A 72089-nucleotide genomic window follows, 5' to 3' on the forward strand; every position below is an offset into this window, starting at 1 on the left:
CCATAGAGACCCAAAGGGACCCATAGGGACCCATAGAGACCATAGAGACCCATAGGGACCCATAGGGACCGTAGAGCCTGTAGAGACCCATAGGGACCCATAGAGCTCCATAGGACCCCATAGGGACCCATAGAGACCATAGAGGCCCATAGGGAGCCGCAGAGCCCCATGGAACCCCATAGGGACCCATAGAGACCCAAAGGGACCCATAGGGACCCATAGGGACCGTAGAGCCTGTAGAGACCCATAGGGACCCATAGAGCTCCATAGGACCCCAGAGGGACCCATAGAGACCATAGAGGCCCATAGGGAGCCACAGAGCCCCATGGAACCCCATAGAGACCCATAGGGACCGTAGAGCCTGTAGAGACCCATAGGGACCCATAGAGCTCCGTAGGACCCCATAGGGACCCATAGAGACCATAGAGGCCCATAGGGAGCCACAGAGCCCCATGGAACCCCATAGAGACCCATAGGGACCGTAGAGCCTGTAGAGACCCATAGGGACCCATAGAGCTCCGTAGGACCCCATAGGGACCCATAGAGACCATAGAGGCCCATAGGGAGCCACAGAGCCCCATGGAACCCCATAGAGACCCATAGGGACCCATAGAGACCCAAAGGGACCCATAGAGAGGGAGGGTTTTAGGACCCTGGGGGTTCCATAGAGACCCATAGAGCATCAAGGAGCCCCATAGGGACCCATAGAGCCTGTAGAGACCCATAGAGACCCATAGGGACCCGTAGAGACCCATAGAGACCCATAGGGACCCATAGAGACCCAAGGAGCCCCATAGAGACCCATTAAGACCCATAAGGACCCATAGGGACCCATAGGGACCCATAGAGCCCCATAGAGGCCCATAGGAAACCACAGAGCCCCATGGAACCCCATAGGGACCTAGAGAGCTCCATAGGGACCCATAGGGACCCATAGAGCTCCATAGGGACCCATAGAGCCCCATAGGGACCCATAGAGAGGGAGGGTTTTAGGACCCCGGGGGTTCCTGCTGGGCTCAACTATGGCAAGAAAACCTTAACGAATAATTAACCGAATATTAATGAATGCAAAAGGCCAGGAACCAATGAGGAGTGAGCACTGAGCCCTGGGACAGCGGGGACAGGGACAGCGGGAATGCGACCCTGGGACCCATTGACTCCCATTGACCCCATTGACCCCATTGACTGACCCCATTGACCCCCATTGATCCCCATTGACCGATTGACCCCCATTGACCCATTGACCCCATTGACCCATTGATCCCCATTGCCCCCCATTGATCCCCATTGCCCCATTGACCCCATTGACCCATTGATCCCCATTGACCCCATTGACCCCATTGACCCATTGACCCCATTGATCCCCATTGACCCATTGATCCCCATTGACCCCATTGACCCCCATTGACCCCATTGATTCCCATTGACCCATTGACCCCACTGACCCCATTGACCCATTGATCCCCATTGACCCCCATTGAGTCATTGAGTCATTGACTTCATTGACCCCCCATTGACCCCCATTGCCCCCCATTGATCCCCATTGCCCCCATTGCCCCCCATTGATCGCCATTGACCCCCATTGACCCCCATTGACCCCGTTGACCCATTGATCCCCATTGCCCCCCATTGACTCCCATTGCCCCCATTGCCCCCATTGCCCCCATTGACCCATTGACCCATTGACCGCATTGACTCCCATTGCCCCCATTGACCCCATTGCCCCCCATTGCCCCCCATTGCCCCCCATTGCCCCCCATTGCCCCCATTGCCCCCCATTGCCCCCATTGTACCCACTGCCCCCATTGTCCCCCACTGACCCCATTGCCCCCCACTGCCCCCATTGTCCCCCACTGACCCCATTGCCCCCCACTGACCCCATTGCCCCCCATTGCCCCCATTGTCCCATTTCAGGTAAAAGAGGACATAAACAAGAGAGAAAAAACAAAACACAACACATTTGGGTACTCCTGGGTCCTTTGGGGCACCCCTGGGTCCCTCCTGAACTCCTGGGTCCTTTGGGGCACTCCTGGGTCCCTCCTGAACTCCTGGGTCCTTTGGGGCACTCCTGGGTCCCTTGGGGTACTCCTGGGTCCCTCCTGAACTCCCCATAGACCCCCATAATTTCCCCCTTAGGGACCCAGGAGTGCCCCATAGTGACCCATAAGTGACTCATGGAGCCCCCTAAGTGTGTTCGGGTCCCTTCGGGTCCCTTCGGGTGAGTGCGGGCCCCACTCGGGTCCCTTCGGGTCCCTTCGGGTGTGTTCGGGTCCCACTCGGGTCCCTTCGGGTGCGTTCGGGTCCCTTCGGGTGCGTTCGGGTCCCTTCGGGTGCCTTCGGGTGCCTTCGGGTCCCCTCGGGTGCGTTCGGGCCCCACTCGGGTCCCTTCAGGTGCGTTCGGGTCCCTTCGGGTGCGTTCGGGTCCCCTCGGGTCCCTTCGGCTCCCTTCGTGTATCTTCGGCTCCTCTCGGAGCCGCCTCCGCGCACGCCACGCACAGTGGGCGTGGCCACGCACCCACCCCGCTTCCCATTGGCCGCCGCCTGAGGAAGGGGGCGTGGCCTCGCTCGCAGCCACCGCCGCGGCGGGAAACGATCGTGAGGCGGGAAAAGGGGAAGAAAGGGGGCGGGGGGAGGAAGAGGAGGGGCCGGGGGGGGAGCGGAACACGGGTTTTGGGGTAAAAAGGGGGGGATTTGGGAGTTTGGCGCCTTTTGGGGCACTTTCGGGTGGGTTCGGGTCCCTTCGGGGAGACTTCGGGTCCCTTCGGGGAGACTTCGGGCCCCTTCGGGTGGGTTCGGGCCCCTTCGGGGAGACTTCGGGTCCCTTCGGGTGCGTTCGGGTCCCTTCGGGTGCGTTCGGCTCCACTCGGAACCCTTCGGGTGCGTTCGGGTCCCTTCGGGTGGGTTCGGGTCCCTTCGGGTTTGTTCGGCTCCACTCGGGCCCCTTCGGGTGGGTTCGGGTCCCTTCGGGTGCGTTCGGCTCCACTCGGACCCCTTCGGGAAGACTTCGGGTCCCTTCGGGTGCGTTCGGCTCCACTCGGACCCCTTCGGGAAGACTTCGGGTCCCTTCGGGTGCGTTCGGCCCCGGCCGGGACTCGGGCGCCGCTCGGCTCCGCTCGGGCTCCGCTCGGGCGCCGCTCGGCTCCGCTCGGGCCCATTCGGCTCCGCTCGGGCCCATTCGGCTCCGCTCGGCTCTTTCCGTCTCCGCTCGTTTTCCCGCGCTTTCCCTCAGAGCGCGAAGCGAAGCGCGGGGACCCCCGGGGCCGCTTTTTTCGCGCTTTTCCCGAGGTGACAACAGCGGGGGCTTTGGGGACACAGCTCGGGGAGCCTCAGCGGGAGGGTTTTGGGTTGAAAAAGTGCTATTTTGGGTCAATTTTGAGGTGGTTTGTGGCCCTCCCGGCGGGGCAAGATGGCGGCTCCGGACATCGAGGGGCTGCTGGGTGAGTAATGAGGGGGAATTAGGGGTGATTAGCGCGAATTAGGGGGTAATTAGGGGGCAGCGGGGATACGGGGGGGTGGGGGGGGTGTTAATTAGCGCTGCTGAGGGTGTTAATTGTTAATGAATGCAGAGGAGGAGCCGTTGCAGGAGCTGCACCCCGGGCTGGCCCCGCTGAGGGGGATTGGGGGGGTGGGAGCGGAGCTGGAGAGGGAGGTGAGACAGGTAAGGGGGCATTGGGGACAATGGGGACAGAGAGAGAGAGTGTGTGCGGATCAGCAGTGATCACCCCAAACCTGCCCCGCAGACACGGCACCCAAAATCCTGCACCCCAAAATACTCTTCCCAAACCTGCACCCCAGATCCTGACCCCAAGCCCTGCACCAAAACCCTGCCCCTCAATCCTGCACCCCCAAATCCTCCACCCCCGATCCTGTCTTCCCAAACCCTGCACCCCAGATCCTGCACCCCCAAATTCGGCCCTACCAAACTCTGCACCCCTAAACCCTACAACTGAAACCTTGCACCCCCTAATCCTGCCCTCCCTACCTTCCTGAACCCCGAAACCTGCACCCCAAACCCTGCATTCCCAAATCTTTCCGTCCTATACCCTACACCCCTAAACCTGCCCCCAAACCCTGTACCCCAAAGAATTCCCTCCCAAACCCTGCACCTCCAAATCCTGCACCTCAAAGGCCTGGCAACCCAAGCCCTTCAACCCCATCCCTGCAACACCAAATCCTGTACCCCAAACCCAGCACCCCAGAATCCTGCACCCCAAATCCTGCCTACCAAACCTTTCACTGCAAACCCCTGCACCCCAAGATTGTGCTGCCCTAAACACTGAACCCCCAAATCCTGAAGACCCGGATCCTTGCCTCCCAAGACTCTGCACCCCCAAATCCTGCACCCAAATCTCTCACCCCCACCACCCTGCACTCCCAACCCCTGCACCCCAAAACTCCACACCTCCAAATCCTGAACCCTGAAACCCCGCACCCCCAAATCCTGTGCCCCAGTCCTGTGCACCCCACACTCTGCAACCTTAAATTTCCCCCCAAGCCCCTGCACCCCAAACGCTGCACTCTTAGACCTGACTTCTAAACCCAAGGGCCCATTGTGACATCCCAGAACCTCCTATTGTCCCCAGGGCCCATTGTGACATCCTGGGAACCCCCATTGTCCCCAGGGCGCATTGTGACATTCAGGGGACTCCTCTTTGTCCCCAGGGCCCATTGTGACATCCTGGGGACCGCCCCTTGTCACTGGGGCCCATTGTGACGTCACAGGACCCCCCGTTGTCCCCAGGGTTCATTGTGATGTCTTAGGACCCCCCATTGTCCCCAGGGCCCATTGTGACATCCTGGGGAACCCCCTTGTCCCCAGGGCCCATTGTGACGTCCCAGAACCCGCCATTGTCCCCAGGGCCCATTTTGACATCCTGGGGATCCCTCCTTGTCCCCAGGGCCCATTGGGACGTCCCAGGACCCCCATTGTCCCCAGGGCCCATTGTGACATCCCAGGACCCCACATTGTCCCCAGGGCCCTTGTGAGATCCTGGGGAGCCCACTTGTCCCCAGGACCCATTGTGACACTATAGGGACCCGCCCTTGTGCCCAGTGACCATTGTGACACCGTGGGTACCACCCTTGTCCGCAGGGCCCATTGTGACATCCTGAGGACACCCCCTTGTCTCCAGGGCCCATTGTGACATCCTGGGAATCCCTCCTTGTCCCCAGGGCCCATTTTGACATTCAGGGGACCCCCCATTGTCCCCAGGGCCCATTGTGACATCCTGCGGACCCCCCGTTGTCCCCAGGGCCCATTGTGACATTCAGGGGACCCACCATTGTCCTCAGGGCCCATTGTGACGTCCCAGGACCCCCCGTTGTCCCCAGGGTTCATTGTGACGTCTTAGGACCCCCCATTGTCCCCAGGGCCCATTGTGACATCCACTGCACCCCCCTGTCCCCAGGGCTCATTGTGACATGCAGGGGACCCCTCTTTGTCCCCAGGGCCCATTGTGACATCCTGGGGACCCCCCCTTGTCCCCAGGGCCCATTGTGACGTCCCAGGACCCCCCATTGTCCCCAGGACCCATTGTGACATTCAGGGGACCCCCTTTGTCATTGGGGCCCATTGTGAAATCCCAGGACCCCACATTGTCCCCAGGGCCCATTGTGACATCCTGGGGACCCCCCCTTTGTCCCCAGTGCCCATTGTGACATCCTGCGGACCCCCCTTTGTCCCCAGGGCCCATTTTGACATTCAGGGGACCCACCATTGTCCTCAGGGCCCATTGTGCGGTCCCAGGACCCCCCATTGTCCCCAGGGCCCATTGTGATATCCTCGGCACCCCCTTGTCCCCAGGGTCCATTGTGACACTGTGGGTACCACCCTTGTCTGCAGGGCTCATTGTGACATCCCAGGACCCCCCATTGTCCCCAGGGCCCATTGTGACATTCAGGGGACCCCCCTTGTCCCCAGGGCCCATCCTGATACCGTGTGGACCCCCTTTGTCCCCAGGGCCCATTGTGACATCCTGCGGACCCCCCTTGTCCTCAGGGTCCATTGTGACAGCCCAGGACCTTACATTGTCCCCAGGGCCCATTGTGATATCTGGGGGACCCCCTTGTTCCCAAGGCCCATTGTGACATCCTGGGGACCCACCCTTGTCCCCAGGGCCCATTGTGACATCCCAGGACCCCCCATTGTCCCCAGAGCCCATTGTGACATCCTCGGCACCCCCTTGTCCCCAGGGCCCATTGTGACATCCTGGGGACCCCCCCTTCTTCCCAGGGCCCATTGTGACGTCCCAGGACCCCCCATTGTCCCCAGGGCCCATTGTGACATCCTCTGCACCCCCTTGTCCCCAGGGCCAATTGTGACATTCAGGGGACCCCTCTTTGTCCCCAGGGCCCATTCTGACATCCTGGGGATCCCTCCTTGTCCCCAGGGCCCATTGTGACGTCCCAGGACCCCCCATTGTCCCCAGGACCTATTGTGACATTCAGGGGACCCCCTTTGTCACTGGGGCCCATTGTGACACCATGGAGACCCCCGCTTGTCCTCAGGGTCCATTGTGACATCCTGGGTACCCCCCATTTTCCCCAGGACCCATTGTGACATCCTGGCCACCCCCTTGCTCCCAGGGCCCGTTGTGGCACCATGGGGACACCACCTTTGTCCCCAGGGCCCATTGTGACATCCCAGGACCCCCCTTTGTCCCCAGGGCCCATTGTAGCACCATGGGGACCCCCTTTGACCCCAGGGCCCATTGTGGCACCATGGCAACCCCTTTTGTCCCCAGGGCCCATTGTGACATTCTTGGACCCCACTTTGTCCCCAGGGCCTATTGTGACATCATGGGGACCCCTCCTTGTCACTGGGGACCCATTGTGACACCATGGGGACCCCCCCTTGTCCTCAGGACTCATTCTCACATCCTGGACACCCCCCATTGTCCCCAGGGCCCATTGTGACATCCACTGCACCCCCTTGTCCCCAGGGCCCATTGTGACATTCAGGGGACCCCTCTTTGTCCCCAGGGCCCATTGTGACATCCTGGGGACCCCCCCTTGTCCCCAGGGCTCATTGAGACGTCCCAGGACCCCCCACTGTCCCCAGGGCCCATTGTGACATTCAGGGGACCCCCTTTGTCACTGGGGCCCATTGTGACATGCTGGGGACGCTCTTTGTCCACAGGGCCCATTGTGACATCCTGGGGACCCTCCTTGTCCCCAGAGCCCATTGTGACATCCAGGGGACCCCCTTTGTCCCCAGGGCCCATTGTGGCACCATGAGGACCCTCTTTGTCACTGGGGCCCATTGTGACACCGTCGACACCCCCCTTTGTCCCCAGGGCCCATTCTGATACCGTGGGGACCCCCCATTGTCCCCAGGGCCCATTGTGACATGCTGGGGACGCTCTTTGTCCACAGGGCCCATTGTGACATCCTGGGGACCCTCCTTGTCCCCAGAGCCCATTGTGACATCCAGGGGACCCCCTTTGTCCCCAGGGCCCATTGTGGCACCATGAGGACCCTCTTTGTCACTGGGGCCCATTGTGACATCCCAGGACCCCCCTTTGTCCCCAGGGCCCATTGTGACATCCTGGGGACCCTCCTTGTCCCCAGAGCCCATTGTGACATCCCAGGACCCCACTTTGTCCCCAGGGCTTATTGTGACGCCATGGGGATCTCCCTTGTCCCCAGGGCCCATTGTGACATCCCATGACCCCCCTTTGTCCCCAGTGCTATTGTGAAATCCTGGGGACCCCTTTTGTCCCCAGAGCCCATTGTGACACCGTGGGGAACCCCTTTGTCAGTGGGGGCCATTGTGACATTCCAGGATTTCACTTTGTCCCCAGGGCTCGTTCTGACACCTTGGGGACTCCCATTGTCCCCAGGGCCCATTGTGACATCCTGGGCAACCCCATTGTCCCCAGGGCCCATTGTGGCATCCTGGGGACCCCCATTGTCCCCAAGGCCCATTGTGACATTCCAGGACCCCCCATTGTCCCCAGGGCCCATTGTGACATCCACTGCACCCCCTTGTCCCCAGGGCCCATTGTGACATTCAGGGGACCCCTCTTTGTCCCCAGAGCCCATTGTGACATCCTGGGGACCCCCCTTCTCACTGGGGCCCATTGTGACGTCCCAGGACCCCCCATTGTCCCCAGGACCCATTGTGACATTCAGGGGGCCCCTTTGTCACTGGGGCCCATTGTGACATCCCAGGACCCCACATTGTCCCCAGGACACATTGTGACATCCTGGGGACGCTCTTTGTCCCCAGGGCCCATTGTGACATCCTGGGGACCCTCCTTGTCCCCAGAGCCCACTCTGACATCCAGGGGACCCCCTTTGTCCCCATGGCCCATTGTGGCACCATAGGGACCCCCTTTGTCACTGGGGCCCATTGTGACATCCCAGGACACCCCCTGGTCCCCAGGCCCCATTGTGACATCCTGGGGACCCCCTTTGTCCCAGGACTTCATTGTGACATCCTGGGGACCCCCCTTGTCCTCAGGGTCCATTGTGACAGCCCAGGACCTTACATTGTCCCCAGGGCCCATTGTGATATCTGGGGGACCCCCTTGTCCCCAGGGCCCATTGTGACATCCCAGGACCCCCCATTGTCCCCAGGGCCCATTGTGACATCCCAGGACCCCCCATTGTCCCCAGGGTTCATTCTTACATCCTGGGGACCCCCTTGTCCCCAGGACCCATCGTGACACCATGGAGACCCCTCCTTGCCTCAGGGCCCATTGTGACATCCTGGGCATCCCCCTTTGTCACCCGGGACCATTGTAACACCATGGGGACCCCCTTTGTCCCTAGGGCCTATTGTTACGTCCCAGGACCCCCCGTTGTTCCCAGGGCCCATTGTGACACCTTGGGGACCCCCTTGTCACTGGGGACCCATTGTGACACCATGGGGACCACCCCTTGTCCTCAGGGCCTATTGTGAACATCCTGGGGAACCTCCATTGTCCCCAGAGCCCATTGTGAGTTCCTGGGGACCCCCTTGTCCCCAGGTCCCATTGTGACATCCTGGGGAGTCTCTTTGTCCCCAGGGCCCATTGTGACATCCTGGGGACCCCCTTTGTCCCCAGGGCCCATGGTGACATCCTGGGGACCTCCTTGTCCGCAGGACCCATCCTGGCACCGTGGGGACCTCCCTTGTCACTGGGGACCCTTTGTGACACCATGGGGACCTCCCATTGTCCTCAGGGCCCATTGAGACATCCTGGGGACCCCCTTTGTCACTGGGGACCCATTGTGACATCCCAGGAACCCCATTGTCCCAAGGGCCCATTGTGACATCCTAGGGACCTCCCTTTGTCCCCAGGGTTCATTGTGGCACCATGGGGACCCCCTTTGTCACTGTGTCACATTGTGATATCCAAGAACCCCACTTTGTCCCCAAGGCCCATTTTGACATCCTGGGGACCCCCTTTCTCCCCAGGGCCCATTGTGACATTCAGGGGACACCCCCCTTGTCCCCAGGGCCCATTGTGACTTCCCAGGACCCCCCATTGTCCCTAGAGCCCATTGTGACATTCAGGGGACCCCCTTTGTCACTGGGGCCTATTGTGACATCCCAGGACCCCACATTGTCCCCAGGGCCCATTGTGACATTCAGGGGACACCCCCCTTGTCCCCAGGGCCCATTGTGACGTCCCAGGATCCCCCATTGTCCCCAGGGCCCATTGTGACATTCAGGGGACCCCCTTTGGCACTGGGGCCCATTGTGACATCCCAGGACCCCACATTGTCCCCAGGGCCCATTGTGACATTCAGGGGTCCCCCCCTTGTCCCCAGGACCCATTGTGATGTCCCAGGAGCCTCATTGTCCCCACGGCCCATTGTGACATCCTGGGGACCCCCCTTTGTCACTGGGGCTCATTGAGACACCATGGAGACCCCTGCTTGTCCTCAGGGTCCATTGTGACATCTTGGGCACCTCCCATTGTCCCCAGGACCCATTGTGACATCCTGGGGACCCCCTTGCTCCCAGGGCCCATTGTGGCACCATGTGGACATCCCCTTTGTCCCCAGGGCCCATTGTGACATTCCAGGACCCCCCATTGTCCCCAGGGCCCATTGTGACATCCACTGCACCCCCTTGTCCCCAGGGCCCATTGTGACATTCAGGGGACCCCTCTTTGTCCCCAGTGCCCATTGTGACGTCCCAGGACCCCCCATTGTCCCCAGGGCCCATTGTGACATCCTGGGGATCCCTCCTTGTCACTGGGGACCCATTGTGACACCATGGAGACCCCTGCTTGTCCTCAGGGTCCATTGTGACATCTTGGGCACCTCCCATTGTCCCCAGGACCCATTGTGACATCCTGGGGACCCCCTTGCTCCCAGGGCCCATTGTGGCACCATGGGGACATCCCCTTTGTCCCCAGGGCCCATTGTGACATTCCAGGACCCCCCATTGTCCCCAGGGCCCATTGTGACATCCACTGCACCCCCTTGTCCCCAGGGCCCATTGTGACATTCAGGGGACCCCTCTTTGTCCCCAGGGCCCATTGTGACGTCCCAGGACCCCCCATTGTCCCCAGGGCCCATTGTGACATCCTGGGGATCCCTCCTTGTCCTCAGGGCCCATTGTGACGTCTTAGGACCCCCCATTGTCCCCAGGGCCCATTGTGACATTCAGGGGACGCCTCTTTGAAACCCAGGGCACATTGTGACATCCTGGGGACCCCCCCTTGTCCCCACAGCCCATTGTGACGTCCCAGGACCCCCCATTGTTCCCAGGGCCCATTGTGACATCCTGGGGATCCCTCCTTGTCCCCAGGGCCCATTGTGACACTATGGGGACCCCCCCTTGTTCCCAGGGCCCATTGTGACATCCTGGGTACCACCCTTGTCCGCACGGCTCATTGTGACGTCCCAGGACCCCCCATTGTCCCCAGGGCCCATTGTGACATCCTGGGGATCCCTCCTTGTCCGCAGGGCCCATTGTGACGTCCCAGGACCCCCCATTGTCCCCAGGGCCCATTGTGACATCCTCTGCACCCCCTTGTCCCCAGGGCCCATTGTGACATTCCGGGGACCCCTGTTTGTTCCCAGGGCCCATTGTGACATCCTGGGGACCCCCTCTTGTCACTGGGGCCCATTGTGACGTCCCAGGACCCGCTATTGTCCCCAGGGCCGATTGTGACATTCAGGGGACCCCTCTTTGTCCCCAGGGCCCATTGTGACATCCTGGGGATCCCTCCTTTTCCCCACGACCCATTGTGACATCCTGGGGACCCTCCTTGTCCCCAGAGCCCATTGTGACATCCAAGGGACCCCCTTTGTCTCCAGGGCCCATTGTGGCACCATGGGGACCCCCTTTGACACTGGGGCCCATTGTGACACCGTCGACACCCCCCTTTGTCCCCAGAGCCCATTGTGACGTCCTGGGGACCCCCCTTGTCCCCAGAGCCCATTGTGACATCCAGGGGACCCCCTCTTGTCCCCAGGGTCCATTGTGACGTCCCAGGACCCTCCATTGTCCCCAGGACCCATTGTGACATCCTGGGGATCCCTCCTTGTCCCCAGGGCCCATTGTGACGTCCCAGGACCCCCCATTGTCCCCAGGACCCACTGTGACATTCAGGGGACCCCCTTTGTCACTGGGGCCCATTGTGACATCCCAGGAGCCCACATTGTCCCCAGGGCCCATTGTGACATCCTGGGGACCCCACTTGTCCCCAGGACCCATTGTGACACTATGGGGACCCCCCCTTGTCCCCAGGGCCCATTGTGACGTCCTGGGTACCACCCTTGTCCGCAGGGCTCATTGTGACGTCTCAGGACCCCCCATTGTCCCCAGGGCCCATTGTGACATCCTGGGGATCCCTCCTTGTCCGCAGGGCCCATTGTGACGTCCCAGGACCCCCCATTGTCCCCAGGGCCCATTGTGACATCCTCGGCACCCCCTTGTCCCCAGGGCCCATTGTGACATTCAGGGGACCCCTGTTTGTCCCCAGGGCCCATTGTGACATCCTGGGGACCCCCTCTTGTCACTGGGGCCCATTGTGACGTCCCAGGACCCCCCATTTTCCCCAGGGCCCATTGTGACATTCAGGGGACCCCTCTTTGTCCCCAGGGGCCATTGTGACGTCTAACGACCCCCCATTGTCCCCAGGGCCCATTGTGACATCCTGGGGATCCCTCCTTGTCCTCAGGGCCCATTGTGACGTCCCAGGACCCCCCATTGTTCCCAGGGCCTATTGTGATGTCCTTGGGAGCCCCCTCTCTTCCCAGGGCTCATTGTGACTCTCAGGGGACCCCACCTTGTCCCCAGGACTGCTTGTGACGTCCTAGGGCCCCTCTGTGTCCCCAGGGCCCATTGTGACGTCCCAGGACCCCCATTGTCCCCAGGGCCCATTGTGACATCCTCGGCACCCCCTTGTCCACAGGGCCCATTGTGACATTCAGGGGACCCCTCTTTGTCCCCAGGGCCCATTGTGACATCCTGGGGACCCCCTCTTGTCCCCAGGGCCCATTGTGACGTCCCAGGACCCCCCATTGTCCCCAGGGCCCATTGTGACATCCTGGGGATCCCTCCTTGTCCCCAGGGCCCATTGTGACGTCCCAGGAACCCCCATTGTCCCCAGGACCCATTGTGACATTCAGGGGACCCCCTTTGTCACTGGGGCCCATTGTGACATCCTGGGGACCCCCATGCCACTGGGGCCCATTGTGACGTCCCAGGACCTCGCATTGTCCCCAGGGCCCATTGTGACACCTTGGGGACCCCCTTGTCACTGGAGACCCGTTGTGACATCATGGGGACCACCCCTTGTCCTCAGGGCCTATTGTTACGTCCCAGGACCCCCCATTGTCCCCAGGGCCCATTGTGACATTCAGGGGACCCCCTTTGTCACTGGGGCCCATTGTGACATCCCAGGACCCCACATTGTCCCCAGGGCCCATTGTGAGTTCCTGGAGACCCCCTTGTCCCCAGGTCCCATTGTGACATCCTGGGCAGCCTCTTTGTCCCCAGGGCCCCTTGTGACATCCTGGGGACCTCCTTGTCCCCAGGACCCATCCTGGCACCGTGGAGACATCCCTTGTTACTGGGGACCTATTGTGACACCATGGGGACCTCCCATTGTCCTCAGGGCCCATTGAGACATCCTGGGGACACCCTTTGTCACTGGGGACCCAATGTGACATCCCAGGAACCCCATTGTCCCAAGGGCCCATTGTGACATCCTGGGGACCCCCCTTTGTCTCCAGGACATATTGTGACACCGTGGGGACCACATTAGTCCCCAGGGCCCATTGTGACATCCTAGGGATCCCCTCTTGTCCCCAGGGCCCATTGTGACGTCCCAGGACCCCCCATTGTCCCCAGGGCCCATTGTGACCTCCTCGGCACCCCCTTGTCCCTAGGGCCCATTGTGACATTCACGGGACCCCCCTTTGTCCCCAGGACCCATTGTGACATCCTGGGGACCCTCCTTGTCCCCAGAGCCCATTGTGACATCCAGGGGACCCCCTTTGTCCCCAGGGCCCATTGTGACATCCTGGGGTCCCCCCTTTGTCCCCAGGGCCCATTGAAATGTCCCAGGACCACCGTTTGTCCCCAGGGTTCATTATGACATCCTGGGGACCCCATTTGTCCCCACGGCCCATTGTGGCACCATGGGGACCCCCTTTGTCACTGGGGCCCATTGTGACATCCCAGGACCCCACTTTGTCCCCAGGGCTTATTGTGACACCATGGGGATCTCCCTTGTCCCCAGGGCCCATTGTGACATCCCATGACCCCCCTTTATCCCCAGTGCTATTGTGAAATCCTGGGGACCCCTTTTGTCCCCAGGGCCCATTGTGGCACCATGGGGAACCCCTTTGTCACTGGGGGCCATTGTGACATCCCAGGATTCCACTTTGTCCCCAGGGCTCGTTCTGACACCTTGGGGACTCCCATTGTCCCCAGGGCCCATTCTGACATCCTGGGCAACCCCATTGTCCCCAGGGCCCATTGTGACATCTGGGGGACGCCCTTGTCCCCAGGACCCATCGTGGCACCGTGGGGACCCTCCTTGTCACTTGGGCCCATTGTGACATCCTGGGCACCCCTTTTGTCCCCACAGCCCATTGTGGCACCATGGGGACCCCCTTTGTCACTGGGGCCCATTGTGACATCCCAGGACCCCACATTGTCCCCAGGGCCCTTGTGACATCCTGGGGACCCCACTTGTCCCCAGGACCCATTGTGACACTATAGGGACCCCCCTTGTGCCCAGTGACCATTGTGACACCGTGGGTACCACCCTTGTCCGCAGGGCCCATTGTGACATCCTGAGGACACCCCCTTGTCTCCAGGGCCCATTGTGACATCCTGGGAATCCCTCCTTGTCCCCAGGGCCCATTTTGACATTCAGGGGACCCCCCATTGTCCCCAGGGCCCATTGTGACATCCTCGGCACCTCCTTGTCCCCAGGGCCCATTGTGACATCCCAGGACCCCACTTTGTCCCCAGGGCCCATTGTGACATCCTGGGGACCCCCCTTTGTCCCCAGGGCCCATTGTGACATCCAAGGGACCCCCCCTTGTCCCCAGGGCCCATTGTGACGTCCCAGGACCCCCCACTGTCCCCAGGGCCCATTGTGACATTCAGGGGACCCCCCTTTGTCCCCAGGGCCCATTCTGATACCGTCGGGACCCCCTTTGTCCCCAGGGCCCATTGTGACATCCTGGGGGACTCTCCTTGTCCCCAGAGCCCATTGTGACATCCAGGGGACCCCCTTTGTCCCCAGGGCCCATTGTGGCACCGTGAGGACCCTCTTTATCACTGGGGCCCATTGTGACATCCCGGGACCCCCTTTGTCCCCAGGGCCCATTGTGACATCCTGGGGGACCCTCCTTGTCCCCAGAGCCCATTGTGACATCCCAGGACCCCACTTTGTCCCCAGGGCTTATTGTGACACCATGGGAATCTCCCTTGTCCCCAGGGCCCATTGTGACATCCCATGACCTCCCTTTGTCCCCAGTGCTATTGTGAAATCCTGGGGACCCCTTTTGTCCCCAGGGCCCATTGTGGCGCCATGGGGAACCCCTTTGTCACTGGGGGCCATTGTGACATTCCAGGATTCCACTTTGTCCCCAGGGCTCGTTCTGACACCTTGGGGACTCCCATTGTCCCCAGGGCCCATTGTGACATCCTGGGCAACCCCATTGTCCCCAGGGCCCATTGTGACATCCTGGGGACCCCCATTGTCCCCAAGGCCCATTGTGACATTCCAGGACCCACCATTGTCCCCAGGGCCCATTGTGACATCCACTGCACCCCCTTGTCCCTAGGGCCCACTGTGACATTCAGTGGACCCCTCTTTGTCCCCAGGGCCCATTGTCACATCCTGGGGACCCCCGTTGTCACTGGGGCCCATTGTGACATCCAAGGGACCCCCCCTTGTCCCCAGGGCCAATTGTGACGTCCCAGGACCCCCCATTGTTCCCAGGGCCCATTGTGACATCCTCGGCACCTCCTTGTCCCCAGGGCCCATTGTGACATTCAGGGGACCCCACATTGTCCCCAGGGCCCATTGTGACATCCTGGGGACCCCCCTTTGTCCCCAGGGCCCATTGTGACATCCAAGGGACCCCCCCTTGTCCCCAGGGCCCATTGTGACGTCCCAGGACCCCCCACTGTCCCCAGGGCCCATTGTGACATTCAGGGGACCCCCCTTTGTCCCCAGGGCCCATTCTGATACCGTCGGGACCCCCTTTGTCCCCAGGGCCCATTGTGACATCCTGGGGGACTCTCCTTGTCCCCAGAGCCCATTGTGACATCCAGGGGACCCCCTTTGTCCCCAGGGCCCATTGTGGCACCGTGAGGACCCTCTTTATCACTGGGGCCCATTGTGACATCCCGGGACCCCCTTTGTCCCCAGGGCCCATTGTGACATCCTGGGGGACCCTCCTTGTCCCCAGAGCCCATTGTGACATCCCAGGACCCCACTTTGTCCCCAGGGCTTATTGTGACACCATGGGAATCTCCCTTGTCCCCAGGGCCCATTGTGACATCCCATGACCCCCCTTTGTCCCCAGTGCTATTGTGAAATCCTGGGGACCCCTTTTGTCCCCAGGGCCCATTGTGGCACCATGGGGAACCCCTTTGTCACTGGGGGCCATTGTGACATTCCAGGATTCCACTTTGTCCCCAGGGCTCGTTCTGACACCTTGGGGACTCCCATTGTCCCCAGGGCCCATTGTGACATCCTGGGCAACCCCATTGTCCCCAGGGCCCATTGTGACATCCTGGGGACCCCCATTGTCCCCAAGGCCCATTGTGACATTCCAGGACCCACCATTGTCCCCAGGGCCCATTGTGACATCCACTGCACCCCCTTGTCCCTAGGGCCCACTGTGACATTCAGTGGACCCCTCTTTGTCCCCAGGGCCCATTGTCACATCCTGGGGACCCCCGTTGTCACTGGGGCCCATTGTGACATCCAAGGGACCCCCCCTTGTCCCCAGGGCCAATTGTGACGTCCCAGGACCCCCCATTGTTCCCAGGGCCCATTGTGATGTCCTGGGGAGCCCCCTCTGTTCCCAGGGCTCATTGTGACTTTCAGGGGACCCCCCCTTGTCCCCAGGGCCCATTGTGACGTCCCAGGACCCACCATTGTCCCCAGGACCCATTGTGACATTCAGGGGGCCCCTTTGTCCCCAGGGCCCATTATGACATCCCAGGACCCCCCATTGTCCCCAGGGCCCATTGTGACGTCCCAGGACCCCCCATTGTCCCCAGGGCCCATTGTGACATCCTCAGCACCCCCTTGTCCCCAGGGCCCATTGTGACATTCAGGGGACCCCTCTTTTTCCCCAGGGCCCATTGTGACATCCTGGGGACCCCCCCTTGTCCCCAGGGCCCATTGTGACGTCCCAGGACCCGCCATTGTCCCCAGGGCCCATTGTGACATCCTGGGGATCCCTGCTTGTCCCCAGGGCCCATTGGGACGTCCCAGGACCCGCCATTGTCCCCAGGGCCCATTGTGACATTCTGGGGATCCCTCCTTGTCCCCATGGCCAATTGGGACGTCCCAGGATCCCCATTGTCCCCAGGGCCCATTGTGACATTCAGGGGCCCCCGTTTGTCACTGGGGCCCATTGTGACATCCCAGGACCCCACATTGTCCCCAGGGCCCATTGTGACATCCTGGGGACACCCCCTTATCTCCAGGGCCCATTGTGACATCCTGGGAATCCCTCCTTGTCACTGGGGCCCATTTTGACATTCAGGGGACCCCTCTTAGTCCCCAGGGCCCATTGTGACATCCTGGGGACCCCACTTGTCCCCAGGACCCATTGTGACACTATGGGGACCCCCCCTTGTGCCCAGTGCCCATTGTGACACCGTGGGTACCACCCTTGTCTGCAGGGCTCATTGTTTCATCCCAGGACCCCCCATTGTCCCCAGGGCCCATTGTGACATTCAGGGGACCCCCCTTTGTCCCCAGGGCCCATTCTGATACCGTGGGGACCCCCTTTGTCCCCAGAGCCCATTGTGACATGTTGGGGACGCTCTTTGTCCCCAGGGCCCATTGTGACATCCTGGGGACCCTCCTTGTCCCCAGAGCCCATTGTGACATCCAGGGGACCCCCTTTGTCCCCAGGGCCCATTGTGGCACCATAGGGACCCCCTTTGTCACTAGGGCCCATTGTGACATCCCAGGACCCCCCCTAGTCCCCAGGGCCCATTGTGACATCCTGGGGACCCTCCTTGTCCCCAGAGCCCATTGTGACATCCAGGGGACCCCCTTTGTCCCCAGGGCCCATTGTGGCACCATAGGGACCCCCTTTTTCACTGGGGCCCATTGTGACATCCCAGGACCCCCCCTGGTCCCCAGGCCCCATTGTGACATCCTGGGGACCCCTTTGTCCCAAGACTTCATTGTGACATCCTGGGGACCCCCCTTGTCCTCAGGGTCCATTGTGACAGCCCAGGACCTTACATTGTCCCCAGGGCCCATTGTGATATCTGGGGGACCCCCTTGTTCCCAAGGCCCATTGTGACATCCTGGGGACCCACCCTTGTCCCCAGGGCCCATTGTGACATCCTGGGGACCCCCCCTTGCTCCCAGGGCCCGTTGTGGCACCGTGGGGACACCCCGTTTGTCCCCAGGGCCCATTGTGACATCCCAGGACCCCCCTTTGTACCCAGGGCCATTGTAGCACCATGGGGTCCCCTTTGACCCCATGGCCCATTGTGGCACCATGGCAACCCCTTTTGTCCCCAGGGCCCATTGTGACATTCTTGGACCCCACTTTGTCCCCAGGGCCTATTGTGACACCATGGGGACCCCTCCTTGTCACTGGGGACCCATTGTGACACCATGGGGACCCCCCCTTGTCCTCAGGACTCATTCTCACATCCTGGACACCCCCCATTGTCCCCAGGGCCCATTGTGACATCCACTGCACCCCCTTGTCCCCAGGGCCCATTGTGACATTCAGTGGACCCCTGTTTGTCCCCAGGGCCCATTGTGACATCCTGGGGACCCCCCCTTGTCCCCAGGGCCCATTGTGACGTCCCAGGACCCCCCTTTGTCCCCAGTGCTATTGTGAAATCCTGGGGACCCCTTTTGTCCCCAGGGCCCATTGTGACACCATGGGGAACCCCTTTGTCACTGGGGGCCATTGTGACATTCCAGGATACCACTTTGTCCCCAGGGCTCGTTCTGACACCTTGGGGACTCCCATTGTCCCCAGGGCCCATTGTGACATCCTGGGCAACCCCATTGTCCCCAGGGCCCATTGTGACGTCTCACGAGCCCCCATTGTCCCCAGGGCCCATTGTGACATCCTGGGGATCCCTCCTTGTCCCCAGGGCCCATTGTGATGTCCCAGGACCCCCCATTGTCCCCAGGGCCCATTGTGACATCCTCTGCACCCCCTTGTCCCCAGGGCCCATTGTGACATTCAGGGGACCCCTCTTTGTCCCCAGGGCCCATTCTGACATCCTGGGGATCCCTCCTTGTCCCCAGGGCCCATTGTGACGTCCCAGGACCCCCCATTGTCCCCAGGACCTATTGTGACATTCAGGGGAGCCCCTTTGTCACTGGGGCCCATTGTGACACCATGGAGACCCCCGCTTGTCCTCAGGGTCCATTGTGACATCCTGGCCACCCCCTTGCTCCCAGGGCCCGTTGTGGCACCATGGGGACACCCCCTTTGTCCCCAGGGCCCATTGTGACATCCCAGGACCCCCCTTTGTCCCCAGGGCCATTGTAGCACCATGGGGACCCCCTTTGACCTCAGGGCCAATTGTGGCACCATGGCAACCCCTTTTGTCCCCAGGGCCCATTGTGACATTCTTGGACCCCACTTTGTCCCCAGGGCCTATTGTGACACCATGGGGACCCCTCCTTGTCACTGGGGACCCATTGTGACACCATGGGGACCCCCCCTTGTCCTCAGGACTCATTCTCACATCCTGGACACCCCCCATTGTCCCCAGGGCCCATTGTGACATCCAGGGGACCCCCTTTGTCCCCAGGGCCCATTGTGGCACCATGAGGACCCTCTTTGTCACTGGGGCCCATTGTGACATCCCAGGACCCCCCTTTGTCCCCAGGGCCCATTGTGACATCCTGGGGACCCTCCTTGTCCCCAGAGCCCATTGTGACATCCCAGGACCCCACTTTGTCCCCAGGGCTTATTGTGACACCATGGGGATCTCCCTTGTCCCCAGGGCCCATTGTGACATCCCATGACCCCCCTTTGTCCCCAGTGCTATTGTGAAATCCTGGGGACCCCTTTTGTCCCCAGGGCCCATTGTGACACCATGGGGAACCCCTTTGTCACTGGGGGCCATTGTAACATTCCAGGATTCCACTTTGTCCCCAGGGCTCGTTCTGACACCTTGGGGACTCCCATTGTCCCCAGGGTCCATTGTGACATCCTGGGCAACCCCATTGTCCCCAGGGCCCATTGTGACATCCTGGGGACCCCCATTGTCCCCAAGGCCCATTGTGACATTCCAAGACCCCCCATTGTCCCCAGGGCCCATTGTGACATCCTCTGCACCCCCTTGTCCCCAGGGCCCATTGTGACATTCAGGGGACCCCTCTTTGTCCCCAGGGCCCATTGTGACATCCTGGGGACCCCCCCTTGTCACTGGGGCCCATTGTGACGTCCCAGGACCCCCCACTGTCCCCAGGGCCCATTGTGACGTCCCAGGACCCCCCATTGTCCCCAGGACCCATTGTGACATTCAGGGGGCCCCTTTGTCACTGGGGCCAATTGTGACATCCCAGGACCCCACATTGTCCCCCGGGCCCATTGTGACACCGTGGGTACCACCCTTGTCCGCAGGGCTCATTGTGACATCCCAGGACCCCCCTTTGTCCCCAGGGCCCATTCTGATACCGTGGGGATCCCCTTTGTCCCCAGAGCCCATTGTGACATCCAGGGGACCCCTTTGTCCCCAGGGCCCATTGTGACATCGCAGGACCCCCCTGGGCCCCAGGGCGCATTTTGACATCCTGGGGATGCCCCCTTGTCACCGGGACCCATTGTGTCGTCCCAGGACCCCCCATTGTCTCCAGGGCCCATTGTGACATCCTGGGGATCCCTGCTTGGCCCCAGGGCCCATTGTGACGTCTTAGGACCCCCCATTGTCCCCAGGGCCCATTGCGACATTCAGGGGACGCCTCTTTGTCCCCAGAGCCCATTCTGACATCCAGGGGACCCCCTTTGTCCCCAGGGCCCATTGTGACATCGCAGGACCCACCCTGGTCCCCAGGGCCCATTGTGACATCCTGGGCACCCCTTTTATCCCCACAGCCCATTGTGGCACCATGGGGACCCCCTTTGTCACTGGGGCCCATTGTGACATCCCAGGACCCCACATTGTCCCCAGGGCCCTTGTGACATCCTGGGGACCCCACTTGTCCCCAGTACCCATTGTGACACTATAGGGAACCCCCCTTGTGCCCAGTGACCATTGTGACACCGTGGGTACCACCCTTGTCCGCAGGGCCCATTGTGACATCCTGGGGACACCCCCTTGTCCCCAGGGCCCATTTTGACATTTAGGGGACCCCCCATTGTCCCCAGGGCCCATTGTGACATCCTCGGCACCTCCTTGTCCCCAGGGCCCATTGTGACATTCAGGGGACCCCACATAGTCCCCAGGGCCCATTGTGACATCCTGGGGACCCCCCTTTGTCCCCAGGGCCCATTGTGACATGCTGGGGACCCTCCTTGTCCCCAGAGCCCATTGTGACATCCAGGGGACCCCCTTTGTCCCCAGGGCCCATTGTGGCACCGTGAGGACCCTCTTTATCACTGGGGCCCATTGTGACATCCCAGGACCCCCTTTGTCACCAGGGCCCATTGTGACATCCTGGGGGACCCTCCTTGTCCCCAGAGCCCATTGTGACATCCCAGGACCCCACTTTGTTCCCAGGGCTTATTGTGACACCATGGGAATCTCCCTTGTCCCCAGGGCCCATTGTGACATCCCATGACCCCCCTTTGTCCCAAGTGCTATTGTGAAATTCTGGGGACCCCTTTTGTCCCGAGGGCCCATTGTGGCACCCTGGGGAACCCCTTTGTCACTGGGGGCCATTGTGACATTCCAGGATTCCACTTTGTCCCCAGGGCTCGTTCTGACACCTTGGGGACTCCCATTGTCCCCAGGGCCCATTGTGACATCCTGGGCAACCCCATTGTCCCCAGGGCCCATTGTGACATCCTGGGGACCCCCATTGTCCCCAAGGCCCATTGTGACATTCCAGGACCCCCCATTGTCCCCAGGGCCCATTGTGACATCCACTGCACCCCCTTGTCCCCAGGACCCATTGTGACATTCAGTGGACCCCTCTTTGTCCCCAGGGCCCATTGACACATCCTGGGGACCCTCCTTGTCCCCAGGGCCCATTGTGACGTCGCAGGACCCCCTGTTGTCCCCAGGACTCATTGTGACATTCAGGGGGCCCCTTTGTCACTGGGACCCATTGTGACACCGTGGGTACCACCCTTGTCCGCAGGGCTCATTGTGACATCCCAGGACCCACCTTTGTCCCCAGGGCCCATTCTGATACCGTGGGGATCCCCTTTGTCCCCAGAGCCCATTGTGACATCCAGGGGACCCCCTTTGTCCCCAGGGCCAATTGTGACATCGCAGGACCCCCCTGGGCCCCAGGGCGCATTTTGACATCCTGGGGATGCCCCCTTGTCACCGGGACCCATTGTGACGTCCCAGGACCCCCCATTGTCTCCAGGGCCCATTGTGACATCCTGGGGATCCCTGCTTGGCCCCAGAGCCCATTGTGACGTCTTAGGACCCCCCCTTGTCCCCAGGGCCCATTGCGACATTCAGGGGACGCCTCTTTGTACCCAGGGCACATTGTGACATCCTGGGGATCCCTCCTTGTCCCCAGGGCCCATTGTGACGTCCCAGGACCCCCATTGTCCTTAGGACCCATTGTAACATTCAGGGAACCCCTTTGTCACTGGGTCCCATTGTGACATCCCAGGACCCCACATTGTCCCCAGGGCCCATTGTGACATCCTGGGGACCCCATTTTCCCCAGGACCCATTGTGACACTATGGGGAACCCCCCTTGTTCCCAGGGCCCATTGTGACACCGTGGGTACCACCCTTGACCGCAGGGCTCATTGTGACATCGCAGGACCCCCCTTTGTCCCCAGAGCCCATTGTGAAAACCAGGGGACACCCTTTGTCCCCAGGGCCCATTGTGACATCGCAGGACCACCCTGGTCCCCAGGGCCCATTGTGACATCCTGGGCACCCCTTTTGTCCCCACGGCCCATTGTGGCACTATGGGGACCCCCTTTGTCACTGGGGCCCATTGTGACATCCCAGGACCCCACTTTGTCCCCAGGGCTGATTGTGACGTCCCAGGGCCCCTCTGTGTCCCCAGGGCCCATTGTGACACTTTAGGGACCCCTCTTTGTCCCCAGGGCCCATTGTGACATCCTGGAGACCCCCCCTTGTCCCCAGGGCCCATTGTGACGTCCCAGGACCCCCCATTGTTCCCAGGGCCCATTGTGATGTCCTGGGGAGCCCCCTCTGTTCCCAGGGCTCATTGTGACTTTCAGGGGACCCCCCCTTGTCCCCAGGGCTGATTGTGACGTCCTAGGGCCCCTCTGTGTCCCCAAGGCCCATTGTCACATCCCATGACTCCCCTTTGTCCCCAGTGCTATTGCGAAATCCTGGGGACCCCTTTTGTCCCCAGGGCCCATTGTGACACCATGGGGAACCCCTTTGTCACTGGGGGCTATTGTGACATTCCAGGATTCCACTTTGTCCCCAGGGCTCGTTCTGAACACCTTGGGGCCTCCCATTGTCCCCAGGGCCCATTGTGACATCCTGGGCAACCCCATTGTCCCCAGGGCCCATTGTGACATCTGGGGGACGCCCTTGTCCCCAGGACCCATCGTGGCACCGTGGGGACCCTCCTTGTCACTTGGGCCCATTGTGACACCATGGGGACCCCCCCTTTATCCCCAGTGCCCATTGTGACATCCTGCGGACCCCCCTTTGTCCCCAGGGCCCATTTTGACATTCAGGGGACCCACCATTGTCCTCAGGGCCCATTGTGAGGTCCCAGGACCCCCCATTGTCCCCAGGGCCCATTGTGACATCCTCGGCACCCCCTTGTCCCCAGGGTCCATTGTGACATCCCAGGACCCCCCATTGTCCCCAGGGCCCATTGTGACATTCAGGGGACCCCCCTTTGTCCCCAGGGCCCATTGTGACATCGTGGGGACCCCCTTTGTCCCAAGACTTCATTGTGACATCCTGGGGTCCCCCCTTGTCCTCAGGGTCCATTGTGACAGCCCAGGACCTTACATTGTCCCCAGGGCCCATTGTGATATCTTGGGGACCCTCTTGTTCCCAAGGCCCATTGTGACATCCTGGGGACCCCCCCTTGTCCCCAGGGCCCATTGTGACGTCCCAGGACCCCCCATTGTCCCCAGGGCCCATTGTGACATCCTGGGGATCCCTCCTTGTCCCCAGGGCCCATTGTGATGTCCCAGGACCCCCCATTGTCCCCAGGGCCCATTGTGACATCCTCTGCACCCCTTTGTCCCCAGGGCCCATTGTGACATTCAGGGGACCCCTCTTTGTCCCCAGGGCCCATTGTGACATCCTGGGGACCCCCCCTTGTCCCCAGGGCCCATTGTGACGTCCCAGGTCCCCCCATTGTCCCCAGGGCCCACTGTGACATCCTGGGGATCCCTCCTTGTCCCCAGGGCCCATTGTGACATCCCAGGACCCCCCATTGTCCCCAGGACCTATTGTGACATTCAGGGGACCCCCTTTGTCACTGGGGCCCATTGTGACACCATGGAGACCCCCGCTTGTCCTCAGGCTCCATTGTGACATCCTGGGCACCCCCCATTTTCCCCAGGACTCATTGTGACATCCTGGCCACCCCCTTGCTTCCAGGGCCCGTTGTGGCACCATGGGGACACCCCCTTTGTCCCCAGGGCCCATTGTGACATCCCAGGACCCCCCTTTGTCCCCAGGGCCCATTGTAGCACCATGGGGACCCCCTTTGACCCCAGGGCCCATTGTGGTACTATGGCAACCCCTTTTGTCCCCATTGCCCATTGTGACATTCTTGGACCCCACTTTGTCCCCAGGGCCTATTGTGACACCATGGGGACCCCTCCTTGCCACTGGGGACCCATTGTGACACCATGGGGACCCCCCCTTGTCCTCAGGACTCATTCTCACATCCTGGACACCCCGCATTGTCCCCAGGGCCCATTGTGACATCCACTGCACCCCCCTGTCCCCAGGGCCCATTGTGACATCCAGGGGACTCCTCTTTGTCCCCAGGGCCCATTGTGACATCCTGGGGACCCCCCCTTGTCCCCAGGGCCCATTGTGACGTCCCAGGACCCGCCATTGTCCCCAGGGCCAATTGTGACATCCTGGGGATCCCTCCTTGTCTTCAGGGCCCATTGTGATGTCCGAGGACCCCCCATTGTCCCCAGGGCCCATTGTGACATCCTCTGCACCCCCTTGTCCCCAGGGCCCATTGTGACATTCAGGGGACCCCTCTTTGTCCCCAGGGCCCATTGTGACATCCTGGGGATCCCTCCTTGTCCCCAGGGCCCATTGTGACGTCCCAGGACCCCCCATTGTCCCCAGGACCTATTGTGACATTCAGGGGACCCCCTTTGTCACTGGGGCCCATTGTGACACCATGGGGACCCCTCCTTGTCACTGGGGACCCATTATGACACCATGGGGACCCCCCTTGTCCTCAGGACTCATTCTCACATCCTGGACACCCTGCATTGTCCCCAGGGCCCATTGTGACATCCACTGCATCCCCTTGTCCCCAGGGCCCATTGTGACATTCAGGGGACCCCTCTTTGTCCCCAGGGCCCATTGTGACATCCTGGGGACCCCCCCTTGTCCCCAGAGCCCATTGTGACGTCCCAGGACCCCCCATTGTCCCCAGGACCCATTGTGACACTATGGGGACCCCCCCTTTTGCCCAGGGGCCATTGTGACCCCGTGGGTACCACCCTTGTCCCCAGGGCCCATTGTGACATCCTCTGCACCCCCTTGTCCCCAGGGCCCATTGTGACATTCAGGGGACCCCTCTTTGTCCCCAGGGCCCATTGTGACATCCTGGGGACCCTCTTTGTCACTGGGGCCTATTGTGACATCCCAGGACCCCCCTTTGTCCCCAGGGCCCATTGTAGCACCATGGGGACCCCCTTTGACCCCAGGGCCCATTGTGGCACCATGGCAACCGCTTTTGTCCCCAGGGCCCATTGTGACATTCTTGGACCCCACTTTGTCCCCAGGGCCTATTGTGACACCATGGGGACGCCTCCTTGTCACTGGGGACCCATTGTGATACCATGGGGACCCCGCCTTGTCCTCAGGACTCATTCTCACATCCTGGACGCCCCCCATTGTCCCCAGGGCCCATTGTGACATCCACTGCACCCCCTTGTCCCCAGGGCCCATTGTGACATTCAGGGGACCCCTCTTTGTCCCCAGGGCCCATTGTGACATCCTGGGGACCCCCCCTTGTCCCCAGGGCCCATTGTGACGTCCCAGGACCCCCCATTGTCCCCAGGGCCCATTGTGACATCCTGTGGATCCCTCCTTGTCCCCAGGGCCCATTGTGACGTCCCAGGTCCCCCCATTGTCCCCAGGGCCCATTGTGATATGTTGGGGAGCCCTCTTTGTCCCCAGGGCCCATTGTGAAATTCAGGGGACCCCAACTTGTCCTCAGGGCCCATTCTGATATCCTGGTGACACTCTTTGTCCCCAGGGCCCATTGTGACATCCTGGGGACCCCATTGTCACCAAAGCCCATTGTGATATCCTGGCGACCACCTTTTGTCCCCAGGGCCCATTGTGATATCCTGAGGACCGCCCTTTGTCCCCAGGGCCCATTGTGACGTCCCAGGACCCCCCATTGTCCCCAGGGCCCATTGTGACATTGAGGGGCCCCCGTTTGTCATTGGGGCCCATTGTGAGATCCCAGGACCCCACATTGTCCCAAGGGCCCATTGTGACTTTCAGGTGACTCCACTTGTCCCCAGGACCCATTGTGACACTATAGGGACCCCCCCTTGTGCCCAGTGCCCATTGTGACACCGTGGGTACCACCCTTGTCCGCAGGGCCCATTGTGACATCCTGGGGACACCCCCTTGTCCCCAGGGCCCATTGTGACATTCAGGGGACCCCTCTTTGTCCCCAGGGCCCATTGTGACATCCTGGGGACCCCCCCTTGTCCCCAGAGCCCATTGTGATGTCCCAGGAGCCCCCATTGTCCCCAGGACCCATTGTGACATTCAGGGGACCCCCTTTGTCACTGGGGCCCATTGTGAAATCCCAGGACCCCACACTGTCCCCAGGGCCCATTGTGACATCCTGGGGACCCCCCCTTTGTCCCCAGTGGCCATTGTGACATCCTGCGGACCCCCCTTTGTCCCCAGGGCCCATTTTGACATTCAGGGGACCCACCATTGTCCTCAGGGCCCATTGTGAGGTCCCAGGACCCCCCATTGTCCCCAGGGCCCATTGTGACATCCTCGGCACCCCCTTGTCCCCAGGGTCCATTGTGACACTGTGGGTACCACCCTTGTCTGCAGGGCTCATTGTGACATCCCAGGACCCCCCATTGTCCCCAGGGCCCATTGTGACATTCAGGGGACCCCCCTTGTCCCCAGGGCCCATTCTGATGCCGTGGGGACCCCCTTTGTCCCCAGGGCCCATTGTGACATGCTGGGGATCCTCTCTGTCCCCAGGGCCCATTGTGACATCCTCAGCACCCCCTTGTCCCCAGGGTCCATTGTGACACTGTGGGTACCACCCTTGTCTGCAGGGCTCATTGTGACATCCCAGGACCCCCCATTGTCCCCAGGGCCCATTGTGACATTCAGGGGACCCCCCTTGTCCCCAGGGCCCATTCTGATGCCGTGGGGACCCCCTTTGTCCCCAGGGCCCATTGTGACATGCTGGGGATCCTCTCTGTCCCCAGGGCCCATTGTGACATCCTGGGAACCCTCTTTGTCCCCAGGGCCCATTGTGGCACCATAGGGACCCCCTTTGTCGCTGGGGCCCATTGTGACATCCCAGGACCCCCCCTGGTCCCCAGGGCCCATTGTGACATCCTGGGGACCCCCTTTGTCCCAAGACTTCATTGTGACATCCTGGGGACCCCCCTTGTCCTCAGGGTCCATTGTGACAGCCCAGGACCTTACATTGTCCCCAGGGCCCATTGTGATATCTGGGGGACCCCCTTGTTCCCAAGGCCCATTGTGACATCCTGGGGACCCCCCCTTGTCCCCAGGGCCCATTGTGACATCCCAGGACCATACTTTGTCCCCAGGGCCCATTGTGACATCCTGGCGACCCCCCCTTGTCCCCAGGATCCATTGTGACATCCTGGGGATCCCTCCTTGTCCCCAGGGCCCATTGTGACATCCCAGGACCCCCCATTGTCCCCAGGGCCCATTGTGACATCCCCTGCACCCCCTTGTCCCCAGGGCCCATTGTGACATTCAGGGGACCCCTCTTTGTCCCCAGGGCCCATTGTGACATCCTGGGGACCCCCCCTTGTCCCCAGGGCCCATTGTGACATCCTGGGGATCCCTCCTAGTCCCCAGGGCCCATTGTGACGTCCCAGGACCCCCCATTGTTCCCAGGGCCCATTGTGATGTCCTTGGGAGCCCCCTCTCTTCCCAGGGCTCATTGTGACTCTCAGGGGACCCCATCTTGTCGCCAGGGCTGATTGTGACGTCCTAGGGCTCCTCTGTGTCCCCAGGGCCCATTGTGACGTCCCAGGACCCCCATTGTCCCCAGGGCCCATTGTGACATCCTCGGCACCCCCTTGTCCCCAGGGCCCATTGTGACATTCAGGGGACCCCTCTTTGTCCCCAGGGCCCATTGTGACATCCTGGGGACCCCCTCTTGTCCCTAGGGCCCATTGTGACGTCCCAAGACCCTCCATTGTCCCCAGGGCCCATTGTGACATCCTGGGGATCCCTCCTTGTCCCCAGGGCCCATTGTGACGTCCCAGGACCCCCCATTGTCCCCAGGGCCCATTGTGACATTCAGGGGACCCCCTTTGTCACTGGGGCCCATTGTGACATCCCAGGACCCCACATTATCCCCAGGGTCCATAGTTACATCCTGGGGACCCCCTTGTCCCCAGGACCCATCATGACATCATGGGGACCCTCCTTGTCACTGGGGACCCATTGTGACACCATGGGGACCCCCCCTTGTCCTCAGGGCTCATTGTGACATCCTGTGCATCCCCCTTTGTCCCCCGGGACCATTGTAACACCGTGCGGACCCCCTTTGTCCCCAGGACCCATTTTGACACTGTGGGGAACCCCCTTGTCCCCAGGGCCTATTGTTACGTCCCAGGACCCCCCATTGTCCCCAGGGCCCATTGTGACACCTTGGGGACCCCCTTGTCACTGGAGACCCATTGTGACAGCATGGGGACCACCCCTTGTCCTCAGGGCCTATTGTGAACATCCTGGGGAACCTCCATTGTCCCCAGAGCCCATTGTGAGTTCCTGGAGACCCCCTTGTCCCCAGGTCCCATTGTGACATCCTGGGGAGCCTCTTTGTCCCCACGGCCCATTGTGACATCCTGGGGACCTCCTTGTCCCCAGGACCCATCCTGGCACTGTGGAGACCTCCCTTGTCACTGAGGACCCATTGTGACACCATGGGGACCTCCCATTGTCCTCAGGGCACATTGAGACATCCTGGGGACCCCCTTTGTCACTGGGGACCCATTGTGACATCCCAGGAACCCCATTGTCCCAAGGGCCCATTGTGACATCCTGAGGACCCCTCTTTGTCTCCAGGACATATTGTGACACCGTGGGGACCACATTAGTCCCCAGGGCCCATTGTGACATCCTAGGAATCCCCTCTTGTCCCCAGGGCCCATTGTGACATCCCAGGACCCCCCTTTGTCCCCAGGGCTCATTGTGACATTCTAGGACCCCACTTTGTCCCCAGGGCCTATTGTGACACCATGGGGAACCCTCCTTGTCCCCAGGGCCCATTGTGACGTCCCAGGAACCCCCATTGTCCCCAGGACCCATTGTGACATTCAGGGGACCCCCTTTGTCACTGGGGCCCATTGTGACATCCTGGGGACCCCACATTGTCCCCAGGGCCCATTGTGACATCCTGGGGACCCCCATGCCACTGGGGCCCATTGTGACGTCCCAGGACCTCGCATTGTCCCCAGGGCCCATTGTGACACCTTGGGGACCCCCTTGTCACTGGAGACCCGTTGTGACATCATGGGGACCACCCCTTGTCCTCAGGGCCTATTGTTACGTCCCAGGACCCCCCATTGTCCCCAGGGCCCATTGTGACATTCAGGGGACCCCCTTTGTCACTGGGGCCCATTGTGACATCCCAGGACCCCACATTGTCCCCAGGGCCCATTGTGAGTTCCTGGAGACCCCCTTGTCCCCAGGTCCCATTGTGACATCCTGGGCAGCCTCTTTGTCCCCAGGGCCCCTTGTGACATCCTGGGGACCTCCTTGTCCCCAGGACCCATCCTGGCACCGTGGAGACATCCCTTGTTACTGGGGACCTATTGTGACACCATGGGGACCTCCCATTGTCCTCAGGGCCCATTGAGACATCCTGGGGACACCCTTTGTCACTGGGGACCCAATGTGACATCCCAGGAACCCCATTGTCCCAAGGGCCCATTGTGACATCCTGGGGACCCCCCTTTGTCTCCAGGACATATTGTGACACCGTGGGGACCACATTAGTCCCCAGGGCCCATTGTGACATCCTAGGGATCCCCTCTTGTCCCCAGGGCCCATTGTGACGTCCCAGGACCCCCCATTGTCCCCAGGGCCCATTGTGACCTCCTCGGCACCCCCTTGTCCCTAGGGCCCATTGTGACATTCACGGGACCCCCCTTTGTCCCCAGGACCCATTGTGACATCCTGGGGACCCTCCTTGTCCCCAGAGCCCATTGTGACATCCAGGGGACCCCCTTTGTCCCCAGGGCCCATTGTGACATCCTGGGGTCCCCCCTTTGTCCCCAGGGCCCATTGAAATGTCCCAGGACCACCGTTTGTCCCCAGGGTTCATTATGACATCCTGGGGACCCCATTTGTCCCCACGGCCCATTGTGGCACCATGGGGACCCCCTTTGTCACTGGGGCCCATTGTGACATCCCAGGACCCCACTTTGTCCCCAGGGCTTATTGTGACACCATGGGGATCTCCCTTGTCCCCAGGGCCCATTGTGACATCCCATGACCCCCCTTTATCCCCAGTGCTATTGTGAAATCCTGGGGACCCCTTTTGTCCCCAGGGCCCATTGTGGCACCATGGGGAACCCCTTTGTCACTGGGGGCCATTGTGACATCCCAGGATTCCACTTTGTCCCCAGGGCTCGTTCTGACAACTTGGGGACTCCCATTGTCCCCAGGGCCCATTCTGACATCCTGGGCAACCCCATTGTCCCCAGGGCCCATTGTGACATCTGGGGGACGCCCTTGTCCCCAGGACCCATCGTGGCACCGTGGGGACCCTCCTTGTCACTTGGGCCCATTGTGACATCCTGGGCACCCCTTTTGTCCCCACAGCCCATTGTGGCACCATGGGGACCCCCTTTGTCACTGGGGCCCATTGTGACATCCCAGGACCCCACATTGTCCCCAGGGCCCTTGTGACATCCTGGGGACCCCACTTGTCCCCAGGACCCATTGTGACACTATAGGGACCCCCCTTGTGCCCAGTGACCATTGTGACACCGTGGGTACCACCCTTGTCCGCAGGGCCCATTGTGACATCCTGGGGACACCCCCTTGTCTCCAGGGCCCATTGTGACATCCTGGGAATCCCTCCTTGTCCCCAGGGCCCATTTTGACATTCAGGGGACCCCCCATTGTCCCCAGGGCCCATTGTGACATCCTCGGCACCTCCTTGTCCCCAGGGCCCATTGTGACATCCCAGGACCCCACTTTGTCCCCAGGGCCCATTGTGACATCCTGGGGACCCCCCTTTGTCCCCAGGGCCCATTGTGACATCCAAGGGACCCCCCCTTGTCCCCAGGGCCCATTGTGACGTCCCAGGACCCCCCACTGTCCCCAGGGCCCATTGTGACATTCAGGGGACCCCCCTTTGTCCCCAGGGCCCATTCTGATACCGTCGGGACCCCCTTTGTCCCCAGGGCCCATTGTGACATCCTGGGGGACTCTCCTTGTCCCCAGAGCCCATTGTGACATCCAGGGGACCCCCTTTGTCCCCAGGGCCCATTGTGGCACCGTGAGGACCCTCTTTATCACTGGGGCCCATTGTGACATCCCGGGACCCCCTTTGTCCCCAGGGCCCATTGTGACATCCTGGGGGACCCTCCTTGTCCCCAGAGCCCATTGTGACATCCCAGGACCCCACTTTGTCCCCAGGGCTTATTGTGACACCATGGGAATCTCCCTTGTCCCCAGGGCCCATTGTGACATCCCATGACCTCCCTTTGTCCCCAGTGCTATTGTGAAATCCTGGGGACCCCTTTTGTCCCCAGGGCCCATTGTGGCACCATGGGGAACCCCTTTGTCACTGGGGGCCATTGTGACATTCCAGGATTCCACTTTGTCCCCAGGGCTCGTTCTGACACCTTGGGGACTCCCATTGTCCCCAGGGCCCATTGTGACATCCTGGGCAACCCCATTGTCCCCAGGGCCCATTGTGACATCCTGGGGACCCCCATTGTCCCCAAGGCCCATTGTGACATTCCAGGACCCACCATTGTCCCCAGGGCCCATTGTGACATCCACTGCACCCCCTTGTCCCTAGGGCCCACTGTGACATTCAGTGGACCCCTCTTTGTCCCCAGGGCCCATTGTCACATCCTGGGGACCCCCGTTGTCACTGGGGCCCATTGTGACATCCAAGGGACCCCCCCTTGTCCCCAGGGCCAATTGTGACGTCCCAGGACCCCCCATTGTTCCCAGGGCCCATTGTGATGTCCTGGGGAGCCCCCTCTGTTCCCAGGGCTCATTGTGACTTTCAGGGGACCCCCCCTTGTCCCCAGGGCCCATTGTGACGTCCCAGGACCCACCATTGTCCCCAGGACCCATTGTGACATTCAGGGGGCCCCTTTGTCCCCAGGGCCCATTATGACATCCCAGGACCCCCCATTGTCCCCAGGGCCCATTGTGACGTCCCAGGACCCCCCATTGTCCCCAGGGCCCATTGTGACATCCTCAGCACCCCCTTGTCCCCAGGGCCCATTGTGACATTCAGGGGACCCCTCTTTTTCCCCAGGGCCCATTGTGACATCCTGGGGACCCCCCCTTGTCCCCAGGGCCCATTGTGACGTCCCAGGACCCGCCATTGTCCCCAGGGCCCATTGTGACATCCTGGGGATCCCTGCTTGTCCCCAGGGCCCATTGGGACGTCCCAGGACCCGCCATTGTCCCCAGGGCCCATTGTGACATTCTGGGGATCCCTCCTTGTCCCCATGGCCAATTGGGACGTCCCAGGACCCCCATTGTCCCCAGGGCCCATTGTGACATTCAGGGGCCCCCGTTTGTCACTGGGGCCCATTGTGACATCCCAGGACCCCACATTGTCCCCAGGGCCCATTGTGACATCCTGGGGACACCCCCTTATCTCCAGGGCCCATTGTGACATCCTGGGAATCCCTCCTTGTCACTGGGGCCCATTTTGACATTCAGGGGACCCCTCTTAGTCCCCAGGGCCCATTGTGACATCCTGGGGACCCCACTTGTCCCCAGGACCCATTGTGACACTATGGGGACCCCCCCTTGTGCCCAGTGCCCATTGTGACACCGTGGGTACCACCCTTGTCTGCAGGGCTCATTGTTTCATCCCAGGACCCCCCATTGTCCCCAGGGCCCATTGTGACATTCAGGGGACCCCCCTTTGTCCCCAGGGCCCATTCTGATACCGTGGGGACCCCCTTTGTCCCCAGAGCCCATTGTGACATGTTGGGGACGCTCTTTGTCCCCAGGGCCCATTGTGACATCCTGGGGACCCTCCTTGTCCCCAGAGCCCATTGTGACATCCAGGGGACCCCCTTTGTCCCCAGGGCCCATTGTGGCACCATAGGGACCCCCTTTGTCACTAGGGCCCATTGTGACATCCCATGACCCCCCCTAGTCCCCAGGGCCCATTGTGACATCCTGGGGACCCTCCTTGTCCCCAGAGCCCATTGTGACATCCAGGGGACCCCCTTTGTCCCCAGGGCCCATTGTGGCACCATAGGGACCCCCTTTTTCACTGGGGCCCATTGTGACATCCCAGGACCCCCCCTGGTCCCCAGGCCCCATTGTGACATCCTGGGGACCCCTTTGTCCCAAGAATTCATTGTGACATCCTGGGGACCCCCCTTGTCCTCAGGGTCCATTGTGACAGCCCAGGACCTTACATTGTCCCCAGGGCCCATTGTGATATCTGGGGGACCCCCTTGTTCCCAAGGCCCATTGTGACATCCTGGGGACCCACCCTTGTCCCCAGGGCCCATTGTGACATCCTGGGGACCCCCCCTTGCTCCCAGGGCCCGTTGTGGCACCGTGGGGACACCCCGTTTGTCCCCAGGGCCCATTGTGACATCCCAGGACCCCCCTTTGTACCCAGGGCCATTGTAGCACCATGGGGTCCCCTTTGACCCCATGGCCCATTGTGGCACCATGGCAACCCCTTTTGTCCCCAGGGCCCATTGTGACATTCTTGGACCCCACTTTGTCCCCAGGGCCTATTGTGACACCATGGGGACCCCTCCTTGTCACTGGGGACCCATTGTGACACCATGGGGACCCCCCCTTGTCCTCAGGACTCATTCTCACATCCTGGACACCCCCCATTGTCCCCAGGGCCCATTGTGACATCCACTGCACCCCCTTGTCCCCAGGGCCCATTGTGACATTCAGTGGACCCCTGTTTGTCCCCAGGGCCCATTGTGACATCCTGGGGACCCCCCCTTGTCCCCAGGGCCCATTGTGACGTCCCAGGACCCCCCTTTGTCCCCAGTGCTATTGTGAAATCCTGGGGACCCCTTTTGTCCCCAGGGCCCATTGTGACACCATGGGGAACCCCTTTGTCACTGGGGGCCATTGTGACATTCCAGGATACCACTTTGTCCCCAGGGCTCGTTCTGACACCTTGGGGCCTCCCATTGTCCCCAGGGCCCATTGTGACATCCTGGGCAACCCCATTGTCCCCAGGGCCCATTGTGACGTCTCACGAGCCCCCATTGTCCCCAGGGCCCATTGTGACATCCTGGGGATCCCTCCTTGTCCCCAGGGCCCATTGTGATGTCCCAGGACCCCCCATTGTCCCCAGGGCCCATTGTGACATCCTCTGCACCCCCTTGTCCCCAGGGCCCATTGTGACATTCAGGGGACCCCTCTTTGTCCCCAGGGCCCATTCTGACATCCTGGGGATCCCTCCTTGTCCCCAGGGCCCATTGTGACGTCCCAGGACCCCCCATTGTCCCCAGGACCTATTGTGACATTCAGGGGAGCCCCTTTGTCACTGGGGCCCATTGTGACACCATGGAGACCCCCGCTTGTCCTCAGGGTCCATTGTGACATCCTGGCCACCCCCTTGCTCCCAGGGCCCGTTGTGGCACCATGGGGACACCCCCTTTGTCCCCAGGGCCCATTGTGACATCCCAGGACCCCCCTTTGTCCCCAGGGCCATTGTAGCACCATGGGGACCCCCTTTGACCTCAGGGCCAATTGTGGCACCATGGCAACCCCTTTTGTCCCCAGGGCCCATTGTGACATTCTTGGACCCCACTTTGTCCCCAGGGCCTATTGTGACACCATGGGGACCCCTCCTTGTCACTGGGGACCCATTGTGACACCATGGGGACCCCCCCTTGTCCTCAGGACTCATTCTCACATCCTGGACACCCCCCATTGTCCCCAGGGCCCATTGTGACATCCAGGGGACCCCCTTTGTCCCCAGGGCCCATTGTGGCACCATGAGGACCCTCTTTGTCACTGGGGCCCATTGTGACATCCCAGGACCCCCCTTTGTCCCCAGGGCCCATTGTGACATCCTGGGGACCCTCCTTGTCCCCAGAGCCCATTGTGACATCCCAGGACCCCACTTTGTCCCCAGGGCTTATTGTGACACCATGGGGATCTCCCTTGTCCCCAGGGCCCATTGTGACATCCCATGACCCCCCTTTGTCCCCAGTGCTATTGTGAAATCCTGGGGACCCCTTTTGTCCCCAGGGCCCATTGTGACACCATGGGGAACCCCTTTGTCACTGGGGGCCATTGTAACATTTCAGGATTCCACTTTGTCCCCAGGGCTCGTTCTGACACCTTGGGGACTCCCATTGTCCCCAGGGTCCATTGTGACATCCTGGGCAACCCCATTGTCCCCAGGGCCCATTGTGACATCCTGGGGACCCCCATTGTCCCCAAGGCCCATTGTGACATTCCAAGACCCCCCATTGTCCCCAGGGCCCATTGTGACATCCTCTGCACCCCCTTGTCCCCAGGGCCCATTGTGACATTCAGGGGACCCCTCTTTGTCCCCAGGGCCCATTGTGACATCCTGGGGACCCCCCCTTGTCACTGGGGCCCATTGTGACGTCCCAGGACCCCCCACTGTCCCCAGGGCCCATTGTGACATCCTGGGGATCCCTCCCTGTCCCCAGGGCCCATTGTGACGTCCCAGGACCCCCCATTGTCCCCAGGACCCATTGTGACATTCAGGGGGCCCCTTTGTCACTGGGGCCAATTGTGACATCCCAGGACCCCACATTGTCCCCAGGGCCCATTGTGACACCGTGGGTACCACCCTTGTCCGCAGGGCTCATTGTGACATCCCAGGACCCCCCTTTGTCCCCAGGGCCCATTCTGATACCGTGGGGATCCCCTTTGTCCCCAGAGCCCATTGTGACATCCAGGGGACCCCTTTGTCCCCAGGGCCCATTGTGACATCGCAGGACCCCCCTGGGCCCCAGGGCGCATTTTGACATCCTGGGGATGCCCCCTTGTCACCGGGACCCATTGTGTCGTCCCAGGACCCCCCATTGTCTCCAGGGCCCATTGTGACATCCTGGGGATCCCTGCTTGGCCCCAGGGCCCATTGTGACGTCTTAGGACCCCCCATTGTCCCCAGGGCCCATTGCGACATTCAGGGGACACCTCTTTGTCCCCAGAGCCCATTCTGACATCCAGGGGACCCCCTTTGTCCCCAGGGCCCATTGTGACATCGCAGGACCCACCCTGGTCCCCAGGGCCCATTGTGACATCCTGGGCACCCCTTTTATCCCCACAGCCCATTGTGGCACCATGGGGACCCCCTTTGTCACTGGGGCCCATTGTGACATCCCAGGACCCCACATTGTCCCCAGGGCCCTTGTGACATCCTGGGGACCCCACTTGTCCCCAGTACCCATTGTGACACTATAGGGAACCCCCCTTGTGCCCAGTGACCATTGTGACACCGTGGGTACCACCCTTCTCCGCAGGGCCCATTGTGACATCCTGGGGACACCCCCTTGTCCCCAGGGCCCATTTTGACATTTAGGGGACCCCCCATTGTCCCCAGGGCCCATTGTGACATCCTCGGCACCTCCTTGTCCCCAGGGCCCATTGTGACATTCAGGGGACCCCACATAGTCCCCAGGGCCCATTGTGACATCCTGGGGACCCCCCTTTGTCCCCAGGGCCCATTGTGACATGCTGGGGACCCTCCTTGTCCCCAGAGCCCATTGTGACATCCAGGGGACCCCCTTTGTCCCCAGGGCCCATTGTGGCACCGTGAGGACCCTCTTTATCACTGGGGCCCATTGTGACATCCCAGGACCCCCTTTGTCACCAGGGCCCATTGTGACATCCTGGGGGACCCTCCTTGTCCCCAGAGCCCATTGTGACATCCCAGGACCCCACTTTGTTCCCAGGGCTTATTGTGACACCATGGGAATCTCCCTTGTCCCCAGGGCCCATTGTGACATCCCATGACCCCCCTTTGTCCCAAGTGCTATTGTGAAATTCTGGGGACCCCTTTTGTCCCGAGGGCCCATTGTGGCACCCTGGGGAACCCCTTTGTCACTGGGGGCCATTGTGACATTCCAGGATTCCACTTTGTCCCCAGGGCTCGTTCTGACACCTTGGGGACTCCCATTGTCCCCAGGGCCCATTGTGACATCCTGGGCAACCCCATTGTCCCCAGGGCCCATTGTGACATCCTGGGGACCCCCATTGTCCCCAAGGCCCATTGTGACATTCCAGGACCCCCCATTGTCCCCAGGGCCCATTGTGACATCCACTGCACCCCCTTGTCCCCAGGGCCCATTGTGACATTCAGTGGACCCCTCTTTGTCCCCAGGGCCCATTGACACATCCTGGGGACCCTCCTTGTCCCCAGGGCCCATTGTGACGTCGCAGGACCCCCTGTTGTCCCCAGGACCCATTGTGACATTCAGGGGGCCCCTTTGTCACTGGGACCCATTGTGACACCGTGGGTACCACCCTTGTCCGCAGGGCTCATTGTGACATCCCAGGACCCACCTTTGTCCCCAGGGCCCATTCTGATACCGTGGGGATCCCCTTTGTCCCCAGAGCCCATTGTGACATCCAGGGGACCCCCTTTGTCCCCAGGGCCAATTGTGACATCGCAGGACCCCCCTGGGCCCCAGGGCGCATTTTGACATCCTGGGGATGCCCCCTTGTCACCGGGACCCATTGTGACGTCCCAGGACCCCCCATTGTCTCCAGGGCCCATTGTGACATCCTGGGGATCCCTGCTTGGCCCCAGAGCCCATTGTGACGTCTTAGGACCCCCCCTTGTCCCCAGGGCCCATTGCGACATTCAGGGGACGCCTCTTTGTACCCAGGGCACATTGTGACATCCTGGGGACCCCCCCTTGTCCCCAGGGCCCATTGTGACATCCTGGGGATCCCTCCTTGTCCCCAGGGCCCATTGTGACGTCCCAGGACCCCCATTGTCCTTAGGACCCATTGTAACATTCAGGGAACCCCTTTGTCACTGGGTCCCATTGTGACATCCCAGGACCCCACATTGTCCCCAGGGCCCATTGTGACATCCTGGGGACCCCATTTTCCCCAGGACCCATTGTGACACTATGGGGAACCCCCCTTGTTCCCAGGGCCCATTGTGACACCGTGGGTACCACCCTTGACCGCAGGGCTCATTGTGACATCGCAGGACCCCCCTTTGTCCCCAGAGCCCATTGTGAAAACCAGGGGACACCCTTTGTCCCCAGGGCCCATTGTGACATCGCAGGACCACCCTGGTCCCCAGGGCCCATTGTGACATCCTGGGCACCCCTTTTGTCCCCACGGCCCATTGTGGCACTATGGGGACCCCCTTTGTCACTGGGGCCCATTGTGACATCCCAGGACCCCACTTTGTCCCCAGGGCTGATTGTGACGTCCCAGGGCCCCTCTGTGTCCCCAGGGCCCATTGTGACACTTTAGGGACCCCTCTTTGTCCCCAGGGCCCATTGTGACATCCTGGAGACCCCCCCTTGTCCCCAGGGCCCATTGTGACGTCCCAGGACCCCCCATTGTTCCCAGGGCCCATTGTGATGTCCTGGGGAGCCCCCTCTGTTCCCAGGGCTCATTGTGACTTTCAGGGGACCCCCCCTTGTCCCCAGGGCTGATTGTGACGTCCTAGGGCCCCTCTGTGTCCCCAAGGCCCATTGTCACATCCCATGACTCCCCTTTGTCCCCAGTGCTATTGCGAAATCCTGGGGACCCCTTTTGTCCCCAGGGCCCATTGTGACACCATGGGGAACCCCTTTGTCACTGGGGGCTATTGTGACATTCCAGGATTCCACTTTGTCCCCAGGGCTCGTTCTGAACACCTTGGGGCCTCCCATTGTCCCCAGGGCCCATTGTGACATCCTGGGCAACCCCATTGTCCCCAGGGCCCATTGTGACATCTGGGGGACGCCCTTGTCCCCAGGACCCATCGTGGCACCGTGGGGACCCTCCTTGTCACTTGGGCCCATTGTGACACCATGGGGACCCCCCCTTTATCCCCAGTGCCCATTGTGACATCCTGCGGACCCCCCTTTGTCCCCAGGGCCCATTTTGACATTCAGGGGACCCACCATTGTCCTCAGGGCCCATTGTGAGGTCCCAGGACCCCCCATTGTCCCCAGGGCCCATTGTGACATCCTCGGCACCCCCTTGTCCCCAGGGTCCATTGTGACATCCCAGGACCCCCCATTGTCCCCAGGGCCCATTGTGACATTCAGGGGACCCCCCTTTGTCCCCAGGGCCCATTGTGACATCGTGGGGACCCCCTTTGTCCCAAGACTTCATTGTGACATCCTGGGGTCCCCCCTTGTCCTCAGGGTCCATTGTGACAGCCCAGGACCTTACATTGTCCCCAGGGCCCATTGTGATATCTTGGGGACCCTCTTGTTCCCAAGGCCCATTGTGACATCCTGGGGACCCCCCCTTGTCCCCAGGGCCCATTGTGACGTCCCAGGACCCCCCATTGTCCCCAGGGCCCATTGTGACATCCTGGGGATCCCTCCTTGTCCCCAGGGCCCATTGTGATGTCCCAGGACCCCCCATTGTCCCCAGGGCCCATTGTGACATCCTCTGCACCCCTTTGTCCCCAGGGCCCATTGTGACATTCAGGGGACCCCTCTTTGTCCCCAGGGCCCATTGTGACATCCTGGGGACCCCCCCTTGTCCCCAGGGCCCATTGTGACGTCCCAGGTCCCCCCATTGTCCCCAGGGCCCACTGTGACATCCTGGGGATCCCTCCTTGTCCCCAGGGCCCATTGTGACATCCCAGGACCCCCCATTGTCCCCAGGACCTATTGTGACATTCAGGGGACCCCCTTTGTCACTGGGGCCCATTGTGACACCATGGAGACCCCCGCTTGTCCTCAGGCTCCATTGTGACATCCTGGGCACCCCCCATTTTCCCCAGGACTCATTGTGACATCCTGGCCACCCCCTTGCTTCCAGGGCCCGTTGTGGCACCATGGGGACACCCCCTTTGTCCCCAGGGCCCATTGTGACATCCCAGGACCCCCCTTTGTCCCCAGGGCCCATTGTAGCACCATGGGGACCCCCTTTGACCCCAGGGCCCATTGTGGTACTATGGCAACCCCTTTTGTCCCCATTGCCCATTGTGACATTCTTGGACCCCACTTTGTCCCCAGGGCCTATTGTGACACCATGGGGACCCCTCCTTGCCACTGGGGACCCATTGTGACACCATGGGGACCCCCCCTTGTCCTCAGGACTCATTCTCACATCCTGGACACCCCGCATTGTCCCCAGGGCCCATTGTGACATCCACTGCACCCCCCTGTCCCCAGGGCCCATTGTGACATCCAGGGGACTCCTCTTTGTCCCCAGGGCCCATTGTGACATCCTGGGGACCCCCCCTTGTCCCCAGGGCCCATTGTGACGTCCCAGGACCCGCCATTGTCCCCAGGGCCAATTGTGACATCCTGGGGATCCCTCCTTGTCTTCAGGGCCCATTGTGATGTCCGAGGACCCCCCATTGTCCCCAGGGCCCATTGTGACATCCTCTGCACCCCCTTGTCCCCAGGGCCCATTGTGACATTCAGGGGACCCCTCTTTGTCCCCAGGGCCCATTGTGACATCCTGGGGATCCCTCCTTGTCCCCAGGGCCCATTGTGACGTCCCAGGACCCCCCATTGTCCCCAGGACCTATTGTGACATTCAGGGGACCCCCTTTGTCACTGGGGCCCATTGTGACACCATGGGGACCCCTCCTTGTCACTGGGGACCCATTATGACACCATGGGGACCCCCCTTGTCCTCAGGACTCATTCTCACATCCTGGACACCCTGCATTGTCCCCAGGGCCCATTGTGACATCCACTGCATCCCCTTGTCCCCAGGGCCCATTGTGACATTCAGGGGACCCCTCTTTGTCCCCAGGGCCCATTGTGACATCCTGGGGACCCCCCCTTGTCCCCAGAGCCCATTGTGACGTCCCAGGACCCCCCATTGTCCCCAGGACCCATTGTGACACTATGGGGACCCCCCCTTTTGCCCAGGGGCCATTGTGACCCCGTGGGTACCACCCTTGTCCCCAGGGCCCATTGTGACATCCTCTGCACCCCCTTGTCCCCAGGGCCCATTGTGACATTCAGGGGACCCCTCTTTGTCCCCAGGGCCCATTGTGACATCCTGGGGACCCTCTTTGTCACTGGGGCCTATTGTGACATCCCAGGACCCCCCTTTGTCCCCAGGGCCCATTGTAGCACCATGGGGACCCCCTTTGACCCCAGGGCCCATTGTGGCACCATGGCAACCGCTTTTGTCCCCAGGGCCCATTGTGACATTCTTGGACCCCACTTTGTCCCCAGGGCCTATTGTGACACCATGGGGACGCCTCCTTGTCACTGGGGACCCATTGTGATACCATGGGGACCCCGCCTTGTCCTCAGGACTCATTCTCACATCCTGGACGCCCCCCATTGTCCCCAGGGCCCATTGTGACATCCACTGCACCCCCTTGTCCCCAGGGCCCATTGTGACATTCAGGGGACCCCTCTTTGTCCCCAGGGCCCATTGTGACATCCTGGGGACCCCCCCTTGTCCCCAGGGCCCATTGTGACGTCCCAGGACCCCCCATTGTCCCCAGGGCCCATTGTGACATCCTGTGGATCCCTCCTTGTCCCCAGGGCCCATTGTGACGTCCCAGGACCCCCCATTGTCCCCAGGGCCCATTGTGATATGTTGGGGAGCCCTCTTTGTCCCCAGGGCTCATTGTGAAATTCAGGGGACCCCAACTTGTCCTCAGGGCCCATTCTGATATCCTGGTGACACTCTTTGTCCCCAGGGCCCATTGTGACATCCTGGGGACCCCATTGTCACCAAAGCCCATTGTGATATCCTGGCGACCACCTTTTGTCCCCAGGGCCCATTGTGATATCCTGAGGACCGCCCTTTGTCCCCAGGGCCCATTGTGACGTCCCAGGACCCCCCATTGTCCCCAGGGCCCATTGTGACATTGAGGGGCCCCCGTTTGTCATTGGGGCCCATTGTGAGATCCCAGGACCCCACATTGTCCCAAGGGCCCATTGTGACTTTCAGGTGACTCCACTTGTCCCCAGGACCCATTGTGACACTATAGGGACCCCCCCTTGTGCCCAGTGCCCATTGTGACACCGTGGGTACCACCCTTGTCCGCAGGGCCCATTGTGACATCCTGGGGACACCCCCTTGTCCCCAGGGCCCATTGTGACATTCAGGGGACCCCTCTTTGTCCCCAGGGCCCATTGTGACATCCTGGGGACCCCCCCTTGTCCCCAGAGCCCATTGTGATGTCCCAGGAGCCCCCATTGTCCCCAGGACCCATTGTGACATTCAGGGGACCCCCTTTGTCACTGGGGCCCATTGTGAAATCCCAGGACCCCACACTGTCCCCAGGGCCCATTGTGACATCCTGGGGACCCCCCCTTTGTCCCCAGTGGCCATTGTGACATCCTGCGGACCCCCCTTTGTCCCCAGGGCCCATTTTGACATTCAGGGGACCCACCATTGTCCTCAGGGCCCATTGTGAGGTCCCAGGACCCCCCATTGTCCCCAGGGCCCATTGTGACATCCTCGGCACCCCCTTGTCCCCAGGGTCCATTGTGACACTGTGGGTACCACCCTTGTCTGCAGGGCTCATTGTGACATCCCAGGACCCCCCATTGTCCCCAGGGCCCATTGTGACATTCAGGGGACCCCCCTTGTCCCCAGGGCCCATTCTGATGCCGTGGGGACCCCCTTTGTCCCCAGGGCCCATTGTGACATGCTGGGGATCCTCTCTGTCCCCAGGGCCCATTGTGACATCCTCGGCACCCCCTTGTCCCCAGGGTCCATTGTGACACTGTGGGTACCACCCTTGTCTGCAGGGCTCATTGTGACATCCCAGGACCCCCCATTGTCCCCAGGGCCCATTGTGACATTCAGGGGACCCCCCTTGTCCCCAGGGCCCATTCTGATGCCGTGGGGACCCCCTTTGTCCCCAGGGCCCATTGTGACATGCTGGGGATCCTCTCTGTCCCCAGGGCCCATTGTGACATCCTGGGAACCCTCTTTGTCCCCAGGGCCCATTGTGGCACCATAGGGACCCCCTTTGTCACTGGGGCCCATTGTGACATCCCAGGACCCCCCCTGGTCCCCAGGGCCCATTGTGACATCCTGGGGACCCCCTTTGTCCCAAGACTTCATTGTGACATCCTGGGGACCCCCCTTGTCCTCAGGGTCCATTGTGACAGCCCAGGACCTTACATTGTCCCCAGGGCCCATTGTGATATCTGGGGGACCCCCTTGTTCCCAAGGCCCATTGTGACATCCTGGGGACCCCCCCTTGTCCCCAGGGCCCATTGTGACATCCCAGGACCATACTTTGTCCCCAGGGCCCATTGTGACATCCTGGCGACCCCCCCTTGTCCCCAGGATCCATTGTGACATCCTGGGGATCCCTCCTTGTCCCCAGGGCCCATTGTGACATCCCAGGACCCCCCATTGTCCCCAGGGCCCATTGTGACATCCCCTGCACCCCCTTGTCCCCAGGGCCCATTGTGACATTCAGGGGACCCCTCTTTGTCCCCAGGGCCCATTGTGACATCCTGGGGACCCCCCCTTGTCCCCAGGGCCCATTGTGACATCCTGGGGATCCCTCCTAGTCCCCAGGGCCCATTGTGACGTCCCAGGACCCCCCATTGTTCCCAGGGCCCATTGTGATGTCCTTGGGAGCCCCCTCTCTTCCCAGGGCTCATTGTGACTCTCAGGGGACCCCATCTTGTCGCCAGGGCTGATTGTGACGTCCTAGGGCCCCTCTGTGTCCCCAGGGCCCATTGTGACGTCCCAGGACCCCCATTGTCCCCAGGGCCCATTGTGACATCCTCGGCACCCCCTTGTCCCCAGGGCCCATTGTGACATTCAGGGGACCCCTCTTTGTCCCCAGGGCCCATTGTGACATCCTGGGGACCCCCTCTTGTCCCTAGGGCCCATTGTGACGTCCCAAGACCCTCCATTGTCCCCAGGGCCCATTGTGACATCCTGGGGATCCCTCCTTGTCCCCAGGGCCCATTGTGACGTCCCAGGACCCCCCATTGTCCCCAGGGCCCATTGTGACATTCAGGGGACCCCCTTTGTCACTGGGGCCCATTGTGACATCCCAGGACCCCACATTATCCCCAGGGTCCATAGTTACATCCTGGGGACCCCCTTGTCCCCAGGACCCATCATGACATCATGGGGACCCTCCTTGTCACTGGGGACCCATTGTGACACCATGGGGACCCCCCCTTGTCCTCAGGGCTCATTGTGACATCCTGTGCATCCCCCTTTGTCCCCCGGGACCATTGTAACACCGTGCGGACCCCCTTTGTCCCCAGGACCCATTTTGACACTGTGGGGAACCCCCTTGTCCCCAGGGCCTATTGTTACGTCCCAGGACCCCCCATTGTCCCCAGGGCCCATTGTGACACCTTGGGGACCCCCTTGTCACTGGAGACCCATTGTGACAGCATGGGGACCACCCCTTGTCCTCAGGGCCTATTGTGAACATCCTGGGGAACCTCCATTGTCCCCAGAGCCCATTGTGAGTTCCTGGAGACCCCCTTGTCCCCAGGTCCCATTGTGACATCCTGGGGAGCCTCTTTGTCCCCACGGCCCATTGTGACATCCTGGGGACCTCCTTGTCCCCAGGACCCATCCTGGCACTGTGGAGACCTCCCTTGTCACTGAGGACCCATTGTGACACCATGGGGACCTCCCATTGTCCTCAGGGCACATTGAGACATCCTGGGGACCCCCTTTGTCACTGGGGACCCATTGTGACATCCCAGGAACCCCATTGTCCCAAGGGCCCATTGTGACATCCTGAGGACCCCTCTTTGTCTCCAGGACATATTGTGACACCGTGGGGACCACATTAGTCCCCAGGGCCCATTGTGACATCCTAGGAATCCCCTCTTGTCCCCAGGGCCCATTGTGACATCCCAGGACCCCCCTTTGTCCCCAGGGCTCATTGTGACATTCTAGGACCCCACTTTGTCCCCAGGGCCTATTGTGACACCATGGGGAACCCTCCTTGTCACTGGGGACCCATTGTGACACCATGGGGACCCCCCCTTTGTCCCCAGTACCCATTGTGACATCCTGCCCACCCCCCTTTGTCCCCAGGGTCCATTGTGACATCCTGGGCAACCCCATTGTCCCCAGGGCCCATTGTGACATCTAGGGGGACGCCCTTGTCCCCAGGACCCATCGTGGCACCGTGGGGACCCCCATTGTCCCCAGGGCCCATTGTGACGTCCCAGGACCCCCATTGTCCCCAGGGCCCATTGTGACATCCCAGGACCCCACTTTGTCCCCAGGGCTTATTGTGACACCATGGGGATCTCCCTTGTCCCCAGGGACCATTGTGACATTCAGGGGACGCCTCTTTGTCCCCAGGGCCCATTGTGACATCCTGGGGATCCCTCCTTGTCCCCAGGGCCCATTGTGACGTCCCGGGACCCCCCATTGTCCCCAGGGCCCATTGTGACATTCAGGGGCCCCCGTTTGTCACTGGCGCCCATTGTGACATCCCAGGACCCCACATTGTCCCCAGGGCCCATTGTGACTTTCAGGGGACCCCACTTGTCCCCAGGACCCATTGTGACACTATAGGGACCCCACCTTGTGCCCAGCGCCCATTGTTACACCGCGGGTACCACCCTTGTCCGCAGGGCCCATTGTGACATCCTGGGGACACCCCCTTGTCCCCAGGGCCCATTGTGACATCCAGGGGACCCCCCCTTGTCCCCAGGGCCCATTGTGACGTCCCAGGACCCGCCAATGTCCCCAGGGCCCATTGTGACATCCTGGGGATCCCTCCTTGTCCCCAGGGCCCATTGTGACGTCCCGGGACCCCCCATTGTCCCCAGGGCCCATTGTGACATTCAGGGGCCCCCGTTTGTCACTGGGGCCCATTTTGACATTCAGGGGACCCACCATTGTCCTCAGGGCCCATTGTGACTTTCAGGGGACCCCACTTGTCCCCAGGACCCATTGCGACACTATACGGACCCCCCCTTGTGCCCAGTGCCCATTGCAACACCGTGGGTACCACCCTTGTCCGCAGGGCCCATTGTGACATCCTGGGGACACCCCTTTGTCCCCAGGGCCCATTGTGACATCCTGGGGATCCCTCCTTGTCCCCAGGGCCCATTGTGACGTCCCAGGACCCCCCATTGTCCCCAGGACCCATTGTGACATTTAGGGGACCCCCTTTGTCACTGGGGCCCATTGTGAAATCCCAGGACCCCACATTGTCCCCAGGGCCCATTGTGACATCCTGGGGACACCCCCTTTGTCCCCAGTGCCCATTGTGACATCCTGCGGACCCCCCTTTGTCCCCAGGGCCCATTTTGACATTCAGGGGACCCACCATTGTCCTCAGGGCCCATTGTGAGGTCCCAGGACCCCCCATTGTCCCCAGGGCCCATTGTGACATCCTCGGCACCCCCTTGTCCCCAGGGCCCATTGTGACATTCAGGGGACCCCACATTGTCCCCAGGGCCCATTGTGACATCCTGGGGACCCCACTTGTCCCCAGGACCCATTGTGACACTATGGGGACCCCCCCTTGTGCCCAGGTCCCATTGTGACACCGTGGGTACCACACTTGTCTGCAGGGCTCATTGTGACATCCCAGGACCCCCCATTGTCCCCAGGGCCCATTGTGACATCCTGGGGATCCCTCCTTGTCCCCAGGGCCCATTGTGACGTCCCAGGACCCCCCATTGTCCCCAGGGCCCATTGTGACATTCAAGGGACCCCCTTTGTCACTGGGGCCCATTGTGACATCCCAGGACCCCACATTATCCCCAGGGTCCATAGTTACATCCTGGGGACCCCCTTGTCCCCAGGACCCATCATGACATCATGGGGACCCTCCTTGTCACTGGGGACCCATTGTGACACCATGGGGACCCCCCCTTGTCCTCAGGGCTCATTGTGACATCCTGTGCATCCCCCTTTGTCCCCCGGGACCATTGTAACACCGTGCGGACCCCCTTTGTCCCCAGGACCCATTTTGACACTGTGGGGAACCCCCTTGTCCCCAGGGCCTATTGTTACGTCCCAGGACCCCCCATTGTCCCCAGGGCCCATTGTGACACCTTGGGGACCCCCTTGTCACTGGAGACCCATTGTGACAGCATGGGGACCACCCCTTGTCCTCAGGGCCTATTGTGAACATCCTGGGGAACCTCCATTGTCCCCAGAGCCCATTGTGAGTTCCTGGAGACCCCCTTGTCCCCAGGTCCCATTGTGACATCCTGGGGAGCCTCTTTGTCCCCACGGCCCATTGTGACATCCTGGGGACCTCCTTGTCCCCAGGACCCATCCTGGCACTGTGGAGACCTCCCTTGTCACTGAGGACCCATTGTGACACCATGGGGACCTCCCATTGTCCTCAGGGCACATTGAGACATCCTGGGGACCCCCTTTGTCACTGGGGACCCATTGTGACATCCCAGGAACCCCATTGTCCCAAGGGCCCATTGTGACATCCTGAGGACCCCTCTTTGTCTCCAGGACATATTGTGACACCGTGGGGACCACATTAGTCCCCAGGGCCCATTGTGACATCCTAGGAATCCCCTCTTGTCCCCAGGGCCCATTGTGACATCCCAGGACCCCCCTTTGTCCCCAGGGCTCATTGTGACATTCTAGGACCCCACTTTGTCCCCAGGGCCTATTGTGACACCATGGGGAACCCTCCTTGTCACTGGGGACCCATTGTGACACCATGGGGACCCCCCCTTTGTCCCCAGTACCCATTGTGACATCCTGCCCACCCCCCTTTGTCCCCAGGGTCCATTGTGACATCCTGGGCAACCCCATTGTCCCCAGGGCCCATTGTGACATCTAGGGGGACGCCCTTGTCCCCAGGACCCATCGTGGCACCGTGGGGACCCCCATTGTCCCCAGGGCCCATTGTGACGTCCCAGGACCCCCATTGTCCCCAGGGCCCATTGTGACATCCCAGGACCCCACTTTGTCCCCAGGGCTTATTGTGACACCATGGGGATCTCCCTTGTCCCCAGGGACCATTGTGACATTCAGGGGACGCCTCTTTGTCCCCAGGGCCCATTGTGACATCCTGGGGATCCCTCCTTGTCCCCAGGGCCCATTGTGACGTCCCGGGACCCCCCATTGTCCCCAGGGCCCATTGTGACATTCAGGGGCCCCCGTTTGTCACTGGCGCCCATTGTGACATCGCAGGACCCCACATTGTCCCCAGGGCCCATTGTGACTTTCAGGGGACCCCACTTGTCCCCAGGACCCATTGTGACACTATAGGGACCCCACCTTGTGCCCAGCGCCCATTGTTACACCGCGGGTACCACCCTTGTCCGCAGGGCCCATTGTGACATCCTGGGGACACCCCCTTGTCCCCAGGGCCCATTGTGACATCCAGGGGACCCCCCCTTGTCCCCAGGGCCCATTGTGACGTCCCAGGACCCGCCAATGTCCCCAGGGCCCATTGTGACATCCTGGGGATCCCTCCTTGTCCCCAGGGCCCATTGTGACGTCCCGGGACCCCCCATTGTCCCCAGGGCCCATTGTGACATTCAGGGGCCCCCGTTTGTCACTGGGGCCCATTTTGACATTCAGGGGACCCACCATTGTCCTCAGGGCCCATTGTGACTTTCAGGGGACCCCACTTGTCCCCAGGACCCATTGCGACACTATACGGACCCCCCCTTGTGCCCAGTGCCCATTGCGACACCGTGGGTACCACCCTTGTCCGCAGGGCCCATTGTGACATCCTGGGGACACCCCTTTGTCCCCAGGGCCCATTGTGACATCCTGGGGATCCCTCCTTGTCCCCAGGGCCCATTGTGACGTCCCAGGACCCCCCATTGTCCCCAGGACCCATTGTGACATTTAGGGGACCCCCTTTGTCACTGGGGCCCATTGTGAAATCCCAGGACCCCACATTGTCCCCAGGGCCCATTGTGACATCCTGGGGACACCCCCTTTGTCCCCAGTGCCCATTGTGACATCCTGCGGACCCCCCTTTGTCCCCAGGGCCCATTTTGACATTCAGGGGACCCACCATTGTCCTCAGGGCCCATTGTGAGGTCCCAGGACCCCCCATTGTCCCCAGGGCCCATTGTGACATCCTCGGCACCCCCTTGTCCCCAGGGCCCATTGTGACATTCAGGGGACCCCACATTGTCCCCAGGGCCCATTGTGACATCCTGGGGACCCCACTTGTCCCCAGGACCCATTGTGACACTATGGGGACCCCCCCTTGTGCCCAGGTCCCATTGTGACACCGTGGGTACCACACTTGTCTGCAGGGCTCATTGTGACATCCCAGGACCCCCCATTGTCCCCAGGGCCCATTGTGACATTCAGGGGACCCCCCTTTGTCCCCAGGGCCCATTCTGATACCGTGGGGACCCCCTTTGTCCCCAGGGCCCATTGTGACATGCTGGGGACGCTCTTTGTCCCCAGGGCCCATTGTGACATCCAGGGGACCCCCTTTGTCCCCAGGGCCCATTGTGGCACCATAGGGACCCCCTTTGTCACTAGGGCCCATTGTGACATCCCAGGACCCACCCTAGTCCCCAGGGCCCATTGTGACATCCTGGGGACCCTCCTTGTCCCCAGAGCCCATTGTGACATCCAGGGGACCCCCTTTGTCCCCAGGGCCCATTGTGGCACCATAGGGACCCCCTTTGTCACTGGGGCCCATTGTGACACCCTGGGGACCCACCCTGGTCCCCAGGCCCCATTGTGACATCCTGGGGACCCCCTTTGTCCCAAGACTTCATTGTGACATCCTAGGGACCCCCCTTGTCCTCAGGGTCCATTGTGACAGCCCAGGACCTTACATTGTCCCCAGGGCCCATTGTGATATCTGGGGGACCCCCTTGTTCCCAAGGCCCATTGTGACATCCTGGGGACCCACCCTTGTCCCCAGGGCCCATTGTGACATCCCAGGACCCCCCATTGTCCCCAGAGCCCATTGTGACATCCTCGGCACCCCCTTGTCCCCAGGGCCCATTGTGACATGCTGGGGACCCCCCCTTCTTCCCAGGGCCCATTGTGACGTCCCAGGACCCCCCATTGTCCCCAGGGCCCATTGTGACATCCTGGGGATCCCTCCTTGTCTCCAGGGCCCATTGTGATGTCCCAGGACCCCCCCTTGTCCCCAGGGCCCATTGTGACATTCAGGGGACCCCTCTTTGTCCCCAGGGCCCATTCTGACATCCTGGGGATCCCTCCTTGTCCCCAGGGCCCATTGTGACGTCCCAGGACCCCCCATTGTCCCCAGGACCTATTGTGACATTCAGGGGACCCCCTTTGTCACTGGGGCCCATTGTGACACCATGGAGACCCCCGCTTGTCCTCAGGGTCCATTGTGACATCCTGGGCACCACCCATTTTCCCCAGGACCCATTGTGACATCCTGGCCACCCCCTTGCTCCCAGGGCCCGTTGTGGCACCATGGGGCCACCCCCTTTGTCCCCAGGGCCCATTGTGACATTCTTGGACCCCACTTTGTCCCCAGGGCCTATTGTGACCCCATGGGGACCCCTCCTTGTCCCCAGGGCCCATTGTGACGTCCTGGGGACCCCCCCTTGTCCCCAGGGCCCATTGTGACGTCCCAGGACCCGACATTGTCCCCAGGGCCCATTGTGACATCCTCTGCACCCCCTTGTCCCCAGGGCCCATTGTGACGTCCCAGGACCCCCCCTTGTCCCCAGGGCCCATTGTGACGTCACAGGACCCCCTTTGTCCCCAGGGCCCATTGTGACATGCTGGGGACCCCCTTTGTCCCCAGGGCCCATTGTGGTACCATGAGGACCCTCTTTGTCACTGGAGCCCATTGTGACATCCCATGACCCCCCTTTGTCCCCAGTGCTATTGTGAAATCCTGGGGACCCCTTTTGTCCCCACGGCCCATTGTGACACCATGGGGAACCCCTTTGTCACTGGGGGCCATTGTGACATTCCAGGATTCCACTTTGTCCCCAGGGCTCGTTCTGACACCTTGGGGACTCCCATTGTCCCCAGGGCCCATTGTGACATCCTGGGCAACCCCATTGTCCCCAGGGCCCATTGTGACATCTGGGGGACGCCCTTGTCCCCAGGACCCATCGTGGCACCGTGGGGACCCTCCTTGTCACTTGGGCCCATTGTGACACCATGGGGACGCCCCCCTTTGTCCCCAGTGCTCATTGTGACATCCTGCGGACCCCCCTTTGTCCCCAGGGCCCATTGTGACATTCAGGGGACCCACCATTGTCCTCAGGGCCCATTGTGACATCCCAGGACCCCCCATTGTCCCCAGGGCCCATTGTGACATCCTCGGCACCCCCTTGTGCCCAGGGCCCATTGTGACATTCAGGGGACCCCTCTTTGTCCCCAGGGCCCATTGTGACGTCCTGGGGACCCCCCCTTGTCCCCAGGGCCCATTGTGACGTCCCAGGACCCGCCATTGTCCCCAGGGCCCATTGTCACATCCTGGGGATCCCTCCTTGTCCCCAGGGCCCATTGTGACATCCCAGGACCCCCCATTGTCCCCAGGGCCCATTGTGACATTCAGGGGGCCCCGTTTGTTCACTGGGGCCCATTGTGACATCCCAGGACCCCACATTGTCCCCAGGGCCCATTGTGACTTTCAGGGGACCCCACTTGTCCCCAGGACCCATTGTGACACTATAGGGACCCCCCCTTGTCCCAGTGACCATTGTGACACCGTGGGTACCACCCTTGTCCGCAGGGCCCATTGTGACATCCTGGGGACCCCCCCTTGTCCCCAGGGCCCATTGTGACATCCTGGGAATCGCTCCTTGTCCCCAGGGCCCATCGTGACATTCAGGGGACCCGTCTTTGTCCCCAGGGCCCATTGTGACATCCTGGGGACCCCCCCTTGTTCCCAGGGCCCACTGTGACGTCCCAGGACACGCCATTGTCCCCAGGGCCCTGTGTGACATCCTGGGGTGCCCTCCTTGTCCCCAGGGCCCATTGCGACGTCCCAGGACCCCCCATTGTCCCCAGAGCCCATTGTGACATCCAGGGGACCCCCTTTGTCACTGGGGCCCATTGTGGCACCATGAGGACCCTCTTTGTCACTGGGGCCCATTGTGACATCCCAGGACCCCCCCTGGTCCCCAGGGCCCATTGTGACATCTGGGGGACCCCCCTTGTCCTCAGGGTCCATTGTGACAGCCCAGGACCTTACTTTGTCCCCAGGGCCCATTGCGATATCTGGGGGACCCCCTTGTCCCCAGGGCCCATTGTGACACCATGGGGACCCCCCTTTGTCCCCAGGGCCCATTGTGACATCCTGGGGTCCCCCCTTTGTCCCCAGGGCCCATTGAAATGTCCCAGGACCACCCTTTGTCCCCAGGGCTTATTGTGACACCATGGGGATCTCCCTTGTCCCCAGGGCCCATTGTGACATCCCACGACCCCCCTTTGTCCCCAGTGCTATTGTGAAATCCTGGGGACCCCTTTTGTCCCCAGGGCCCATTGTGGCACCATGGGGAACCCCTTTGTCACTGGGGGCCATTGTGGCATTCCAGGATTCCACTTTGTCCCCAGGGCTCGTTCTGAACACCTTGGGGCCTCCCATTGTCCCCAGGGCCCATTGTGACATCTGGGGGACGCCCTTGTCCCCAGGACCCATCGTGGCACCGTGGGGACCCTCCTTGTCACTTGGGCCCATTGTGACACCATGGGGACCCCCCCTTTATCCCCAGTGCCCATTGTGACATCCTGCGGACCCCCCTTTGTCCCCAGGGCCCATTTTGACATTCAGGGGACCCACCATTGTCCTCGGGGCCCATTGTGAGGTCCCAGGACCCCCCATTGTCCCCAGGGCCCATTGTGACATCCTCGGCATCCCCTTGTCCCCAGGGTCCATTGTGACACTATGGGGACCCCCCCTTGTCCCCAGGGCTCATTGTGACATCCCAGGACCCCCCATTGTCCCCAGGGCCCATTGTGACATTCAGGGGACCCCCCTTGTGCCCAGGGCCCATTCTGACACCGTGGGGACCCCCTTTGTCCCCAGGGCCCATTGTGACATCCTGGGGACCCCCTTTGTCCCAAGATTTCATTGTGACATCCTGGGGACCCCCCTTGTGCTCAGGGTCCATTGTGACAGCCCAGGACCTTACATTGTCCCCAGGGCCCATTGTGATATCTGGGGGACCCCCTTGTTCCCAATGCCCATTGTGACATCCTGGGGACCCCACCTTGTCCCCAGGGCCCATTGTGACATCCCAGGACCCCCCATTGTCCCCAGGGCCCATTGTGACATCCTCGGCACGCCCTTGTCCCCAGGGCCCATTGTGACATCCTGGGGACCCCCCCTTGTCCCCAGGGCCCATTGTGACGTCCCAGGACCCCCCATTGTCCCCAGGGCCCATTGTGACATCCTGGGGATCCCTCCTTGTCCCCAGGGCCCATTCTGATGTCCCAGGACCCCCCATTGTCTCCAGGGCCCATCGTGACGTCCTCTGCACCCCCTTGTCCCCAGGGCCCATTGTGACATTCAGGGGACCCCTCTTTGTCCCCAGGGCCCATTGTGACATCCTGGGGACCCCCCCTTGTCCCCAGGGCCCATTGTGACGTCCCAGGACCCCCCATTGTCCCCAGGGCCCATTGTGACATCCTGGGGATCCCTCCTTGTCCCCAGGGCCCATTGTGACGTCTCAGGACCCCCTATTGTCCCCACGACCTATTGTGACATTCAGGGGACCCCCTTTGTCACTGGGGCCCATTGTGACACCATGGAGACCCCCGCTTGTCCTCAGGGTCCATTGTGACATCCTGGGCACCCCCCATTTTCCCCAGGACCCATTGTGACATCCTGGCCATTCCCTTCCTCCCAGGGCCCGTTGTGGCACCATGGGGACACCCCCTTTGTCCCCAGGGCTCATTGTGACATCCCAGGACCCCCCTTTGTCCCCAGGGCCCATTGTAGCACCATGGGGACCCCCTTTGACCCCAGGGCCCATTGTGGCACCATGGCAACCCCTTTTGTCCCCAGGGCCCATTGTGACATTCTTGGACCCCACTTTGTCCCCAGGGCCTATTGTGACACCATGGGGACCCCTCCTTGTCACTGGGGACCCATTGTGACACCATGGGGACCCCCCCTTGTCCTCATGACTCATTCTGACATCCTGGATGCCCCCCATTGTCCCCAGGGCCCATTGTGACATCCACTGCACCCCCCTGTCCCCAGGGCCCATTGTGACATTCAGGGGACCCTCTTTGTCCCCAGGTCCCATTGTGACATCCTGGGGACCCCCCCTTGTCCCCAGGGCCCATTGTGACGTCCCAGGACCCCCCATTGTCCCCAGGACCCATTGTGACATTCAGGGGACCCCCTTTGTCACTGGGGCCCATTGTGAAATCCCAGGACCCCACATTGTCCCCAGGGCCCATTGTGACATCCTGGGGACCCCCCCTTTGTCCCCAGTGCCCATTGTGACATCCTGCGGACCCCCCTTTGTCCCTAGGGCCCATTTTGACATTCAGGGGACCCACCATTGTCCTCAGGGCCCATTGTGCGGTCCCAGGACCCCCCATTGTCCCCAGGGCCCATTGTGACATCCTCGGCACCCCCTTGTCCCCAGGGTCCATTGTGACACTATGGGGACCCCCCCTTGTGCCCAGGGCCCATTGTGATACTGTGGGTACCACCCTTGTCTGCAGGGCTCATTGTGACATCCCAGGACCCCCCATTGTCCCCAGGGCCCATTGTGACATCCTCGGCACCCCCTTGTCCCCAGGGTCCATTGTGACACTATGGGGACCCCCCCTTGTGCCCAGGGCCCATTGTGATACTGTGGGTACCACCCTTGTCTGCAGGGCTCATTGTGACATCCCAGGACCCCCCATTGTCCCCAGGGCCCATTGTGACATTCAGGGGACCCCCCTTGTCCCCAGGGCCCATTCTGATACCGTGGGGACCCCCTTTGTCCCCAGGGCCCATTGTGACATCCTGGGGACCCTCCTTGTCCCCAGAGCCCATTGTGACATCCAGGGGACCCCCTTTGTCCCCAGGGCCCATTGTGGCACCATAGGGACCCCCTTTGTCACTGGGGCCCATTGTGAGATTCCAGGACCCCCGCTTTGTCCCCAGGGCCCATTGTGACATCCTGGGGACCCCCTTTGTCCCAAGACTTCATTGTGACATCCTGGGGACCCCCCTTGTCCTCAGGGTCCATTGTGACAGCCCAGTACCTTCCATTGTCCCCAGGGCCCATTGTGATATCTGGGGGACCCCCTTGTTCCCAAGGCCCATTGTGACACCCTGGGGACTCCCATTGTCCCCAGGGCCCATTGTGACATCCCAGGACCCCCCATTGTCCCCAGGGCCCATTGTGACATCCTCTGCACCCCCTTGTCCCCAGGGCCCATTGTGACATTCAGGGGACCCCTCTTTTTCCCCAGGGCCCATTGTGACATCCTGGGGACCCCCCCCTTGTCCCCAGGGCCCATTGTGACGTCCCAGGACCCCCCATTGTCCCCAGGACCCATTGTGACACTATGGGGACCCCCCGTTGTGCCCAGGGCCCATTGTGACACCGTGGGTACCACCCTTGTCCGCAGGGCTCATTGAGACATCCCAGGACCCCCCATTGTCCCCAGGGCCCATTGTGACATTCAGGGGACCCCCCCTTGTCCCCAGGGCCCATTGTGACGTCCCAGGACCCCCCATTGTCCCCAGGACCCATTGTGACACTATGGGGACCCCCCGTTGTGCCCAGGGCCCATTGTGACACCGTGGGTACCACCCTTGTCCGCAGGGCTCATTGAGACATCCCAGGACCCCCCATTGTCCCCAGGGCCCATTGTGACATTCAGGGGACCCCCCTTTGTCCCCAGGGCCCATTCTGATACCGTGGGGACCCCCTTTGTCCCCGGGGCCCATTGTGACATGCTGGGGACGCTCTTTGTCCCCAGGGCCCATTGTGACATCCTGGGGACCCCCCCTTGTCCCCAGGGCCCATTGTGACGTCCCAGGACCCCCCATTGTCCCCAGGGCCCATTGTGATATGCTGGGGAGCCCTCTTTGTCCCCAGGGCCCATTGTGAAGTTCAGGGGACCCCCCCTTGTCCCCAGGGCCCATTGTGACATCCTGGGGACCCCATTGTCACCAGAGCCCATTGTGATATCCTGGCGACCGCCCTTTGTCCCCAGGGCCCATTGTGACATCCCAGGACCCTCTTTGTCCCTGTCGAGGGTTAAGATTGCGGGGTGACAATCAAACCCTGGCAGATGTGTTGTCAACCTCCTCTCCCCCCCCCAATTCCCCCTTTTGCCCCTCCCTCTCCCCCCTTCCCACTCAGCACAGGCGATCGGGAGGGGAAGAAGCACAGAGGGGAGAGAGCTGGAAAAGTTCAAGATGTTTTACTGATGCTACTGATAAGAGCAGAGAAAATAATACAAATATACAAAACCCATCTTGTAAGTCTCAGCAACTGCAGAGCCAGCACCCAAAGTCCTGGATCAGACTCTGCAGCCAACCGGAGCTGGATTCAGTCTCTCACTGGCCTCAGTTCGCAGGGACGACCAGCAAGGTCCTCTCCTAATGTCAGCCATGAGGAGAAAAGGGAGAAAGGGAAAAGGGGCGAGATCCTCGTGATCTCCCACTTTTATATGAAGTATTCACGTGAATGGAATGTTATTCACCGTTGGTCAGTCTCTCGATCACCAGTTTCTCGTTGCCCCTCTCGCGAGATGTCCATCTGTGCTTGTCAATAAGTTTTCATTCCATTGCTGGGTTTGCCAAAACATGTGTCTGGTTCTCCAGGAAAATGCAGCTGACATGAAGGCTTGAGCTGACAGGCAAATTCACTAAAAGAGAAACTTGTTTTTAACAAAACCAGGACATTCCACCCCTTATCATATGACATTCACTGAATACTTAAACCTTATCAATACAATCTATCAATACAATCTAATTAATCACTACTACTATATATATATACATATATATATGTACATATATACACAGGAGTAATTAATCAGTGGACCATCCTTTGAAAAGTTCATTAAGTTCATTTTGTCACCACAGTCTCCCAGGGCAGGGAAAATGGTCCAAGTGCATCTCATGACCCCTGTTGGTGGGTTAAGGACACCAACTTCCAAGAAGGTGTCGGGCGCCACTCGAAGAAGCCAGCGCTGGTTTCATCACCATTGTCTTGATCTGAAAGACACTTATTAAACATTGTTAGTGCAGCAATTCACATCGTACAGTTCAGCATTGCATATTTTCACCTAAAATCAAATCCCCTTGAGGTGCACACCGAACTTCTCCATCCTTAAGCATCACCCACCAGGTGCTGCCAGGTCCCTGGGCAAAAACAATCCCACGAATAGGTTTGCCTGTGCCTGAGGCAGGAGGAACCCAGACTGCCTTTCCTAACATATTTTTCATGTGTACTACAGGGACTTTATCTCCTTCTACAGTCCATAGAATTTCTGATTGGGCAGGCCCGGCTCGATTGATTGATCCCCTAGTGTTGACCAACCAAGTGGCTTTTGCTAAATGTGAATCCCAGTTTTTAAAGGCTCCACCACCAAGTGCCTTTAGTGTAGTTTTTAACAAACCATTGCACCTTTCAGTTTTCCCAGAGGCTGGTGCATGATATGGAATATGATACACCCACTCAATACCATGTTCTTTGGCCCAATTGTCTATAATACTGTTTTTGAAATGAGTACCATTGTCTGATTCAATTCTTTCTGGCGTACCCGGCCACCAAAGGACTTGCTTCTCAAGGCCCAAGATGGTATTTCGGGCTGTAGCATGAGGTACGGCAGATGTTTCCAACCATCCAGTGGTTGCTTCCACCATTGTAAGTACATAACGCTTACCTTGGCGTGTTTGTGGAAGTGTAATATAATCAATCTGCCAAGCTTCTCCATACTTACACTTTAACCATCGCCCCCCATACCATACAGGCTTTAACCGTTTTGCTTGTTTGATTTCGGCGCAAGTTTCACATTCATGAATAACCTGTGAAACAGTGTCCATAGTTAAATCCACCCCTCGATCACGAGCCCATTTTCATGTTGCATCTCTACCTTGATGCCCTGAAGCACCATGGGCCCACCAAGCTAGGAAAAGTTCACCTTTATGTTGCCAGCCCAAGTCCACCTCAGCTACTTTAATCTTAGCAGCTTGATCCGCTTGTTGGTTGTTTCGATGTTCCTCGGTGGCTCGACTTTTAGGCACATGAGCATCTACATGACCAACTTCCCCAGGCAGGCTCTCCAGCCAAGCAGCAATGTCTTCCCACAGCGTGGTTCCCAATGGTTTCACCTCTGCGCTGCCAGTTACTTTTCTTCCATTGCCGTAGCCACCCCCACAAGGCATTTGCTCCCATCCATGAGTCAGTATAGAGACAAAGCATTGGCCACTTCTCTCGTTCAGCAATGTCCAAAGCCAGCTGGATGGCTTTCACTGCTGCAAACTGACTGGATTCACCTTGTCCTTCAGGGGCTTCTGTAACTTGTCGTGTGGGACTCCACACAGCAGCTTTCACCTTCGATGTTTTCCTACAGACGACAGGATCCACCTGTGAACAGTGCACACTGCTTATCAGTCTCTGAAAGCGGATTATATGGTGGTGCTTCTTCAGCACGTTTTACTTCCTCCTCATCTGCAGACATCCCAAAGTCTTTGCTTTCTGGCCAGTCTGTAATCACTTCTAATATCCCTGGACGGTTGGGACTTCCAATCCGAGCTCATTGCGTGATCAGTGCAATCCATTTACTCCATGTAACTTCGGCTGCATGATGTGGAGAGGGAACCGTCCCTTTGCACACCCAGCTCAGCACCGGCAGTCGAGGTGCAGGAGGAGCTGTGCTTCAGTGCCCATCACTTCTGAAGCAGCTCCAACTCCTTCATATGCTGCCAGTCTCTCCTTTTCAGTTGCAGTACAGTTGGCCTCAGATCCTTTGTATCCTCGACTCCAAAAACCTAAGGGTCGACCTCGGGTTTCTCCTGGTGCTTTCTGCCAGAGGCTCCAGGTAAGTCCATTATCTCCGGCTGCGGTGTAGAGCACATTTTTAACACCTAGTCCAGTTCGGACTGGTCCCAGGGCCACCGCATGAGTTATCTCACGCTTCATTTGTTCAAAGGCTTGGCGTTGTTCAGGGCCCCACTCAAATTGGTTCTTTTTACGAGTCACTCGATAGAGAGGGCTCACAATGTGGCTGTGGTCAGGAATATGCATTCTCCAAAAACCTACAATGCCCAAGAAAGTCTGTGTCTCCTTTTTATTAGTAGGTGGAGACATTGCTGCAATTTTGTTGATCACATCCATTGGGATCTGACGACGACCATCTTGCCATTTTATTCCTAAAAACTGGATCTCTCGTGCAGGTCCCTTGACCTTGCTTCGTTTTATGGCAAAACCAGCAAGGTCCTCTCCTAATGTCAGCCATGAGGAAAAAGGGAAAAAAGGCAAAGGGGACGAGATCCTCGTGATCTCCCACTTTTATATGAAGTATTCACGTGAACGGAATGTTATTCACCATTGGTCAGTCTCTCGGACATCAGTTTTCTCGTTGCCCCTCTCGCGAGATGTCCATCCGTGCTTATCAATAAGTTTCCATTCCATTGCTGGGTTTAACCAAAACATGTGTTGGGTTCTCCAGGAAAATGCAGCTGACATGAAGGCTTGAGCTGACAGGCAAATTCACTAAAAGAGAAACTTGTTTTTAACAAAACCAGGACACACCCCCACACACTGCACCCCAAATCCTGCACCCCCAAATCCTCCAGCCCCATGTCCCAAACCCCCAAACCCTGCACCCTCAAGTCTTGCACCCTAATTCTGCCCCCCCAAGACCTGCACCCCCAAACCCTGCACCACTAAACCCTGCACCCCCAAACCCTGTACCCCAAATCCTGGCCCCCACAAGTTGCACCCTAAAAACCTGCACCCCAAATCCTGTCCTACCCAACCCTTCACACCAAACCCCTTCACCCCAAGATCCTGCTGCCCTAAACCCTGCACCCCAAAATCATCCCTCCCAACCCTGCCCCCCAAACCCTGTCCCCCTAAAGCCTGACCCTGAAACCCTGCTCCCCAAAACCCTGCTACCCCCAATCTTGCACCCCCCAACTCTGCACCCCCAGATCCTGCTGCTCCAAACCCTGCACCCCCAAATCCTCCAGCCCCACGTACCGATCTCCCAAACCCTGCACCCCACAACCCTGCACCCCACAACCCCTTCACCCCCAAATCCTGCACCCCCAGCCCTACCCAATAAACTTTCCACCCCCAAACCCTGCCCTACCAAGCCCCCCACCCCAAACCCCTGCACCCCAAGATCCTGCACCCTAAACCCTGCACCTCCATATCCTCCTTCCCCAAACCCTGCACCCCAAAACACTGCACTCCAAACCACTGCACCCCTAAATCCTGCAACCCCAAATCCTGGCCCCCAAACCCGGCACCCCAAACTCCTGCACCCAAATATCCTACTGCCCTAAACCCTGAACCCCCAAATCCTGCACCCCTGGAACCTGCAACCCCAGACTCTGCAGCCACAAATCAGGCCCCGCAAAATCCTTGCACCCCCAAATCCTGCACCACCTAATCCTCCAACCCCCTAACACAACCCCCTAAACCCTTCTCCCCAGGGTCCATTGTGACACCCTGGGGATCCCCCTTGTCCCCAGGGCCCATTGTGACACCATGGGGGACCCCCTTCTCACTGAGGACCCATTGTGACACCATGGGGACCTCCCCTTGTCCTCAGGGCCCATTGTGACATCCTGGGGACTCCCCTTTGTCCCCAGGGCCCATTGTGGCACCATGGGGACCCCCTTTGTCCCCAGGGCCAATTGTGACATCCTAGGACCCCCCTTTGTCCCCAGGGCCCATTGTGACAGGGTGGAGATCCCCCTTGTCCCCAGGCCTGTTGTGATGTCCCAGGACTCCCCATTGTCCCCAGGGCCCATTGTGACACCTTGGGGACCCCCCTTGTCCTAAGGGCCCATTGTGACATCCTGGGGACCCCCTTGTCCCCAGGGCCCATAGTGAAGTCCCAGGACCCCCTTTGTCCCCAGGGCCCATTGTGACATCCTGGGGACCACCCTTGTCACTGGGGACCCATTGTAACACTATGGGGACCCCCCCTTGTCCCCAGAGCCCATTGTGACATCCTGGGGACCCCCCCTTGTCCCCAGAGCCCATTGTGACATCCTGGGGACCCACTTTGTCACTGGGGCCCATTGTGACGTCCTGGGGACCCCCTTTGTCCCCAGGGCCCATTGTGACGTCCCCGGATCCCCCATTGTCCCCAGAGCCCATTGTGACATCCTGGGGACCCCAATTGTCCACAGGGCCCATTGTGACATTCAGGGGACAGCCTTTGTCCCTAGGGCCCATTGTGACACCGTCGGGACCCCCGTTGTCCCCAGGGCCCATTGTGACATCCCAGGACCCCCCATTGTCTCCAGGGCCCATTGTGACATACTGGGGACTCCCCTTTGTCCCCAGAGCCCATTGTGACACCATGGGGACCCCCTTTGTCCACAGGGCCCATTGTGGTATCTAAGGACCCCCCAATTGTGCCCAGGGTTCATTGTAACATATCAGGACGTCCCATTGTCCCCAGGGCCCATTGTGACGTCCCAGGACCCCCCGTCATCCCCAGGGCCCATTGTGTCATCCTGGGGACCTCCTTTGTCCCCAGAGCCCATTGTGACATCCTGGGGAACCCTTTGTCCCCAAGGCCCATTGTGACGTCCCAGGACCCCCCTTTGTCCCCAGGGTCCATTGTGAAATCCTGGGGACCCCTCTTTGTCCCCACGGCCCAATGTGACATCCTGAGGACCCCCTTGTCCCCAGGGCCCATTGTGACGTCTCAGGAGCCCCCATTGTCCCCAGGACCCATTGTGACATTCAGGGGACCCCCTTTGTCACTGGGCCCATTGTGAGATCCCAGGACCCCACATTGTCCCAAGGGCCCATTGTGACTTTCAGGGGACTCCACTTGTCCCCAGGACCCATTGTGACACTATGGGGACCCCCCCTTGTGCCCAGTGCCCATTGTGACACCGTGGGTACCACCCTTGTCCGCAGGGCCCATTGTGACATCCTGGGGACACCCCCTTGTCCCCAGGGCCCATTGTGACATTTTGGGAATCCCTCCTTGTCCCCAGGGCCCATTGTGACGTCTCAGGAGCCCCCATTGTCCCCAGGACCCATTGTGACATTCAGGGGACCCCCTTTGTCACTGGGCCCATTGTGAAATCCCAGGACCCCACACTGTCCCCAGGGCCCATTGTGACATCCTGCGGACCCCCCCTTTGTCCCCAGTGCCCATTGTGACATCCTGCGGACCCCCCTTTGTCCCCAGGGCCCATTTTGACATTCAGGGGACCCACCATTGTCCTCAGGGCCCATTGTGAGGTCCCAGGACCCCCCATTGTCCCCAGGGCCCATTGTGACATCCTCGGCACCCCCTTGTCCCCAGGGTCCATTGTGACACTATGGGGACCCCCCCTTGTGCCCAGGGCCCATTGTGACACTGTGGGTACCACCCTTGTCTGCAGGGCTCATTGTGACATCCCAGGACCCCCCATTGTCCCCAGGGCCCATTGTGACATTCAGGGGACCCCCCTTGTCCCCAGGGCCCATTCTGATACCATGGGGACCCCCTTTGTCCCCAGGGCCCATTGTGACATGCTGGGGATCCTCTTTGTCCCCAGGGCCCATTGTGACATCCTGGGGACCCTCCTTGTCCCCAGAGCCCATTGTGACATCCAGGGGACCCCCTTTGTCCCCAGGGCCCATTGTGGCACCATAGGGACCCCCTTTGTCACTGGGGCCCATTGTGACATCTTAGGACCCCCCCTGGTCCACAGGGCCCATTGTGACATCCTGGGGACCCCCTTTGTCCCAAGACTTCATTGTGACATCCTGGGGAACCCCCTTGTCCTCAGGGTCCATTGTGACAGCCCAGGACCTTACATTGTCCCCAGGGCCCATTGTGATATCTGGGGGACCCCCTTGTTCCCAAGGCCCATTGTGACATCCTGGGGACCCCCCCTTGTCCCCAGGGCCCATTGTGACATCCCAGGACCTTACTTTGTCCCCAGGGCCCATTGTGACATCCTGGCGACCCCCCGTTGTCCCCAGGGCCCATTGTGACATCCTCAGCACCCCCTTGTCCCCAGGGCCCATTGTGACATTCAGGGGACCCCTCTTTGTCCCCAGGGCCCATTGTGACATCCTGGGGACCCCCTCTTGTCCCTAGGGCCCATTGTGACGTCCCAGGACCCCCCATTGTCCCCAGGGCCCATTGTGACATCCTGGGGATCCCTCCTTGTCCCCAGGGCCCATTGTGACGTCCCAGGACCCCCCATTGTCCCCAGGGCCCATTGTGACATTCAGGGGACCCCCTTTGTCACTGGGGCCCATTGTGACATCCCAGGACCCCACATTGTCCCCAGGGCCCATTGTGACATCCTCGGGACCCCCATGTCACTGGGACCCATTGTGACGTCCCAGGACCCCCCATTGTCCCCAGGGTCCATTGTTACATCCTGGGGACCCCCTTGTCCCCAGGACCCATCATGTACACCATGGGGACCCTCCTTGTCACTGGGGACCCATTGTGACACCATGGGGACCCCCCCTTGTCCTCAGGGCCCATTGTGACATCCTGGGCATCCCCCTTTGTCCCCCGGGACCATTGTAACACCGTGCGGATCCCCTTTGTCCCCAGGGCCCATTGTGACACTGTGGGGAACCCCCTTGTCCCCAGGGCCTATTGTTACGTCCCAGGACCCCCCATTGTCCCCAGGGCCCATTGTGACACCTTGGGGACCCCCTTGTCACTGGAGACCCATTGTGACAGCATGGGGACCACCCCTTGTCCTCAGGGCCTATTGTGAACATCCTGGGGAACCTCCATTGTCCCCAGAGCCCATTGTGAGTTCCTGGAGACCCCCTTGTCCCCAGGTCCCATTGTGACATCCTGGGGAGCCTCTTTGTCCCCACGGCCCATTGTGACATCCTGGGGACCTCCTTGTCCCCAGGACCCATCCTGGCACTGTGGAGACCTCCCTTGTCACTGGGGACCCATTGTGACACCATGGGGACCTCCCATTGTCCTCAGGGCCCATTGAGACATCCTGGGGACCCCCTTTGTCACTGGGGACCCATTGTGACATCCCAGGAACCCCATTGTCCCAAGGGCCCATTGTGACATCCTGGGGACCCCTCTTTGTCTCCAGGACATATTGTGACACCGTGGGGACCACATTAGTCCCCAGGGCCCATTGTGACATCCTAGGAATGCCCTCTTGTCCCCAGGGCCCATTGTGACATCCTGGGGACACCCCCTTTGTCCCCAGTGCCCATTGTGACATCCTGCGGACCCCCCTTTGTCCCCAGGGCCCATTTTGACATTCAGGGGACCCACCATTGTCCTCAGGGCCCATTGTGAGGTCCCAGGACCCCCCATTGTCCCCAGGGCCCATTGTGACATCCTCGGCACCCCCTTGTCCCCAGGGCCCATTGTGACATTCAGGGGACCCCACATTGTCCCCAGGGCCCATTGTGACATCCTGGGGACCCCACTTGTCTGCAGGACCCATTGTGACACTATGGGGACCCCCCCTTGTGCCCAGGGCCCATTGGGACACCGTGGGTACCACACTTGTCTGCAGGGCTCATTGTGACATCCCAGGACCCCCCATTGTCCCCAGGGCCCATTGTGACATTCAGGGGACCCCCCTTTGTCCCCAGGGCCCATTCTGATACCGTGGGGACCCCCTTTGTCCCCAGGGCCCATTGTGACATGCTCTGGACGCTCTTTGTCCCCAGGGCCCATTGTGACATCCTGGGGACCCTCCTTATCCCCAGAGCCCATTGTGACATCCAGGGGACCCCCTTTGTCCCCAGGGCCCATTGTGGCACCATAGGGACCCCCTTTGTCACTAGGGCCTATTGTGACATCCCAGGACCCCCCCTAGTCCCCAGGGCCCATTGTGACATCCTGGGGACGCTCTTTGTCCCCAGGGCCCATTGTGACATCCTGGGGACCCCCCCTGGTCCCCAGGCCCCATTGTGACATCCTGGGGACCCCCTTTGTCCCAAGACTTCATTGTGACATCCTAGGGACCCCCCTTGTCCCCAGGGCCCATTGTGACATCCCAGGACCCCCCATTGTCCCCAGAGCCCATTGTGACATCCTGGGGACCCCCCCTTCTTCCCAGGGCCCATTGTGACATCCCAGGACCCCCCATTGTCCCCAGAGCCCATTGTGACATCCTGGGGACCCCCCCTTCTTCCCAGGGCCCATTGTGACGTCCCAGGACCCCCCATTGTCACCAGGGCCCATTGTGACATCCTGGGGATCCCTCCTTGTCTCCAGGGCCCATTGTGATGTCCCAGGACCCCCCATTGTCCCCAGGGCCCATTGTGACATCCTCTGCACCCCCTTGTCCCCAGGGCCCATTGTGACATTCAGGGGACCCCTCTTTGTCCCCAGGGCCCATTCTGACATCCTGGGGATCCCTCCTTGTCCCCAGGGCCCATTGTGACGTCCCAGGACCCCCCATTGTCCCCAGGACCTATTGTGACATTCAGGGGACCCCCTTTGTCACTGGGGCCCATTGTGACACCATGGAGACCCCCGCTTGTCCTCAGGGTCCATTGTGACATCCTGGACACCCCCCATTTTCCCCAGGACCCATTGTGACATCCTGGCCACCCCCTTGCTCCCAGGGCCCGTTGTGACATCCTCTGCACCCCTTTGTCCCCAGGGCCCATTGTGACATCCCAGGACCCCCCTTTGTCCCCAGGGCCCATTGTAGCACCATGGGGACCCCCTTTGTCCCCAGGGCCCATTGTGACATCCCAGGACCCCCCTTTGTCCCCAGGGCCCATTGTAGCACCATGGGGACCCCCTTTGACCCCAGGGCCCATTGTGGCACCATGGCAACCCGTTTTGTCCCCAGGGCCCATTGTGACATTCTTGGACCCCACTTTGTCCCCAGGGCCTATTGTGACACCATGGGGACCCCTCCTTGTCACTGGGGACCCATTGTGACACCATGGGGACCCCCCCTTGTCCTCAGGACTCATTCTCACATCCTGGACACCCCCCATTGTCCCCAGGGCCCATTGTAACATCCACTGCACCCCCTTGTCCCCAGGGCCCATTGTGACATTCAGGGGACCCCTCTTTGTCCCCAGGGCCCATTGTGACATCCTGGGGACCCCCCCTTGTCCCCAGGGCCCATTGTGACGTCCCAGGACCCCCCCTTGTCCCCAGGGCCCATTGTGACGTCCCAGGATCCCCCTTTGTCCCCAGGGCCCATACTGATACCGTGGGCACCCCCTTTGTCCCCAGGGCCCATTGTGACATGCTGGGGACCCTCCTTGTCCCCAGGGCCCATTGTGACATCCAGGGGACCCCCTTTGTCCCCAGGGCCCATTGTGGCACCATGAGGACCGTCTTTGTCACTGGAGCCCATTGTGACATCCCATGACCCCCCTTTGTCCCCAGTGCTATTGTGAAATCCTGGGGACCCCTTTTGTCCCCACGGCCCATTGTGACACCATGGGGAACCCCTTTGTCACTGGGGGCCATTGTGACATTCCAGGATTCCACTTTGTCCCCAGGGCTCGTTCTGACACCTTGGGGACTCCCATTGTCCCCAGGGCCCATTGTGACATCCTGGGCAACCCCATTGTCCCCAGGGCCCATTGTGACATCTGGGGGACGCCCTTGTCCCCAGGACCCATCGTGGCACCGTGGGGACCCTCCTTGTCACTTGGGCCCATTGTGACACCATGGGGACGCCCCCCTTTGTCCCCAGTGCCCATTGTGACATCCTGCGGACCCCCCTTTGTCCCCAGGGCCCATTGTGACATTCAGGGGACCCACCATTGTCCTCAGGGCCCATTGTGACATCCCAGGACCCCCCATTGTCCCCAGGGCCCATTGTGACATCCTCGGCACCCCCTTGTGCCCAGGGCCCATTGTGACATTCAGGGGACCCCTCTTTGTCCCCAGGGCCCATTGTGACGTCCTGGGGACCCCCCCTTGTCCCCAGGGCCCATTGTGACGTCCCAGGACCCGCCATTGTCCCCAGGGCCCATTGTGACATCCTGGGGATCCCTCCTTGTCCCCAGGGCCCATTGTGACGTCCCAGGACCCCCCATTGTCCCCAGGGCCCATTGTGACATTCAGGGGCCCCCATTTGTCACTGGGGCCCATTGTGACATCCCAGGACCCCACATTGTCCCCAGGGCCCATTGTGACACCGTGGGTACCACCCTTGTCCTCAGGGTCCATTGTGACAGCCCAGGACCTTACTTTGTCCCCAGGGCCCATTGTGACATCCTGGGGACCCCCCCTTGTCCCCAGGGCCCATTGTGACGTCCCAGGACCCCCCATTGTCCCCAGGGCCCATTGTGATATGCTGGGGAGCCCTCTTTGTCCCCAGGGCCCATTGTGAAATTCAGGGGACCCCAACTTGTCCCCAGGGCCCATTGTGACATCCCAGGACCCCCTTTGTCCCTGTCGAGGGTTAGGATTGCGGGGTGACAATCAAACCCTGGCAGATGTGTTGTCAACCTCCTCTCCCCCCCCCAATTCCCCCTTTTGCCCCTCCCTCTCCCCCCTTCCCACTCAGCACAGGCGATCGGGAGGGGAAGAAGCACAGAGGGAAGAGAGCTGGAAAAGTTAAAGATGTTTTACTGATGCTACTGATAAGAACAGAGAAAATAATACAAATATACAAAACCCATCTTGTAAGTCTCAGCAACTGCAGAGCCAGCACCCAAAGTCCTGGATCAGACTCTGCAGCCAACCGGAGCTGGATTCAGTCTCTCACTGGCCTCCGTTCGCAGGGACGACCAGCAAGGTCCTCTCCTAATGTCAGCCATGAGGAAAAAAGGGAGAAAGGGAAAAGGGGCGAGATCCTCGTGATCTCCCGCTTTTATATGAAGTATTCACGTGAATGGAATGTTATTCACCGTTGGTCAGTCTCTCGATCACCAGTTTCTCGTTGCCCCTCTCGCGAGATGTCCATCCGTGCTTATCAATAAGTTTGCATTCCCTTTCTGGGTTTAACCAAAACATGTGTTGGGTTCTCCAGGAAAATGCAGCTGACATGAAGGCTTGAGCTGACAGGCAAATTCACTAAAAGAGAAACTTGTTTTTAACAAAACCAGGACATTCCACCCCTTATCATATGACATTCACTGAATACTTAAACCTTATCAATACAATCTATCAATACAATCTAATTAATCACTACTACTATATATATATACATATGTACATATATACACAGGAGTAATTAATCAGTGGACCATCCTTTGAAAAGTTCATTAAGTTCATTTTGTCACCACAGTCTCCCAGGGCAGGGAAAATGGTCCAAGTGCATCTCATGACCCCTGTTGGTGGGTTAAGGACACCAACTTCCAAGAAGGTGTCGGGCGCCACTCGAAGAAGCCAGCGCTGGTTTCATCACCATTGTCTTGATCTGAAAGACACTTATTAAACATTGTTAGTGCAGCAATTCACATCGTACAGTTCAGCATTGCATATTTTCACCTAAAATCAAATCCCCTTGAGGTGCACACCGAACTTCTCCATCCTTAAGCATCACCCACCAGGTGCTGCCAGGTCCCTGGGCAAAAACAATCCCACGAATAGGTTTGTCTGTGCCCGAGGCAGGAGGAACCCAGACTGCCTTTCCTAACATATTTTTCATGTGTACTACAGGGACTTTATCTCCTTCCACAGTCCATAGAATTTCTGATTGGGCAGGCCCGGCTCGATTGGTTGATCCCCTGGTGTTGACCAACCAAGTGGCTTTTGCTAAATGTGAATCCCAGTTTTTAAAGGCTCCACCACCAAGTGCCTTTAGTGTAGTTTTTAACAAACCATTGTACCTTTCAGTTTTCCCAGAGGCTGGTGCATGATATGGAATATGATACACCCACTCAATACCATGTTCTTTGGCCCAATTGTCTATAATACTGGTTTTGAAATGAGTACCATTGTCTGATTCAATTCTTTCTGGCGTACCCGGCCTCCAAAGGACTTGCTTCTCAAGGCCCAAGATGGTATTTCGGGCTGTAGCAGGAGGTACGGCAGATGTTTCCAACCATCCAGTGGTTGCTTCCACCATTGTAAGTACATAACGCTTACCTTGACGTGTTTGTGGAAGTGTAATATAATCAATCTGCCAAGCTTCTCCATACTTACACTTTAACCATCGCCCCCCATACCATACAGGCTTTAACCGTTTCGCTTGTTTGATTTCGGCGCAAGTTTCACATTCATGAATAACGTGTGAAACAGTGTCCATAGTTAAATCCACCCCTCGATCACGAGCCCATTTTCATGTTGCATCTCTACCTTGATGCCCTGAAGCACCATGGGCCCACCGAGCTAGGAACAGTTCACCTTTATGTTGCCAGTCCAAGTCCACCTCAGCTACTTTAATCTTAGCAGCTTGATCCGCTTGTTGGTTGTTTCGATGTTCCTCGGTGGCTTGACTTTTAGGCACATGAGCATCTACATGACCAACTTCCCCAGGCAGGCTCTCCATCCGAGCAGCAATGTCTTCCCACAGCGTGGTTCCCAATGGTTTCACCTCTGCGCTGCCAGTTACTTTTCTTCCATTGCCGTAGCCACCCCCACAAGGCATTTGCTCCCATCCATGAGTCAGTATAGAGACAAAGCATTGGCCACTTCTCTCGTTCGGCAATGTCCAAAGCCAGCTGGATGGCTTTCACTGCTGCAAACTGACTGGATTCACCTTGTCCTTCAGTGGCTTCTGTAACTTGTCGTGTGGGACTCCACACAGCAGCTTTCACCTTCGATGTTTTCCTACAGACGACAGGATCCATCTGTGAACAGTGCACACTGCTTATCAGTCTCTGAAAGCGGATTATATGGTGGTGCTTCTTCAGCACGTTTTACTTCCTCCTCATCTGAAGACATCCCAAAGTCTTTGCTTTCTGGCCAGTCTGTAATCACTTCTAATATCCCTGGACGGTTGGGACTTCCAATCCGAGCTCATTGCGTGATCAGTGCAATCCATTTACTCCATGTAACTTCGGTTGCATGATGTGGAGAGGGAACCATCCCTTTGCACACCCAGCTCAGCACCGGCAGTCGAGGTGCAGGAGGAGCTGTGCTTCAGTGCCCATCACTTCTGAAGCAGCTCCAACTCCTTCATATGCTGCCAGTATCTCCTTTTCAGTTGGAGTACAGTTGGCCTCAGATCCTTTGTATCCTCGACTCCAAAAACCTAAGGGTCGACCTCGGGTTTCTCCTGGTGCTTTCTGCCAGAGGCTCCAGGTAAGTCCATTATCTCCGGCTGCGGTGTAGAGCACATTTTTAACACCTAGTCCAGTTCGGACTGGTCCCAGGGCCACCGCATGAGTTATCTCACGCTTCATTTGTTCAAAGGCTTGGCGTTGTTCAGGGCCCCACTCAAATTGGTTCTTTTTACGAGTCACTCGATAGAGAGGCTCACAATGTGGCTGTGGTCAGGAATGTGCATTCTCCAAAAACCTACAACGCCCAAGAAAGTCTGTGTCTCCTTTTTATTAGTAGGTGGAGACATTGCTGCAGTTTTGTTGATCACCTCCATTGGGATCTGACGACGGCCATCTTGCCATTTTACTCCTAAAAACTGGATCTCTCGTGCAGGTCCCTTGACCTTGCTTCGTTTTATGGCAAAACCAGCAAGGTCCTCTCCTAATGTCAGCCATGAGGAAAAAGGGAAAAAAGGCAAAGGGGACGAGATCCTCGTGATCTCCCACTTTTATATGAAGTATTCACGTGAATGGAATGTTATTCACCGTTGGTCAGTCTCTCGGACATCAGTTTTCTCGTTGCCCCTCTCGCGAGATGTCCATCCGTGCTTATCAATAAGTTTCCATTCCATTGCTGGGTTTAACCAAAACATGTGTTGGGTTCTCCAGGAAAATGCAGCTGACATGAAGGCTTTAGCTGACAGGCAAATTCACTAAAAGAGAAACTTGTTTTAACAAAACCAGGACACACCCCCACACACTGCACCCCAAATCCTGCACCCCCAAATCCTCCAGCCCCATGTCCCAAACCCCCAAACCCTGCACCCTCAAGTCTTGCACCCTAATTCTGCCCCCCCAAGACCTGCACCCCCAAACCCTGCACCACTAAACCCTGCACCCCCAAACCCTGTACCCCAAATCCTGACCCCCACAAGTTGCACCCTAAAAACCTGCACCCCAAATCCTGTCCTACCCAACCCTTCACACCAAACCCCTTCACCCCAAGATCCTGCTGCCCTAAACCCTGCACCCCAAAATCATCCCTCCCAACCCTGCCCCCCAAACCCTGTCCCCCTAAAGCCTGACCCCGAAACCCTGCTCCCCAAAACCCTGCTACCCCCAATCTTGCACCCCCCAACTCTGCACCCCCAGATCCTGCTGCTCCAAACCCTGCACCCCCAAATCCTCCAGCCCCACGTACCGATCTCCCAAACCCTGCACCCCACAACCCTGCACCCCACAACCCCTTCACCCCCAAATCCTGCACCCCCAGCCCTACCCAATAAACTTTCCACCCCCAAACCCTGCCCTACCAA

At 60.0% G+C, this 72089-nt stretch overlaps 1 long non-coding RNA gene across 1 annotated transcript; it reads left to right on the plus strand.

Annotated features, from left to right (window-relative positions):
* Positions 1-2538: 2538 nt before the first annotated feature.
* LOC139829519 (uncharacterized) lies at positions 2539-60032 on the plus strand. The gene is made up of 3 exons (XR_011742023.1): positions 2539-2595; positions 3378-3437; positions 56803-60032. It is a non-coding gene; the product is annotated as an uncharacterized lncRNA (long non-coding RNA).
* Positions 60033-72089: the final 12057 nt, after the last annotated feature.

This window comes from Patagioenas fasciata, chromosome 20, assembly GCF_037038585.1.
Source record: "Patagioenas fasciata isolate bPatFas1 chromosome 20, bPatFas1.hap1, whole genome shotgun sequence".
NCBI classification, from domain to species: Eukaryota; Metazoa; Chordata; class Aves; order Columbiformes; family Columbidae; genus Patagioenas; species Patagioenas fasciata.